General features: G+C 37.2%; 2 protein-coding genes across 3 annotated transcripts; both read left to right on the top strand.

Annotated features, from left to right (window-relative positions):
- Window positions 1–18,423: 18,423 nt before the first annotated feature.
- Window positions 18,424–28,700, top strand: LOC131022219 (carotenoid 9,10(9',10')-cleavage dioxygenase-like). Its single transcript, XM_057951667.1, has 14 exons — window positions 18,424–18,776; window positions 21,534–21,604; window positions 21,828–21,842; window positions 22,337–22,448; window positions 23,878–23,977; window positions 24,265–24,327; window positions 24,481–24,591; window positions 25,455–25,639; window positions 26,352–26,490; window positions 26,791–26,908; window positions 26,981–27,082; window positions 27,615–27,866; window positions 28,222–28,333; window positions 28,504–28,700. The coding sequence occupies exons 1-14, from the start codon at window positions 18,549–18,551 to the stop codon at window positions 28,531–28,533; spliced, it is 1,638 nt and encodes a 545-aa protein (XP_057807650.1). The 5' UTR covers window positions 18,424–18,548; the 3' UTR covers window positions 28,534–28,700.
- Window positions 28,701–30,007: 1,307 nt separating this feature from the next.
- LOC131022218 (carotenoid 9,10(9',10')-cleavage dioxygenase-like) lies at window positions 30,008–36,410 on the top strand. 2 transcript variants are annotated; one of them, XM_057951666.1, is made up of 14 exons: window positions 30,008–30,298; window positions 30,372–30,442; window positions 30,588–30,602; window positions 31,159–31,270; window positions 31,852–31,951; window positions 32,254–32,316; window positions 32,683–32,793; window positions 33,547–33,731; window positions 34,244–34,382; window positions 34,998–35,115; window positions 35,185–35,286; window positions 35,415–35,666; window positions 35,946–36,057; window positions 36,183–36,410. In XM_057951666.1, exons 1-14 carry the CDS (start codon window positions 30,059–30,061, stop codon window positions 36,204–36,206), a joined length of 1,644 nt encoding a protein of 547 aa, XP_057807649.1. In that variant the 5' UTR covers window positions 30,008–30,058; the 3' UTR covers window positions 36,207–36,410. The 2 variants fall into 2 exon arrangements, with proteins under 2 accessions (XP_057807649.1, XP_057807648.1); XM_057951665.1 differs by having other exon boundaries at window positions 34,220–34,382.
- The last annotated feature ends 35,679 nt before the right edge of the window (window positions 36,411–72,089 follow it).

The raw sequence follows: 72,089 nt of genomic DNA, 5'->3' as shown, positions 1-72,089 counted from the left end.
GATGTTTTAAGAGTTTAAAAACTTTAATGTCTCGAGAACTTATGAGTTGTTAAAGAATTAGATAATTAAAGTTTATAAGTTAGAGAGTAATTAAATTGTGAGGTAGAAAGAGAAAATTGTAGATGGATGAAATTGAAAGGGTATATGATGAAAATAACAAACCATAGTAGAGTTAACTTCTGTAAAATAATTGTTGCTTAAGATAATACATGAAAAAATAAATTAAGCTTAAGGAACTTATTTTTTGGGAGCTTATAAATTCTTAAAGCTTATTTTTACAACTTATATTAATTAAAAACTTATTTTAACAAATATTTTTCAAAAATTTATAAATTTTAAAATAACTTATATATAAACTTCTTCAAGTATTTTAAAAGCTCAATCAAACACACATAGTCAATAATGGAAATAGTATATATAATTGAAGTTCCTTTTTTTTTTTGGATGTTTATAGATTTGACACTAGCTAGATAAAAACAACAATAAATTACGTGTGGCTTTTAGTTTGATCTATAACAAGTGGAAACATTTTTTGAGAAAATATGTTAAGTGGAAACATAATCAGCTATTTAGAGGTCGGTCAGGTCAGTATCGTGAGTCATCTTATTGGAAATAAAATAAAATTATGCCTTAAAAGGGTTGATTTTGGCTTCACATCCGACGTCCATATTTGGGTCGTCATCTAATTGATAATTTGATACGAAATGAATGATTTTCTATTTCTTACTATCTTTATCTTTTTTTTTTTCTTGTAAGGGGTCTTAGGCTAATGGCTTGAGCGATTTGACATTTTATTCGTATTATGTTGAGACATGTCGTGTGACTGTTCCATGGAGCACCGTGCTCTATGATACTAACACTTGTATTAAATGACATTAATACTAACATTATTTTGAAATGACATTAATATTATTTTATTTTACAAATGATACTATCTTGTTATATAAATAACACTGCTTGAAATGACACTAACATTATTTTGTTTTACAAATGACACAATAATGTTATATAAATAACATTGTCGCGAATAACACTATCATATTAGTGTCATTTAATGCAAGTGTTAGTGTCAAGGAGCACAGAAGAATTTGCGTATTATGTTTTGTTCGTGTAAATAATTTCAATACTTCCTTTATTCAGGTAAAATAATAAAGTGATTGAATGTATTGTAAATGGAGTAAGGATCTCAATTTATGGTGAGTGAAAAATTGATCAAAAATAAATTGAATATATTTTATATGGACGGATGAAAATTACAAACTAAATACATATATTATGTGGACGTATAGAGTATAGAACATTGAAAATTTTAGTTCTAGTGAAAATAAATTTTATTATGTTAATTAGATTTCAATCAAATCAATATAAATCAATTGATAGATAGATCGGCACGATTGATTTTCAAACAGAGCAACTGATTTTTTTACGCATAACAATAATTATTGTTTCTATGTTAGTGTTTGTGTATTTATGCAATAACATTTATTTTTTATTACTCCCTCCGTCCCACGAGTCTTGACACGTTTTCCTTTTTGGACCGTCCCACGAATCTTGACACGTTTCCTTTTTTGGCAATAATTATTACTTTCTCTCTCCTACTTTATCACTTTTATTACCTTCTCTCTCTTACTTTATCACTTTTATTACCTTCTCTCTCCTACTTTATCAATTTTATACTTTATTAATTACACACTTAAAACACTAATCTACAACTCCTTAATTCCCGTGCCGAACCCAAACGTGTCAAGACTCGCGGGACGGAGGGAGTATATATAATAGATATTTTTTGTAATTCTACAAAAAAAAAACACTTATTTTTTTAACTGTACTTTTTATATATTATAATAATATTTTGTTCACATTTAATAGAATAATAATTTTCATATATAAACATAGGGAGTAGTTATTATACAAATTAGATTTATTGTATAAAATATGTCCACTATAAATTCGCTATCAAACATTTTGATTTCGTTGTGAAAACGACAAATTAAAAAAATTGTTGCTTCTGGTTATGAGATTCGAACCTTGAACAATAAATTCATTCAGTCAAATGATGAATTCACTGTAAATCTTCACCATCTAAGAATAAGAAATAGTTCATATTTTATACTACCATATATATCTAGACTCATTTAATTATAACATGCACTTCCTAAAAATCAATCTTAACTTATAAAAAAAGTAGTATAATTTTCAATTGTTAGATCGTGAAAATCTATGGTGAATTCATTAGTTTTCATAATGAGTTAGTGGTCTTGGGTTCATCATGAATTCATCATTTTTCGCAATAAATATATTCATCAATTTATATTGTAAAGGTTAAACATTGTGTGTGATTGCATAGTACCTTATTCGTTCTACTTTGATAGTCCCATATTCCTTTTTAAGATGTCTCAGTATATAATTTATTTTTTAAATTTAAATTGCATTAAAATCTTTACTAAAATAAATTTATTTAATGTTTGTGATAATATATAACAATAAATCTATAAGGGAAAAATGAAACAATTACATATAAATTATATTTTTCAAAAAATACTAACTGTATTTTCTTAATATATGTTAAAAATAATATGTTAAAAAAATAATATGGACTATGAAAGAGGGACAAAGAGGGTATATCTATTGTTAATATCACGTAGAGTTTACTAGTATTATATAATGATAAATAAATAGCGAGAGATTTGATTTGCAAAACATGCATAAGCATAATGGTTGTTAATATTGGTGCAAACTGCAAAGTTTCCTCTTGTTTCAGCTCAACGGTCCTGGAAAATTATAATGTACAATTATGCCGAGTCTTTACCAAATTTTAATATATACATTAACATTGAAAAATTGAAGGCAATGAGACCTTGCTCTGTAATGGCAAAGTTAAGGTACTCAAATTAAAAAAAAAAAAATTGTGAGAGGTCTTGGTGTTTTATTCTCGCCTGCGTGCGGTATTGTATTGTTTGGTGTTGATCAGGTCTCACACGCAGGGCGTTACTCGCCTGCGCGTGGTGATATTTATCCACCATTTGGGTGGTGGTGGTGAGGCCTCGCTTGCTGCGATTTGTATAATTGATTATATTCACATACCTCTTGTAATTTCAAAAAAAAAAAAAAAAACATTGAAAAATTGAAGCTATGAACATGTTAGGTTTATTTGGGTAAATTAAATATTCTTAATCCGTGTGATTAAAAAGATGACGTAGACACCGGCATGGATTAAAATTTAATAGAGAGTAACTGAGGGGCATTGTTTAGTGTGTAATTTAGCACAAAATTGGAATGTGCAATACTCAAATCTTATTAATTTTATGCTTAATTGTACACTAAACGGTGCCATTTAATCATTTTTTTAAATTATTGGATTTGAGTTAATGCAGACATTCACCTCATATTTCCCGCCGCTAAAAAAATCGGGGAAGTTTCAATTGCAAAAGAATAAAAGTATTTATTTGTAAAGGTCTAAAAATGAGGTTGAAATTGCAAAATGAGTATAAATTCATAATTTATTTTGCAATTATTCCTATATAATTAACTTACATTAGATTAAGTTATCTTAATCAAATTACCCATTGCACTGATGATTAATCTGATGATAATTCCCTCTACACCATAGAAAGGCCGCCTATAAAATTATATATCAATGAACTAATTATATACATGCAAAATTCTTCCTTCCAAAAAAATTATATACAAATTTCATATGAAATGCATTAATATCCAAATTAAAGAGGAGTCAATTCAAAAAGTATTTCGTATTTTAAATACTTTCATTGGATTTCAAATACGTACTAGAAAATATACCGACATAATGCCTTTGAATATATACCATGTGATGCACGAGTTAGATGCATACTTATATCTAATACTCCCTCTATCCCACTAAAAGTGATTGTATTCTATTTTTGATCGTTTTACTATAAATGATCTATTTTCATAAATAAAAAAATTTAATTCTTAAAAATATGTGGATCCTACTATTTTTAATAAATTTACTTATTTTTTTTTTAATTCTAGTGCTAAATAGTTGAGTCACTTATAAAAGCATCTCTAGTCCGGATCCTTGGTGTCAGATCGAGCTAGCATGAAGAGGAGGGTGGCGGGCTGGTGCAGTTGTATGGCTCGAGGACGAAACGAAGGAGAAATGGGTTTGTGCATGAAAAGCATGCGCCCATAAAAAAAAAATAAGTAAATAAAAAATAGGATTATAAATTTATAATGGGACGGAGGTAGTATTATATTCCGTATGGGACTGAGGGAGTATTAGTATTAAATAAGATGAAAATAAAGCATACACACAACATAAATGTCAGCACGACTCGAAAATCAAGAATATCCCACATATAGACATATACTGCTTTACATAAATTAACTAATAAGGTGGTATACCAAAGACACCAACATAAAGTTGGTTGTCTGGGCGTGGATAATTGATTCAAATATTTAAGATTATGTGTGACCTCTTGCCACAAGATTTATGCTAGCTTCGTCCATCTCTGAAAATAATTTATTTTTTCACTTTTCTACGTCTATAAAAAATATTTTTTTTCTTCTTTTTTTAAAAACACGAACTCACAACGCATTGTTTTCAATATATTAATTTATCTACCTATTTTATCATCTGATAGATTTTATTTTTCACTCATATATAATTGATTAATTACTTCCTTTGTTCCATCTTAATTATAGTCCACTTTACTTTTCCATACATATTAAGAAAATATAATTAATATTTCTTGAAAAATATAAATTAGATGAAATTATTCAATTTTACCCTTGTTTATTATGTGTTTGACTATATTTAATTAAGGTTATTTTAATAAAAAATAAATTTAATGTTAATTTCATTTTAGAAAGTGGACCATATATTGGGACATCTCAAAAAAGAATAAGGGACTATGAAGGTAGGACGAATGGAGTATTATTAACACTATTTCTACGGACGGAGGGACATTACAATACATTTAACCACTTTTATTAAAATTCATATTGTCTCATTTTAAGACTTTTTTTGGGGGTCGAAGAGAGTAATTCATCATTAGATTTATGTCCCTCTCCATTTTTTTATTAAGTGTCATCAACTTTCAAATTACATATACCAAAAAAATAAGAAAATTCACATTTGTAATCTTATTAATTGTAAGTGCGTGTATTTTTATACATTATTTGTCATTATGTACTAATGTAGACATATTTCGGGAAGATCATTGACATCCCGAGTGATACAGTATGAGTACTTCATTGTTTTCAGTTGGCCGGTGCTTATGGAAACTTTCATTGTGTGGAGTTATTGGTTTCGATATAGATCTTTGGTGTGGATCCCTGCAAGATCTCTGGCTTGTGCATGCTTATCCTTCCAGATTATCTTGCCTTTCATGGAGCTCGTTCGTACAGAATATCTCCAGCCTTGGAGATATGCAACTTATTGTTTTTTGAAGGGTTAAGGTGCAGATAGGCCCCTCAAGTGGAGGCCCTTAGAGCGTTTCAGTCCACTTACTAACTGTGTGTGCAAATTGGCCCCCGAACTCAAAAAAACGGTGCAGATCGGCCCCTCTGACTTAACACCGTTATGGGCCGTTAGTCAAGGGGGCGATCTGCACCGTTTTTTCGGAGTTCAGGGGCTAATCTGCACCTTTTAACTTTTTAATTAATTCATTTCTCTCGCCCAAAATTTGATCGTCGTTGTCGCTGATTCAAGCTCCGGCGAGGCCGGCGGAGGGCGCCGCCCCTTTCTTTCTCTCTTGGGCCCTAAACCTCGGAGCTCGCTCGACTGCACACGCTTAGCGTCAAGGACGAGCCCTAATTCTCCCATTCCGTCGGAAATCGCCGCCGCAATATCCGGTGAACCCGCCGCCTGGCTTTTCTCGGCGAGGCGAAGTTCGATTCGTTGGGGGTGATTCTGCAATCGGGGGGCGGTGACGTTCGAGGGAGAATTCGAGTTTCCATTTCGATTATGTGATTTTTGGGAGCAATGACGCCGATTTGGAATTCCCGATTTGGGGCTTGGGAACTTGATTTCGTGATTTTCCTCATCTGACGGCGATTGACGCCGGAAAAGTTGGTCGGAGAAGATGAGATGTGATTTTTTTTAATGAACGGTGTGCAGATTAGCCCCCGAACTCCAAAAAGGGAAAAGGTGCAGATTAGCCCCTGAACTCCAAAAAAACGGTGCAGATCGCCCCCTCTGACTAACGGCCCATAACGGTGTTAAGTGAGAGGGGGCGATCTGCACCATTTTTTTGAGTTCGAGGGCCAATCTGCACACACAGTTAGTAAGGGGACTAAAACGCTCTAAGGGCCTCCACTTGAGGGGCCTATCTGCACCTTAACCCTTTTTTGAAATATATTTAGGGTTTCTCCAAACAGTCTTATATTGCTGGAAGACTCGAAGTAGCGGCAACGATTTTTGAGTCTTTGTTTGTGTTTTTCTCACTTGCATACATTGTGCTTGTAAAGATAGATTTTTTGTCTTCTTTGTTTCATAGTTGAGTTGTAATCTATTGGTTTGGTACTTTGAGAGTTTATCTCTGTTCATTTTGTGAGAGGTTAGGTGTTAGCATAGGTACTGTCACCTAAGCCAATGCCTGCGCTTCAGGCATTGCTAGCTATTCATGATTGGTGGAGATTTAGGGAGTTGCTTTGACATATGAGTTGGTTATTTTGTAAGTCCTCTGTAACTCATCTTCAAGTAATGAAATTCTCCTTGGGCGTAGGTGTATTAACACTGAACTGGATAACCAAGTTGAACTTATTTGTCTCTTTTGTTATTGCTTTCTGCATCACTACAAGTTTCTAATCATCTATTACTCACGTTTTTATCTCATTGTGTGTTTGATCTTTTTTATTAATTATCATGATAAGTGCAAATATACTTACTATATTTTAAAAAATATTAAATAGAGATAAAATGGAAGGAATGTTATATTTATACTCTCAAATTTGAAAATGTGACACTCATGCGGAACGAGAAAAATATTAAAATACGTCACTCAATTAGGTCCTTAACGTTCATAAATTGGGGCAAAGAGGTCCCTAATGTTCACATCCATTAGATGGAGGGACTTATTTGCCCCAATATGTGAAGATTAGATACTTATTTGTCATAATTTATAAACATTAAGGACCGAGTTGCACAAAACATAACGTTAGGAACTTATTTGCTTTTTTGCTATAAATGTTAGGAGTGTAATTTGCTACTTAATTCAATATTAAATAAAGATAAAATGGAAAGAATGCTTTATAGTTATACTCTTAAATATAGAAATGTAACAATTATTAGGAAATAAGAAAAATATCAAAATATGACACTTTAATAAAAAGCGGAGAGAGTATAATTTATAGGAATTGTTAATTATTTTTCTATGACACAAGTACTACTTAAATGTGCGATGAATGAGATGTAATAGGCGAATAATAAAATGAGATCCTCTATCCCATAATTTACTGCGTCTCATCGTGTCTCACTTTTAATCTCTCTATTTATAATTATTTATTATAAAAATGAAATATAGTACCTAATAAATTTTAATTAATGTTTCACTAAAAATTAAAATTAAAAAAATTATACCATATCCTAACTTTGAATTAATTAATCCAAATAACTTATTATTGATTCAAATAAATATAAAAAATAATTTTAAATTCCAATAAAATGAATGAATCCTTGTTAGTTATTTTAAATTATATTAAAATATTAAAATTAAAAATATGATATACTCCCTCCGTCCCACGAAACATGTCACAGTTTCCTTTTTGGTCTGTCCCACGAAGCATGACACGTTTCTAAAAATGAAAAAAAATACTATTTATTCACATTTTCACTTTTTCACCTACCACACATATACACTAAATACAAATTTCTTAATTCTCGTGCTAGAAAAAAGTGTGTCATGTTTCATGGGATGGAGGGTAATAAATTGTGGAATAAATGATCCTATCCGACAAATAAGAATTAAATGTAGAGGGGCAATAATTGGTGAGAAAATGAAAGTTAGGCAAGTTAGAAATTGACAAAGCGTGTGAGATTGACACGTGCGAAGAAACAAAAGACAATTTCAGTTCCACTAATGAATGCCGCATAGTGGACCTTTCTTGCTGGAAATAATTAATGTCATGTCCTCGTTAACCCATTTCATTTTCATTCAAATATTATCTTCTTTTTTTCCTTTCTCCAAATTTTATATTTCCACTGTTTTCTCAATTATAATGACCCAGCGAAAATTATTTCCTCTTCTGGTTTCTGACATTTCTCCTATTTTGGAATATATTATTTCTCTTATCTTTTTTCGTTGAATATTAATATTGTTGCTAAAACTAATAGCTCTTAAATTATTGAACTTTGATAAAAATTTAATATTACAAAAGGAAATATATATGTAAATTTATGAACTTTTGCTACAATAAATTGGGCGGATACCGATGGAATATTCCATCGGTATATTTCACTTTTTCGTCTTCAAAGATGATCACCGAATACCGATGTCGATCGGCGGTCGCCACAATAGTCATCGTTAAAAATATTACCGATGAAATACGGGTCCGTCGCTAAATCACCGCTGAGGGCGACAAAAATCCGTCAACGACCACATGACTAACCCAAATTAATAATGGTATTGTCGTCTGAAATCTGAAGTGATCCAAATTATGTGTATTCAATGGGATGATTGCGGATTATGAGAGTGAATTGATCTAAAATTCCAAAATGAACTTAAAATTAATAAGTTATTAAAATTTTAAATATTTTATTTGGTCCCCTAACTTGCCTAAGATTTATCAAAAGAAGAATAAATAATTAGAAAAATAGAAAATAATTGTTCACTCCAATACTCCAACAAACAAAAACTTACTAAATCATGTTGGGGGAAATGGAAAAGGGGTGAATTGGTTTATGAAGGAAAGCCCATCCCACATTGGCATTGGATTAGAATGGGTCCAATGCATAAAAGCATGGTTAGGGATTGATTTCACAAATATCTTTTCATGGTTTTCATTTTATTTGATTATTTCTTAATGTTCTTGATAATGTGAGGGGGTGTGATGTGAAATTTACTCTACCTAATCTTTAGCATTTTCTTAAAAAATTTTGGTTGCATTTGATAATGTCGGGGGAGTTCACTTTGGATCTAAAGTAAGTGATACTTATCAAATTATATAAATAAGGAAATTAGTATTAAAAAAAAAAAAAAGGAATGTTCAATTGGACCAAACCATTTGACTTTGATGGGCCAGAGCAACCCCGACCTGTTATCCTTCCACTTCAGAGAGCGGGAAGCTTAATGCTGGCAGTTCTATTCGAAACCAGCCTTATTCTTCCACTGCAGGGCGGGAAGTTAACGCCCCTCCTCCTGCACGTGAAGTTTAACCAGTGCACTGTGTGGTTAAACTTCCAGTGCAGGTGGCACCCAACGGGGCCCGAAGCCCACCTCCGCCGCTTGGAACGGGCAGGCCAGAAATAGCTGCCCATGGCCCAGCCAACGGTTTCAAGCCCAACGTCCAATCCCACATTGCCCCCACTTGGGTCACAAGCCTGCGTTACTAGGCTCGGCGAATTGTTATGCTTTCTCTTTCTTTCTTTTTTTCCATCACATTTTGGGCATGTAATCACTGCGTTACTCTTTTGCATCATCAAGTAATGTTTATTTTCTGCCATTAAACGCCATAGTGGTAGGAACGAATGCCGTTTCGTTCAGACATATAGTCAGAGATTCGTGCACTATAGTCTTGTTAAGAAATAAAATCTAATTACTTGTATATGGGCCCAGAATATATCTGGACATAAGAAATATAAAGAAGCCCATTACATCCTTAAATCTATATCTATATAATCTATATCTATCTATACTATATTAAAAAGGGAGTTTTCAATTTTAAATTGATTTCAAAATTGATTGGCAATTTTGTAGGTATAATAAAATTAAAGATTTATTTATAAGCTATACATCTTTTTTTTTTTTTCCTTTTTTTTAACTTCTTATTTTTCTATTTTATTTCTTTTTTAAAAGGGTTAAGGTGCAGATAGGCCCCTCAAGTGAAGGCCCTTAGAGCATTTCAGTCCTCTTACTAACTGTGTGTGCAGATTGGCCCTCGAACTCAAAAAAATGGTGCAGATCGCCCCCTCTGACTTAACACCGTTATGGGCCGTTAGTCAGAGGGGGTGAGCTGCACTGTTTTTTTGGAGTTCATGGGCTAATCTGCACCTTTTCCCTTTTTGGAGTTCGGGGGCTAATCTGCACACCGTTCATTAAAAAAAATCACATCTCATCTTCTCCGACCAACTTTTCCGGCGTCAATCACCGTCAGATGAGGAAAATCACGAAATCAAGTTCCCAAGCCCCAAATCGGGAATTCCAAATCGGCGTCATTGCTCCCGAAAATCACATAATCGAAATGGAAACTCGAATTCTCCCTCGAACGTCACCGCCCCCAATTGCAGAATCACCCCCAACGAATCGAATTTCGCCTCGCCATAGGCGGTGATTGTGACCCCAATCGAGATCGAGATCATGTTGGCCATGGTCTCTGATTTGAAGGCGTCCTTCTTCAACAGCACGCCGATAGTGTAGATAGCGACGGGCATCGTCGGCCTTTATCACCGGATTTCGCCGGATTTGAGAGAAAGAGGCGACTCCTTATCGAGAAAAGTTAGGCGACTCCTCATCGAGAAAAGCCAGGCGGCGGGTTCACCGGATATTGCGGCGGCGATTTCCGACGGAATGGGAGAATTAGGGCTCGTCCTTGACGCTAAGCGTGTGCAGTCGAGCGAGCTCAGAGGTTTAGGGCCCAAGAGAGAAAGAAAGGGGCGGCACCCTCCGCCGGCCTCGCCGGAGCTTGAATCAGCGACAACGACGATCAAATTTTGAGCGAGAGAGATGAATTAATTAAAAAGTTAAAAGGTGCAGATTAGCCCCTGAACTCCGAAAAAACGGTGCAGATCGCCCCCTTGACTAACGGCCCATAACGGTGTTAAGTCAGAGGGGCCGATCTGCACCGTTTTTTTGAGTTCGGGGGCCAATTTGCACACACAGTTAGTAAGGGGACTGAAACGCTCTAAGGGCCTCCACTTGAGGGGCCTATCTGCACCTTAACCCTTTTGAAAATTATGAAATTTGACTAATTATAAAATATTTGATATGCATATCAAATTAAAGATCATGACAAGAGCTTTAATTTGATGTATGTTATGTAAATATTGGATTTAAAATATAAAAATTATATTTATTTAAAGATTAAAACTTAAGAAAATTCTCTCTCCTCTCTCCTCTTTTTTTTTTCAATAAATCTATTTTTTCAATTATCTTTTAACTTATGTTGCTTTTCTATTTTCACAATATTATTTTTTATTAATATGAATTATTCTTTATTATTTTTATATTAATTCTAAAATATATTTATCTTAAATTATAGTATTTTTAATTATATTTAGAATTCTATATAATAATCAAATGATAATTAATTTTATATATAATTATTATATATAATAAAATATAAAAATATTTTCGTGTGTTGCACGAGTGCAAATGCTATTAATATATAAAAGAGGAGTTTTTTTCCTCTAATTTTTCCTTCTTTTGTTTCTCTCTCTTTTCTCTCATAATTTTTTTTCACTATTTTTATCTCTATTTTTTTATATAAGTTAATTCTTTTTTAAACAATGTCAAATTTGATTTATGAATTAGTATTTAATATGCATCTTAAATTTAAGTTCGTGACAAATTTTTTAATATAGCATAAAAATCATCAAAAATATATTTAAAACGAATAAGTTATGAAAATTTAAAATACTTTATTTTATCTCTCTCCGTTACAATTTTACAACTTTTTATTTATGTTTGTTTATGAAAATATTTATTTATTTATTACCACGTGTAATACTAACTTTTATTATCAAATGATTTAAAATTATTTAATAACTATAATTATCATTACACTTTGAACATAGTTGAAAATCTACGTTTCTAAATTTGAAATTTTATTGAGTAATTGATGCAGATTATTTATTTTATTTTTAAAATATATTTTGTATTTATTTATATTTTAATTCTATTTCATATTTATACGTATTTATTTAAACATGTCATTTAATTTTTTATATTCGTCATGCATCGTACAGATGGGCGTACTATTTATTTTAATATAATAGTGTACTTCTATTCATAGCCCCATTTTCCCTCCTTATAGCCTTTTAAAAAAATATATAATGAATATACTATTTTATCCTTAATCTACCATTAAACTCCTAAAAAATCCAGAAGATAAAAAGTAGTCGTACAAGAAGAAGAAGTGAAATAAGAAGATAATCGAACCCCTTGAAATTGTGTTGATATGGATTGGTTTCATAACGAACAATTGCAATTGTGAATTAGCATAATTTGTCGAAGTTCATTTCTTCATCCATCAATGGCGGGAATCGTGCGGCATTTCTCTATGAATTTTAGGAGTATTCAACTTTCCGATGTTTTTCAGATGTGTACCCACTACAATTTTAATAATAAATCGAGAAAATGAAAAATTGATTCAATTTTTATTTGATTGGTAAACATTTTATTTTTTGTGAAAGCAATATCCATCTGTATGTACATTTGCCTTCGATGATGGAAAGTGGCTCAATAAAATCAGAATCAGAAGCTCAAACCCAGCTATGAGTCTTCATCTCTCTTTCTCTGTGCATTTTAGGGGTTCTATAATGTGTTTTATATTTATCAAATTTCCAAGCTTCATGTATCATGGAATTTGGGGGCTACAAATTTTATAAGATGAAGAATTGAATTTGGAAGCTACGAGGGTAAAATAGTAATAGTATTCCCTCTGTCCCATTACAAATATCTCATTTTTCATACGGGGATGTCTCGTTACAAATGTAAAATTCCTTTTTTGGCAAATAACTAAAAGATTAATTGACTAATGACCCCACCACATACTCTCTCTCTATATACCTATTTTTATAAATCTCAATTTATTTCTCGCTCTCCACCAACTCACTTAGGGCTCATTTGATTTTCAATAAAGGATTATGTAGGATAATTTGTAACCAGGATATTTAGCGTGGATAATGACAGATTATTAATACTGAGTTGGTGTTTGCTATCATGGCTAAATACAGAATATCCTGGTTTAAGTTAATCATAGGGGGGAGGTGGTATTATTAATCCTAAGAAATATGGATTAATAACACTGGGTCGTGGGATTAAACCGGGTCATCCGCATTATTACTAAATAATACCAAACACTAGACTAATATGTACTAAATTAGCTAATACAATGTATTAGTCAATATCAAACACGCCCTTAATCTTTTTTTTTTTATCAGAAAAAGGTGTATATAAAATCGAAAAGGTACCAGGAGTACCGTGATACAAGCAAGAGAACAAGAGTATCAAGAGTATCAACTCAAGTTCAAAAGGCACCCAAAACCAGCACAAAAAAACCTACGAGAAAGCTGCCAAGAACCAGTTCCTAAAATCCGAGGTAGAACTCAACATCTTGTACGTCATCTTCCATCCCCAAAGTCTCGATTTTATCTCTGCAAACAGCTTCTCTCCATTCCACTTGCCTTGATTGAATTTGCATTCATTTCTCTCTTTCCATAAAACCCAAGTCGTGCAAATCCAAACACCACGCAGGAAACGCTGATCCTCCTTTTTCCTCAGATTTGTGAAGGCATTGTAGTGATCTTTCACCTTACGGTGCAGCACCGTCTGCTGACCAAGCCAAAGGATGATCTTTTTCCAGAGGTCATCCGAATTTTGACAAGCAAAGAAAGTGTGTTCGATCGATTCTTCCTTTAACTTACACCACACACACCACAAAGCCTCGGAGTTTTGAATTGGAACCTGTCGTTTCAGAAGATTATCACATGTAGGAAGTCTTCCTTTGAATAATTTCCATGCTGTGGTAACAGCCTTAATCTACTAATTATATATTTCTTAATCTTTGTCCAAAAATAATGGAATATTTGTAATAGAATGAAGGGAGTATATAAATTATTATTTTTAACATATCTTAATTAAAGGGCTATAAAGAATAAAAAGGTGACAATGAATAGAATCACCTATAAAATAAAAAGGTTAAGTATCAAATAAGTCCCTAAATAAATGTAGTATAAAAACATAACACATTCCAATGAAATTGGTGGATGAATGTAGTACATCAATGGAATAGGTCCTGAATTGGTGGATGAATGTAGTATAAAACATAACACAAAACACCACTAAATAAAAATTGAAATTTGTATTCCAATGAAGTAATAAAAATAATATTAAATACTCAAGAATCCTGAGAACAAGAAAAAGATAGTGGTAATATATGAAATTTGCCACTTTCATATAATAAATTTAAAAATTAAGCTATCAAATAAAAAATTTAAAAAATTGACCATTTTTTTATGTAAAAATATAAAATTACCCTTTACATTACAATTAAAAAAATTGGCCATTATCTTTCATCCCTCCCAACATCATCTACTTCTCTCTCCCTCTCTATTATTCATTCACCGTAAAAATCAGATCATAATCAAAAACTACCGAAACCTGTATGTATGTTGATGCTCTCGATGAAAAATGACTCCACTGAAGCAGATCATAATCATCTGCTTTAATTCGATGCTCTGTCGCCATGCTTATGTTTTTGTCTCATACATTGGGTAGGAATTTAGCATATAGTATTACTTCATGAACTCGTACCTTGGGTTTTGGTAATTGTTGAAAAATGAATCACGAAACATTATCACCATTATTATTGGCCGAAGGCTTTCTTCATTTACAGTGGTGTTGTGGTTACATCCTTGCTACTAATCACTGGAATTTACACTGCAAGTTCGTATGTTATGTTGGGATCTGGTCGAAAAATGCAGTGGATTTTTTTTTTAAATTTATAAATGAAATAACTATTATTTCATTCCAACGGCATTAACGACTTCACTTGAAATTCATTATTTAATTTCAAGAACCTATAAATCATGGGACATCTAGCAAGTAGCATGGCCACCTAGTACTATGTGAAATAGCGAGTAAACCTATTTTGACTATGAATCGTCATACATGTACGGTCCTTCTATATCTAATTTCCCAATTGGATATTGAGTATGGAATTAAATCGAAAACTCAAAATAATCTAATAATCATATTTCACTTGAATTCAATAACTCTTCAATGAATCATAATTTATTATGCCCTGGCCAAGGTCTTCAAGTTATGAACAATGAAAGCTACAGGAAATTCTCTTGTCTTACAAGTAATAGATTCTTTATTGACTACTCATTAATCTACATATAAGTTCATATTTCATCCAACATAAAATCTTTAGTGATTGTAGCAATAAGAAAATATATCAAAATGAAATAGAACTAATACAAGATTACTATGGTGTCTCAAGTCAAAAGACTAATCGTATACTATCATAATATAATAATTCTTATTTCGATAAAACAAATTCCATATAAGAATTTCTATCGGGTCAGTTCGGTGTACTTGTTCTCTAACAATCACCCACATATATACACTTACGTCAACTACGTTAGTGTAGATGAAACGCAACATTCTCATCTTATGAGTGTGTATCATATGTGCGAGCTATTTCCAACAATTCAATATCCTTTTCTTGAATTGTTATTTCACTCGGAACTATTTTAAGACCAAAGCTTTAAAGACATATTTCATAATCACCATCATATGCGTGATCATATCTTATAACTCTTTATGGTCTAAGGATTTCATCTAAATCGTATAAGTTATAAAAACAAATACATTAGATAAATAAAAGCCTTTATTAATATAAATTCCAATGAGATTGAATTTACAATCAAATAAAAATAACCAATCTAATTGGTGCGCCAGACGTAACTCTTTCATGTTAAGTGTATGATAATACTCCATCCGTCTACGAAATGAGTACCCATTTGTGGACGGTACGAGTTTTAAAAAATGTATGGAGTGTAGTGTGAATAGTTTAAGGGTCCCACTTTTTGAGTGTATTAATTAAAGAGATGTGTAGGGTACACTTGCCAAAAAGAGAAATGGGTACTCATTTCATGGACAGACGAAAAATGAAATATGGATACTCATTTCATGGACGGAGGGAGTATGTATTTCTGGGTGTGTATATGTTGCTGTGTTTGCTAGTGAAATTTTAATATTAGAAACTCAACAATTGGAGTTAGGTAGAATTTGTGATTTCCTATTTTCTTAATGTTCTTGAATTCATAATTAGATTTATGAATTCACAATTTAATGTTCTTGAATTCACAATTTAATGTTCTTGAATTCACAATCAGATCTATGAATTCACAACTTAATGTTATTGAAGTCACAACCAGATCTATGAATTCACAACAAGCTCGATGAATTCACAACTGAATCATTAGTGTTAGTTGTGAATTAGAATTTAAAGGCTCGAATTCACAACTAGTTATTTTAGCTGTGAATTCGAGTTTTAAAACTAAAATTTATTATCAGTTTGATGAATTCACGACTGAATTGCTAGTGTTAGTTGTGAATTCAAACTCGAATTCACAATTAGAAATAATGCTAGTCGTGAATTTGAGTTTTTAAACCTTGAATTGAAGACTAATAATATTTTTATTTGTGAATTCAAACTTTAAAACTTGAATTCACGACTAACACTATTTCTAGTTGTGAATTCAAAATTTAAAATTCGAATTCACAATCAACATTAGCTATTTAGTTGTGAATTCGAGTTTTAAAACCTAAATTCACAACTAAAATTGATGCTAGTGGTGAATTCGACTTGGTTTTAAATTCGTGGATAATTTTTAAATTTTTTATATGAAAGGTAAAATGGTAAGTGTGGCAAATTTTTAAATTTTTTATCTTAGTGGCCAATTTTTAAATTTACTATCTCAAAATGGTTATTTTCAAAATCCACTCGAAAAAATAGCTCTAAGAAAAATTAGGAAATAAGAATAAGGGAAAATTGCACTATTTTTCTTATTTTCAAGATTTTTATTATTTTCTTTATATAAAATTAACTAAATACAAAAATTTAAGATTTTAGAATCAAGTTACTTTACCAAAATAAAATTCGAATCCAAACAAGTGGTCCTAATAAATTAAACTTGTCACCGAATTAATATATAAATTTTGAAAATAGCTGAATTCGGATTAAAACTTTTGACATGGGCTACAATTAATGAGTATATTTTCTGTAATTTGTACACAAAGGGTGGGATGGGATGTAATAAAATATTCGGATAGATTTTATAAATTTTTGGGCAGCATTTTTTCTTTAGAAAATAGATAATTTTATACATAAAAGAGAATGGTGTAATTTTATACCACCTTTATAAGGAGTAAATAAATATATTATCACCCAAATCAAATAAAATATAAAAAATTAATTCCCACTTTAATTAATAAATTTATATTCCATTAGAAAAAAATAAAACATTGGATATATAAAATTTCCAAAAGAAAAATATAAAAATTTGGGTACAACCGAATGTACTATATAATCGGGTTAATCTGCACCCATGATAATGTTATTTATACAATTTGAATTAAAATGTAGATCAGAGTCTAAGTGTGGATGTAATCCAGTAGTACGGTACACCTGATTGTACCCAAGACTAGGGATGTTAATCGGGCCAACCCGTTGGGTTTCAGACTAGCCCTATCGGGTTACGGATTATTCGAGTGCGAGTTAATCGGGTTTAAAAAAATTCGGGTTAGAAACTTTCAACCCTAACCCTAAATGTTCAGGTTTCGGGTTAGCCCATTGGATTAGTCGAGCTCAAAATTTTATTTTTAAAAAAATTAACTAATAGTATATTTCTCTTAACAAATAAATACACGCATAAGTAACATTTCAACATCGACTTACATAATAAAGATATAATGATGCAATATTTTAGGCAGCGTCATGTATGAGATATTAGTTTATTTGATTTATTTACTGGTTGGAGGTCTATCTAACTCCTCACCCTTGGGTGTTTTTTAAAAATATATATATATATATATATATATTAAATAAGTATCGTTTTTTAATTTTTATATCTAAATATTTTATGTTAAGTATTGTATTAAAAATACATAGAAGTAAAATGATGAGGCTTTATAATATTTTATTATTTTTTAATTTTTATATCTAAATATTTTATGTTAAGTATTCGAGTTTCGTATTAGCCCATTGGGCTAGTCGAGCCGACCCTATCGAACGCCAGACTATTCAATTACGGACTAATCTAATTGTAATTTTTATCGAATTGATTTCAATCATAATCCTTTTGAATTGACCGGTTAATCGAATCAGCCCATGAATTTCGGGGTGACTTCCTTGTCCAAGACCGGCTCAAAGAAAAAAAGGTCGAGTTTTTATTTAACACTCAACTCAAGCCGAGCGATGTGACAAAAAATTAGGTTGGCAGAAAATAGAAAAAAGAAAGACAATGGAGACGCAGACAGGTGGCAGTCCCAGAAGCAGCTCACCAAATGCGACACATCACTTCACACTCACCACATTTGCTCCCACACACTCTTCCTCTTTCATATCTAATCCCATTCCCACCTTCCAACCAAAAATCCCGCAAACTTTGATAGCTCGAAATGGGCGGACAGGAACCCGACGGCTTCGAGAGGAGCGACGCCGGCCTTGTAGAGGTGAAGCCCAAGCCTAAAAAGGGGCTCACCTCCAAGGCCATCGACTGGTTGGAATGGGCCTTTGTTAAGATGATGCATGACCCCAAGCAGCCTCTTCACTATCTCGCCGGAAACTTTGGCCCCGTCGACGAGACCCCGCCGCTCGCCGACCTCCCGGTCCAGGGGCATCTACCGGTCAGTGCCTTACACGATTTTTTCCGCTATCGTCTTCATACTTTGGGAATTGTGTGTTTCTGTGAATTCGTGCTAAGTTTTGCTAGAATGGCGAGTTTGCGGATTTCTTTTAATTTTTTATTTTATTTTTTTGTGTTGTGTGTGTGGGGGGGGGGGGGGGTGATCTACGGCTATTTCGAGTGAATTCTACCGGGTCTATTGGCTGTTTGTTAGTGAGAAAATCCTAATCCAATCTATATCTTTATAAACGAGCGACGGATTCTGCTCCCAGTTTAATCGATCGGTAGCTTCTAGGAGACTGTCTTTCAATTTTTTACAGTAGTATTTATTTTCGAGCTCCTGCTTATGGTGAATTGCTGATGAAAAACGAATCTTAGGCTTCTGTGCTCTGCTATTGAATTATGCTAATCTGGTGGGGGGACAAAACCATTATTGGATGGTCCGTCACTGTATTGTTTATTGTTTTTTTTTTTTTTTTAATTACTGTATTGTTTATTGTGGAGCATTTGTTTTTCAGATGGTAGGTAGTGCTTTTTTTGTTTTTCCCCCTCGAAATTGAGAACATAATTCAAGCATCTTTTTAACCAGAAAGTCTATATTCTCCTTCTGTATTTTTCTTCATTTTTTTTTAAGATTTCCGCCTTGAAACATTTTTTGTCACTCTTTTTCATCCTTTCTCTCTTCCTCTTTCTTGAACAAAAACCACAACGTTCAAAAAAAAAAAAAAAACAATGGAAGAGATTCTCGGAATTTAAAAAACAACTGGCAGATTATTTCGACGTGTGTTATGGTATTTTTCTTGTACATAGGAAAATTGCGAAGAGTGAACGGGCCAATAATTTGGAAAATAGATTTCAGCCATATGATTTGCCATAAACTAGTTAAGAGCATCTCCAAGGGTTCCTCTATTGTAGAGGGCCCTTCACTCTATTTTTTTTTTTTTTTGAAAAGGGGGCCCTTCACTCTAGTGTAGTGTTGAAATGTAGAGTTTTTGGATTTCCATCTTCAACAATCAACTCTACATCTCACTCTACAATGGAATATTTCATTTTTGTGCTCTTTATTATTCAATTTTTTGTCAATTAATTATTATATATATATATTATAAATAATTATATTTATATTCAATTAAATGCAATTAAAATTCAAATTCAAAAATAAATTAATTTAAATATTTTTGAGAAAAATTAATTAATAAAGTGCTATATTTAAATATTGTAAAACGATTAATTTATTTCAACAACATAAAAACTGAAATGACATAATACTCTTAAAATTAAACATTACATAATACTTAAATATTGTATTTTAAATACTTAAATTATATGCTTTCATATTATATTTCATGTTATTATAATTTGAAATTTTATATAATATATTTTAAATATTGTACATATTTATGTTAATTTAAAAATATAAATAATATGGAGACTAATAAATTACATTTTACAAATTAAATCAAGCAAAGGTGAAACATTTTATAAAGATAAAATAAAAAAACAAATATAATAAAACAACAAAAAAAGAAAAAGAAAAGAAAAAGTAACGGAGTAAACAGTGCCCGCTACATGAAGCGGGACACTGTTCACAAACTTCAATTTACAGAAGAGAAGCGGTCAGGAGACGATTGGAGAGCATCTCCACTGCAAAATGCATTCAACGCTAAAATAGCGAATCCTTTGGAGATGCTCTAAATAGGGAAAAACTTGATTCATTTAATTTATTTTCTTAAATTAAAAAAGGTATTTAGTTATTTTATTGTATTATCTATATTAGTAACTATTTTTTCAAAAAAAAAAATGTAATGTTTTGTCTTTTTTTAAAAAAAATAAAAAATTACTACAAAAAGTAAAAACATGAACAATCCAGTAAAATCATTTCTTCTTTAAAAAAAAATAAATACTTAAGTTTTTTTATTTCTTTCTATTTAACTAGTTTAAGACTGCATAGCATCACTGTTTGGAAAAGGACGTCCATTCCTACGAATTAGGCAAAAAGGAAGATCTCCCAATTTCTTCACCCTATTTTTCCAAAATATGGAGTAGCATTTAGTCACTGTCACTGATACCAAAATACTTGGGCGAGCAAAGAACGAAAAAGCAAACCAGGTTGACTCAAAAAATAAGAAAAGCAAACCATCTGAAAAACAAATGCTCCGCAATAAACAATATTATTTCGGTTACTGTGAATTTTGGTTCGGTTTTCTAAAAACTTCACAAAATCTGGTTTTTGATTCATCGCGGGAACCCATATAAACCAAATTATAAAATGAAAAACTGTTAAAATTGAATTAAGCAACTGGATTACTATTAAATGATCACTATGTTGTCTCTTCAGGGTCCAAACAGTTAAAAGAAGAAGAGAAAGATTCCTATGTTATTGAAAATATAATTTGGTCTAACCGAATCAACTGGAAACGAAACCAAAAATGCTCGGTCATTCGGTTTGGTTTGATTACAAAGAAATTAAAATTTGTTCATTTGTTTGGTTCGGTTTTTGGCTTTAACCATGAACACTATTTTTTTGTTTTGTTTGGGGTTCCCCTTTAGAGACCACAGACACAAGATTCTCCCATGTGATGTCATAAAGTTTTGTGTCAATTCATTTACTGATTTACAATTTTACATAATGTAATACATTTTCACTTATGTTCCTGCACTCGCTCTTTTTAATTTAGCTCAAGAGCATCATTTTTATAGGAATCAAAATTTTGCCCGTTTCAAAATAGTTCAATAATCAAAATTTTACCTATTTCAGGAATGCCTCAATGGTGAGTTTGTGAGGGTTGGCCCGAATCCAAGGTTTGCTCCAGTTGCTGGATATCATTGGTAATAACTTTTCTTTCTCAAAGTCTTTCTCTTCCATACTTCTGAGAATAGATACATGAAATAAAAAGTAACAGCTCATTCTGTCTGCATGACTTCTGCGCTTCAGATATACTATAACTGGAATATATTTCAAATTTGAACTAGTGAATTGTAATGTATGTCCCATTCCAGTTTGTTTGGTATCAATCACTATCTTTATCCTTCTCTCATTCTTCTTTTACAGGTTTGATGGAGATGGGTGCGTCTTTCACATCCTCATTCAAATTTAGGACATCCAGCTCTTTCTCTATACTTTTATCCTTGTCTACTACCCCCTGCTTCTTTATGCAATATGATATGATCAGCATAATTACTGTCTGCGAAAATATACTGCATTGGTTTGGAAGAAATCTCTTATGAGTGAGTTTCAAAAGTTCTGCTTAATGGAACAGTTTTTAATGGGTAAAAATTATACCACGAGAGTGGTATCATATGATGGTATTACCATCTTTTTCTCTTGAAGGATATGATGTCTATTCACTGATGAATATTTAATATCTATCATATTATGCATTGCTTTCATGCATTTGCATCTTATTCTTGAGATATCGTTATATGTCTTTTGAAATGAAACCCCCCTCCCAATAAAAAAAGAAGAAGAAAAAAGAGAAAGTTATATCCATTTTCAGCACTCTAGCTCTCATGATTGAATCTCAATTCCACTATGGCTTATATGAATCATACTCTTTGCAGAATGATTCATGGTATGCGTATCAAAAATGGAAAAGCAACCTACGTTTCCCGCTTTGTGAAGACCTCACGACTTAAACAAGAAGAATTTTATGGTGGATCAAAATTCATGAAGGTATGTACTGTAATAGTATAATGTCTAATTCTTTACTTTAAAAATTATTTCTATCTCTATCCTATTTTTCTCCTCCAATGTAATTTGTGAAGACCATAAGATTAATTAACTATTTAGAGTTTAACTATGTGTGAAACAACGCTCTCTGCCTCTCTAAAGAGTATCAATTCTGCTGACCAAGTACTTTTTGTCCACTTCTTCTAGTTAGACTAACTCTTGTTATAAGGCCATAATACTTCTGGTGTGTTCTAAGTTTTATAGATCCTTTTTTCTGAAGACCAAAGTCTAAATAATCGTAAATAGGTCTTATATAGCTTTTGATTTTGGCTAGATGAGAGTCATTTGCAAACTATGTATCTAGAAATTTTGGGTAAGGACTATGGGGGGACCTTTGACTTTTATCTCTATGCGTGAATCTTGTACACTGTGATTTTTAGATACTTTTGATGTCATGAGAAATAGAAGCATTATCCCTCGAGGAATTGTTCTCAAATTTGGATTTCCCACTAAATATACTGAGACATTGGAGCAGAGTCATTTGCAGTTAGTAGACAACTCAAGAAAACTAGAGATACTAGAACCATCCCCTAGGACATATTCCTAAATCTGGTATCCCCTCCATAAATGGCTTCATAAAAGGAAATCGATTGCTTCATGTAAATGCTCAAATAAGTCGAAATTAGGTATTATATTTCATACAATGTTAAAGTCCCAGCCTCTCCTAATCATTCATTGCCAGAAGAGATGTACTTACACATTTATATTTTCGTACACTGCCTGAAGATGATCAGGTGGTTGCTATATGGGAGGTGGTTGCTATATGGGAAAATCATAGGTGAATGTGGATTCCATATTTAAATATTAACTGGACCCTTTTTTTTTGAAAAAATAATGGATTCCGTTAAGGTTTGAGATACATGCTTTTAAACAGGAGCTCATGTTTGAGCTACTGGTAGGAAACTACGTCCTGCATGATAATCAGGACAGTGTCTCCTAGATTAGTCAAAGGACTAGAAACCATACTGCCTCATGCCATTGAAACAAATTCAAATGAACTTGAATCCTTCATAAAGTTTTATATCATAGAAATTCATGTTTGAAAACTTGAGCCATGGTTACACATCTGAGGACTTAGAAAACGCATTTTGATAAATGTAGGCGTGGATGGGGCAGCACTGGGTTGTTAACTTGAGAAAATCTTAAAATGCCATCCATTAAACTGTGTAAAAGTGTAAGCGATCAATCATGAACGGGAAATTCTCGAGAGAAATGGCATGCAGCTAAAAGTAAATTGGGGTGTTTAACTTATAGCTTCTGATATTCTTTCTTTTCTTCTGATTTTAAATGAGGAAACATGGGTGTTTTCTTCCATAATATGCTACACATGTTTTGTTGTTTGCTGCCTCACAATTTCAAACTTGATTTGCAGATTGGTGACTTGAAAGGATTTTTTGGACTTATCACGGTTCAGTTGCAACTGCTCAGAACAAAACTAAAAGTACTGGATGGTAACTATGGACAGGGTACAGGTGGGTTGCGCTGCTTTCCTATCATCTAACTGTCTCTGGCTCTCTCTTCTTTTTTTCACTCCCCCCCCCCCCCCCCCCCGACAGAGAGAAGCTGGAGGTATCAAAGTTTGAGGATAATTTTATCACTTGCTTATGTTGGTGAAATACACAACTGATTTATACATATCTTGCATTGTGATTGTTTCTATATTTCTTGGTTATGTAATATCTTCATTAGTATCCGAAATGCTGATCTGTCTTTCGTGTATGCATGCTTGTGATTGACCACTGTGGGTGCTCTCTTTCAGCTAATACAGCTTTGGTATATCACCATGGGAAGCTTTTGGCGCTAAGTGAGGCAGATAAACCTTGTAAGCTTTCTTTGTTTCTGCTGTCTTAATTCTAGAACTACGACGCCTTCTGAAGGCTTCAATTTTATTATGTTCCAAGCCTTCGTCACTGTCATTTCTACTGAAAGCATGCAAAACTTCCTTAATGTAGTTTTTGTACTATTTACAATATAGATGCCATCAAAGTTTTGGAAGATGGAGATCTGCAAACGATTGGCATGCTGGATTATGACAAAAGACTGTCGCATTCTTTTACTGCTCATCCTAAGGTTGACCCGTTTACAGGTAATGTTAATTGATATCCAGTTGCGTACTTCAGTAGAAGTAATCAATCATATGGTTTATTTAAGTTTCTACAGACCTTCTCTCAAAAAAAAAAAAAAAAAAAAAATTTCTACGGACCCACAAAGCCTCCCTCCATAATTTGATAACAGAATCGTCCTTGTTCGGCTGCCATAATTCCCTATTATTTTTTCATCTTGTTGCACAAAATGCTCCATAGTAACTCTAATTTAGAAAAAATGAATACCAAAGTTAATTACATGCCATAGAAAAGCAAATGACTGAAACAAAGGGGCATTAACTTTTATAGCTAATTAGGGTCGAAAAGATTTTGTGTTTTTCCCAAGAACGTATTTCACAGCCATTTTGATTTTGCCCTTATTACTTTCATATTTACTCTTTTAGCTTCAGACTATGTTGGGACTGAGGCATCAATATTCAGCTTGAGCTTGAGTCACAATTGAGCGAAATATAAACTTGGTTGGTTAGGAAATCAAATTGTAAGGATATAAAGTCCTAATGGTTGTAGAACATGTTCTCTGAAATTCTGAATACATGACTGTGAAACTATTTCGTACTATTTAATGGGTGAAACACGTATATCCACTAAAAGGAAGCAGCATATGCTAGTAAAAATCAGTGATGGGTATTTCAAAACCTTGGTGGGATAATGGTTTGGTTGTGAAAGCATTAACTTCAAAAATTAGTGCTAGCATTGTGAACGAATGAACCGAAATACCCACGAGGGTGAGAGCCATGGTTGAGGTTTATGCTTCAGATAAACCAGTCTCATCTCAAAAAGTACTTGTAAGAACTTTCTTTCTGTTTTCTATGAACGGTTCCTCTAATTCAATTTTTCCATACAGGGGAAATGTTTACCTTTGGCTATTCTCAAAAACCACCATATGTCACATACAGAGTTGTATCGAAGGAAGGTGTGATGCAGGATCCAGTGCCAATAACAGTGCCAGAGTCAATTATGATGCATGATTTTGCCATTACTGAAAACTATGCGATTTTTATGGATCTACCATTGTACTTCAGGCCAAAGGTATAGTGATTACTCAACAGTCAACAATGTTAATTCATTGTCTGTTGCTTATTGCTTACATTTATTTTCACGTACCATTTTCTAGTTGGGCATAATGTGCTTGTAGATGTTACATATGGGTCCTGAGCTTCTCTTTGTTATTTCACTTTTCATGCAACAAAGTGAAACTGAATTGAAGTGTTTATGTGATTATAGGTGTATAACCGTACATCTGACACATGCTTATCCAATTTTCCTAGATTAGAACTAAAATCTGCAGTTTGTTGTTAGTCATCGTATTGCAAAATGGAAGCTGTAAGCATTTTATCATTATATAAATTTCGAAGACTAACATGATGTTTGATCTCAAATAATCTATTTAAATTGGAACTTGTATATTTTATTTATCACAATATCAATGTTTACATGTTGATAAAACTTTTTTTTTTTTTTAGAAGAGAAATGTTGATGAAACTTTTTGGTATATGAACTAGTAATGTATTATAATGTCCCTTTGGGGACATCCAAGCAGCGAACCTCCTCTGTGTAAAGAGAGGTCTAGGGTTCAATCCTCACCATCCCCCTTCCCCCATCTAAAAAATGAATGTATTATTTGTTTTAAAATAATAAACGAATGTCTTATAATTCTATTTTTTACCTTAACTTTTGTATACTAAATACTGAGGCAACATGTTGAGCAAACCTCTTAAACTCTAAATTGTCATACTTCCAGGAGATGGTGAAGGACAAGAAGTTCATTTATGCTTTTGATCCTACTAAGAAAGCCCGTTTTGGAGTTCTTCCAAGATATGCAACAAGTGAGATGCTGATCAGGTGGTTTGAGCTTCCAAATTGCTTCATATTTCATAATGGTAAGAAACTCAACCCTTACATGCCTTAGATTCTCAAGCTGTCCCTCAGTTATTTCTAGCAGACAGTTGTCAATTTCTTGATAACTGATTGTGAATCTCAAACAGAGCCTCAGATTTACTTGAAGCTGCTTTAATTTTCTTGTTGGAGCAAGATTCATTTTCTAATATTTCTCATCAAATAGTGGGAGACTTTTGTTCTTGGATTTTCTCTTAGAACAACCAGTTCAAGGTCATACAAGCATAATGATATATTTTCAGTCTTCAAATTTAGACAAACAATATATGTAATTTTTCTGTCAGCAAATGCTTGGGAGGAAGGAGATGAAGTTGTTCTGATCACTTGCCGACTTCAAAATCCTGATCTGGACATGGTCAATGGCGCTGTAAAAGAAAAGCTTGATAATTTCACAAATGAACTGTAAGATGCATACTAATAAAATGTATACACTCATCTTACTTTATATCATAGATGATACTATATTTCTTTCAGGTACGAGATGAGATTCAACCTTAAAAATGGTCTGGCTTCTCAGAAAAAGTTATCTGAGTCGGCCGTTGATTTTCCCAGGGTTAATGAAAGCTACACTGGCAGGTAAAAATGTTTATTTACTTCAACAAAACTACTCTGGAAGATAAAAATGTATGAAGTGGGTCAGTTAGGCTGAATTTTAGGTAGAATATTCAAAAAAGAGAATTAAATCAGTTATCTATTATTAGAGTGTATTCTTACAAATTTTGATGTACCTATATTATCCATAACTATTTTAATATTTTAAGGATAGCTTAGTGATATATCTAGTTTTTTATTAGAGTATAAGATAAGAATCCTTTGGGATCTAAAATTTTCAAATTATGATAAGATTTCTCCTTTTCATATATATGTATAAACTTATAGCTTAAAAATAAGTTTTATGTCTGTCGCACTTACCATTTTGCTAGTTGCATAAAAAAGTCTGTAATGCCCAACATTTCCACAATATTGGTTATGAATGATCCAATGTTTTTCCTGGCGAATATTCTTCAGATATTAAATGAATCAATCCTAAAATTTATGTTCCCATTTGCTTGTCAAAAAGTTTACATTGTATTCTATCAGGAGAATCATAAATTTTCTATGGATGCAGGAAACAACGATATGTCTATGGGACAGTACTGGATAGTATTGCTAAGGTAACTGGAATTGTCAAATTTGATTTACATGCTAAACCGGAGACTGGAAAGGAAAAGATTGAAGTTGGAGGAAATGTTACTGGTCTCTTTGATCTGGGACCTGGAAGATTTGGATCAGAGGCTATCTTTGTCCCTCGGGAGCCTGGCACTGCATCCGAAGAAGATGATGGCTACTTGATTTTCTTTGTCCATGATGAAAACACCGGGTATGCTCTTTTACACTTCATAATCAGAAGAAGTCAACTTTTTTCTGTATAGTACTCAATGAGATACCTCTGACGTTTTGCTCATAGAACTTCACCCGACACCTGGTAAAACAGAACTATGAAATAGAGTAGTATTATGTATCACGAAGTAGGTCATCATACTGTTCCGTCGACCTCTTTTTGCAGAAATTGATTGAAATCTCTGTTAATACAGTTCTTCTAAATGTACAACAAAGGTCTATGACCAAATATAACATACAAGCGGGGAAGATTAGTATAGTTAATATCGTTCTCATCTTAATGTCGATTTACACAGGAAAACCCGACTAAATCCTTGGTTGATTATGATCTACAGGAAATCAGCAGTGAATGTAATTGATGCAAAGACAATGTCATCCGATCCTGTTGCCGTGGTTGAACTTCCTAGAAGAGTTCCATACGGTTTCCATGCCTTCTTTGTGAACGAGGTTGGTGCATCCTTTCTTTAAGCTTGAATGTCAATATGAGCCGAGTTCAAACTCATGCTATGAACAAGTAGATCACTACTTTTACAGCTCGAAATTGGACATAGCGGCTTTTCTTTCTGTTATTATGATTATCCATTGTTACAACTGAAGTTGAGAAACCTTTGAAACAGGAACAACTTCAAGAACAGGCAAAGCTGTGATGAGATTGGGACGATTGTTGTTCTTCTTCTCAGCAGATAGAAGTGAAAGTATTATAATATGTACTAGCAACCATTTGCTATAATTCTCTATTATGTGGTGTATTTGTCTTCTCACAAATTAAACACCAACACTTCTTATTTATAGTATAAACTGAATTATACATCAATAGCTCAACACTATAAGATCGAGCGATAGCATATCCCCCCAACTTAAATGCAGCATCAAGTCAAATAAATAATTTTCACCGGCTTTTTTTATAATTCATCTGCTACTAGGATCTGTGACATTCAATGCATAAGTTGTTTGTCAATCTAGAAGAAAAATTTCCAATTGTCTCAGAAGAAATCATACCATATGCTTACATACACAGTAGATGATTCAAATTCTAGACCTATTGACTAGAGGGGAAACATCTAATCTTATAGACCTTTGTGAAATGTAAGAGTGATAGGATGATACATGTGCATCAATCCTGATATACCGTAATTAGGCATTAATTGATAAATCTAATTGGAACGGATGATCCAGATGCATACAAGAGTTTTGACCAATCTAAATTTATTGAAAGAAAAAAGTCATCATGTTTGATTGACAAAATATTTTATGCATCTGGATCATCCAATCTAATTTAGGTTGTATAGCGTTTTCTAAGAATGTTATTTTTTTTGTAAGAAATAAGAATATTGCATAAGTTAGTATATAGTATTTGCATAAGTTGCAGTATAATACTGTACAAATTTTTACTTGGATTCAAATCATGGAGGGAGATATCATTCTCATTTCTCACTATATTTATCTATTCTCATTTGATCTTCTCCCTATTTATCCAAAAAAATTATCAATTTACTCTTATGAACATAACTTGTATCTTATTCTTATGCATCCTAAACCACGCAAACTATAAAAAAGAAAAAAAGAAAACAACCACGCTAACTATCAAATGTATTACTATCATTCAGAGAAAAAAAAAAAAACTATAGTTGACTATTTTTTTTACCATGCCTATGCAACGCGATGCATATTTAAAAAGTGCGAAAGCGACAGTGTAAACAATTTCGTCATTTTATTTAATGGCTATATTAATATAGCCGTAATAGGATTATAGGAATATTATTGGGGTAGGCTGAAGCATTTTCCCCCAAACTTGTGTAATAGTGAAAAAATTCGAACAAAAATTCTCAATGAAAGTATGCGTTGGGATCACTTTCATTCTAAAATATTGGAACAACATTTTTTGTTTACTTTGAGGGAGGGAGAGTGGTGGAGTTTGAATTTTAAAATCTAGACCTCACTGTTCGTAGATAGAAGTTCACAGTACTTGGTGAACAATATTTTAAAACCAGACAAAATGTAAGGTGTGTTCTTTTAGCCATTTTGAATGATATAGATCATAGTAGTATATTATTCAAAATATAAAATTAATTAGCATAGGCCTAGATTTTAGGCAGGCAAATATTTTAATTTTCCCGCCGCCAAACAACGGTTTCCATGAAAGCGCCTACTCTCTCTCATTACCCGCCATAAATGCCCAGCTGTAGAGAAGAGCTCTACTTCCAGAATATGGAGAGAACCCACGGCGGCGCATTGCTGGTGCGACCGGAGCCGAAATCCGGCCTTATTTCATCGGCGATAGACTGCTTGGAATGGGCATTTGTGAAGCTGATGCACCATCCCAAGCAGCCCTCTCCCTGTCTTTCCGGTAACTTCGCCCCCGTCGATGAGACTCATCCTCTCTCCGATCTCGTCGTTAGAGGAAATCTCCCGGTCAGCGGCTTCGATTTTTCCGTTATACGGTCAGAATTTGAAATTATTGAGGAAAGAAAATTGGTTGCTGCAGGAATGCCTCAACGGTGAGATCGTCAGGGTCGGCCCGAACCCGAAGTTTGCTCCGGTTGCTGGATATCATTGGTAATCATATTGCTTTCCTAATTTATTGTGACTTTGTTGCTCCTTATTTACAATTATGATATATCGTGAATTTGGAAGGGATTTAGCAACCTAATCTGATCGTCTCCGTGATTGAGTTTGTAATTATTCGTTTATTTTTCTGCAGGTTTGATGGAGATGGGTGCGTTTTCTACGCCTTCATTTGAAGTTTCAAGATGTGTAGTTTTTTGAATAAAGCCTTTATTACTGGGATATTCTTCTACTAGTATAGATCCTTTGAGCTTCACAGTAAACAAGTTTTTCTTGTGATCCTGAAAGTGTGATTTGGATAGTCGTGTCAATTATGTCATGTCAATTGAACGAACTCATTTTGTAATTAAGCATATTTGTATCCTCACATGTTTGTGTTAGGTTCATAATGGAAGCTGCCCTTTGTTTTAATTAAAAACTTATAACTACGTGTTTAGAAAAAAACTGTCTATGGAACAGTGGTGGTTTCATGTTGTGTTATTTGTTTATAAGTTATGGTTTCTGTCGTGCATTTTGGCTGACATGAGGAGACATCACACTATGATTTCTAAAATGTTTTTCTTTCCGCTATTGAGAAGGGTATTATTATGGTATCTTCTTCTACTTTATTGCTAATTTTAATTAAGGAGGCACATTTTGAACATTCTTAATGTCATGATTAATTCTTATGTTTTGATACTTGTTTAACTGACACTTATATTTTGCAGAATGGTTCATGGTGTGCGCATAAAAAATGGGAAAGCAACCTATGTCTCCCGCTTTGTGAAGACATCACGGCTCAAACAAGAGGAGATTTATGGGGGATCAAAATTTGTGAAGGCATGTGTCATATATGCCATTATGTGCTTCTCTATCTCAAACTTTTTTTTAAATCTTTTCTTATCTAAATGACACTCATAAAGGGTTAAAGTGCATTCTTTATTAGACATTGTACTTGTCTGTTTAAACTTGTCAATTTAAAGAGTATCAGTTCTTTAATAGTACTCTATTAGTTTTTTTGAAGCAAAGCCTTTTATCCAATTCCTGTCATTAGACTAAATAACAGTTGCAATTACTTTACAAAAATGCAAAAATATATGGAGTTGGAAAGCCCTAAATTGCTTCAATCGTTTTCTACATATGAGGTTGTACTGTTGTACCATTAGACCAGTAGGTTCAGGTACTAAACTTGATGTCGATGGTTTAAGGCAAAATTCATTTGGCTTTGGAAGACTACTCAACAAAAAGGGATATACTTGAATTTTTCATCAAGGAAATGTATTCATGTGTAGTCACATAACATATCATGAACGAACAAGTGTTTTCTAGCTCAACTTGAGCAAACAAGTGTTTGCTTCAACATATGCTATGTATTCCATGTCTTATTCTTTGTTCCCTTACGATTACAACTTGATAAGCAGATTGGTGACTTGAGAGGGTTTTTTGGACTTATCATGGTTACTATGCAACTGCTAAGGACAAAACTCAAAGTACTGGATGCTTCCTATGGAAATGGCACAGGTGGGAATTATGGTGCTTTCCTACCATATAATTATCTCTCTCTCTCTCTGTCTAACAACAGCCAGCTGAACACATACAATTTTAATTTTAGCTAATATACTTGCATTAAATTTTTAGATTATGTAAGGTCAGTCAGACAATTATATGAATATGGTGGCATAGTGCAGTCCTAATTTTATATCGTTTGCATTTCTTGGTAATAGTTGGGTTTATTAGATCCATAAAATGACAGAAAACTTCATCTGCTTGTTGTATGTACATGGGCCCTGCTTGACTTGACTATAATTGGATTGTGTATTCAGCTAATACAGCTCTAGTATATCATCATGGGAAGCTTTTGGTGCTTGGTGAGGCAGATAAACCATGTAAGTGTGCTCTTTCTCTCTCCTGTTAATAGAATTATGTTTCTTTTTTATGGCTAAAATATTGTTCAATGAAACCCCTGTTAGCCCCTTGTCTCCTTTCCCATCTCCATTGACTTCACCTGGTGGATATTTAGCTTACAAAACTTGTCCAATTTTTACCAAAGCAATTATGACACTCATATTATATCTTTATTTGACAAGTAAGGTGTGCATGCTTGCATGAGGATGTTTTGTGGCTTCATTATTTACAATAAACGAGGTGCTGTTCATACAGTTCTAGTAGTCTGTGTGTATGCGCACGTGTGTGTGTGTGTGTAGAGATACAGATGGATCTAATGCAGCACAGGTTTTCTATCTGTTGAATAGATGTTATCAGAGTTTTGGAAGATGGAGATCTGCAGACCATTGGCATGATGGATTACGACAAAAGACTGTCACATTCCTTTACTGCTCATCCAAAGGTGGATCCCCTCACCGGTATGATTAATTAATGTCAATATGAATACTGCAGTAAAATTAATGCCTCTAGATTTAGCTGAGTTTTTTGTTTAACCTTTGCGATTTGATAAGGTGGTTGATTTATCTTCTTTTCACTTATCCTTGTTCGGTTGTCACTACTACCTTGTTATTTTCTATCTAGCTGCAAAACATACTTCTGCTGTAACTATGAAATATCTAAAGTCGTCACCAGAATGAAATACATGCATAAAACAGAAGAGCTGGAACTATGAAATAGCATATGCTGGTGGGATGAGGTCAATTTACATACTCTAATATACCTGCACCTAGACTTCCTCACCCAATAGCAAGTAAACTTTATGGTTACAATAAGGTAGTTGTTAGTCCTACAGCTGTAAGGCTTCAATTCTTTCATATAGGATAAGCTTTTACAACTTGCACTAGATTTTATTCTGTGACCTGCACATTTCAGAATTCTCATTCTGATTGCCTTAAGTTTGTTATGACTAACATAAGCTAAAAAGAACTGAGAGGTAACTTGGATATTTTCACAACTATATTTGTTCTAGCAACGATATTATTGTTAAACTACTCCAACTATAACAATTAGCAAAGATATTATGAACTAGTGAACTGACACACACAACTCTTGGCAGCAGCCTTGTTTGAGCTGACACTAATGTATCTGTTCTATTTCTTACAATCTTGAGAATAAAGTTAATTTCTTTCTTGTTGTCACAAGCAAGTTCTCTTAGACAAGCTTTCGTACAGGGGAAATGTTTACCTTTGGATATTCTCGTACACCACCATATATCACATACAGAGTCATATCAAAGGAAGGGGTAATGCAGGAACCAGTGCCGATAACAATACCAGAACCAATCATGATGCATGATTTTGCCATCACTGAAAATTATGCGATTTTTATGGATCTACCGTTGTACTTCAAGCCAAAGGTACGGCTCTTAGACAATGTTATCCATGTTCTTACTTTGACATGAAACATTGTGTAGTAATTGCTTCCCGGGTCTGCTTTCAGAAAGAATGCATATTTGTGTCCCAGTACCTTTTTTTAATTGGTCCCTACACAACTTTATTTTATTTGAAAATAATCCTTCTAAGTTGGATTTAGTTCAAGTTTTTGTAACATGTAAGTATTGAGTCATTGACATGTGAATGAAGCGTGTTGAGACTTGTAATGTATTAATGAATACTCCCTCCGTTCCATTTGACTTGGCCTGCATTCCTTTTTGGGCTGTCCCACTTGACTTGGCTTGTTTTCTTTTTGGGTAATCATTTTACACTACATTAAATATGAGTGCGCACACACATTTACACTACAATCTTATTCTCCTAAATAACCGTGCTGAAAAGAAATAGGCCAAATTGGCTGGACGGAGGGAGTATTTCTTAACTGATTTTTGCTTACTAATTACTGAAGCAGTCATGGTCATCAATTTTCTTCCAGGAGATGATAAAGGAAAATAAGTTTGTTTACACTTATGATCGTACTAAGGAAGCTCGTTTTGGGATTCTTCCACGATATGCTGAAAATGAGATGCTAATAAAGTGGTTTGAGCTTCCAAATTGCTTCATATTCCACAATGGTGAGCTACTTAATTCTTTTGTATTTTAGAAAAAGGATTTCCTGCAAGTTGTTTCAAGATTCTAGGCTTGTAGGTAGCCAAACATACTTTTTACTTCATAAGATGATGCATGATCCACAAATGTTGATTTAATTGATATTCCTGTTCTTTTGTAACGTGAAGGGTTTTGTACAGATCAAAGTAAATCTTTTGATAATAGATTGTAATGGTTTTCTAAAAAGCCAAAGATTACTCGATACTCTTTCTTTTTTTGTTAGGACAAGATATAGTTTCTACAGTTCCTCTTTAAGTAATGGGATGAGTAAGTGCTGCAATTGCTTGCTTGGTGCACAACCATTTTCCTGCATAATATTTAATTGAACTTGATATAAGAATAGGGCCTGTATGTATCTATATGTTATTTCCATATGCTTTACCTAGGATCTTTTTGTCCTATGCACAACCTGAAATCAACTAGGTCCAACTGGCGCTTGAATTTCAATCATAATAATCTTGAGATGAAAAGTAACAACCAGTTCAATCTCTTAACAAATATTGTTTTTACTCATAATCACCATAAGTTATTTCTAGAGATTTCCTATACTGAACAATTAATATACCCCAACTGTTTGTCAGCAAATGCTTGGGAGGAAGGAGACGAAGTAGTTCTTATCAGCTGTCGGCTTGAAAATGCTGATCTTGACATTTTCAACGGCTCTGTAAAAGAAAAGTTTGAGAATTTTAAAAATGAACTGTAAGAGACCATGCTAATCCATTTATACTTATCTCTCTTATTTCTAAGGTGATACTCTGTTTGTGTTAGGTATGAGATGAGATTCAACCTTAAAAATGGTCTGGCTTCACAGAAAAGATTATCTACATCCGCTGTAGATTTTCCCACAGTGAATGAACGCTACACAGGCAGGTAAGCTCGGTCAAGTTCATCAATCATTCGGCTCAATTTGAAGTGGATAAATTCAAGAGAACTAGTTTCAGAAAAACTCATAGACGATCAGCAATCTCAGGACCATGATGTGTGTTTTGTGCATTCAGGAAACAAAGATACGTATATGGCTCCATATTGGACGATTATCCTAAGGTATCTGGTATTATCAAATTTGATTTACAAGCAGAACCAGACACTAAAAAGGAAAAGCTTGAAGTGGGGGGTAATGTCATCAACATCTTTGATCTCGGACCTGGGAGGTTCGGATCAGAGGTGATCTTTGTTCCCCGGCATCCTGATAATACATGTGAAGAAGATGATGGCTACTTGATTTTCTTTGTCCATGACGAGAGCACCGGGTACGTTCTCCATCTACTGTACTTGTAATCTATTTCTTGTCTTTCTCCTTGTGAATTAGGCCACTCGATTTTCCAGATGAAGCATGCATTGCAACTCATTATGCGTATCTGGCTATCACTTTTGTATTTGACAAATCTGGTTGCAACTGCATATATATTCTTCCTACTCCAGCAATATTTGAAATTAAAACTATATAAGACAGAATACTTGAGTGTATAAAGACAACTTGAGTATCTTAGTTTTTATTGAGTAAATATTGTATTGTTTGAGATGTACAGGAAGTCAGCAGTAAACGTAATTGATGCAAAAACAATGTCAGCCGATCCTGTTGCTGTAGTGGAACTTCCCAGAAGAGTCCCATATGGTTTCCATGCCTTCTTTGTAACTGAGGTTGGTACATAAAAAATGTTCTTGTTAATCTAAATTAAATGTATAATAAGGAAATAAACTAAGACTATTCAATAGTAGATAGATTATTAAATATTATCATGAAACTTTATTATCCTGTGACACAGGAACAACTTCAAGAACAGGCTTAGCTCTGACAAGGCCACGATGATCAGATCACTTGTAGATTTCCAAGACATCATGTATTCTAAATTATAGTTGCTATGTAGTAATTACTGTGACGATGATCGGATCTATGTGGAGTGCACTGTCCAAGTCACTAATCCAGCGTGGTTGTATGCCGTGTGACCGTCTCTAATAATAATAATAATAATATAGTTGTGGAATTATTCGTATATTATATTTACCTTAAGCTTCTAAACTTATGCTTATTTGTGTTCCACAAGGATTTCCAGCTACCTCACTTCATATCTCATATGAATGAAATAATTAAATCGGTAAACTCTTTTCACTCTTATTTATAATTTGTTGTTAGAGCTTCAACTCATCTCTTACATCAAATAATATCTCCAAGTTTATCTATTTGGGTTAAGTACCAAATTCCCCCTATCGATGGACGTCCCTATCGCGTTTAGCCCCCTACCGTCCACTACTTCAACGTGGCTTTATCACACCAATTTGCCCCCTGCCTTTTAACTGGATGTTAACGCCGTTAGCCTCCAAGCTCTCTCTCTGCTGCCGCCGCCGTCTTCTCTCTGCTACCGTCTCGACGGCGGCGCCATCGGTGTGGCTGCCTCCGTCCCCAACCCCTTCTCTTCCCTCTTGCTTGGAAAAGGGAGATGGTGGCAGCCTTGTGGCTGCTACTCACCGGAAAATTTAGGGCAGGAATGGTGGTCCTGTCTGCCGAAATTGAGCAGAGGAGATAGAGATGCATCGGCGGTGGGCCGGTGGCCAAGTTGCCGCCGTCTAACTCAGGGAAGAGGGTGGACGGAGGCGGCATCGTGTGTGGCGCAGAGGTCGTCGGAAAATAAGGGAAAGAGAAGGGATTGGAGACGGCGAGAGGAAGACGCAGGGATTGTTCCAAGCAAGAGGGAAGAGAAGGGATTGGGGACGGAGGCAGCCACACCGAGAAGAAGGTAGCAGAGAGAAGACGGCGGCGGCATCAGAGAAAGAGCTGGAGGCTAACTGCGTTAACGTCCGTTAAAAGGCGGGGCGGGGCGGGGGGGGGGGGGAATTGGTGCGATAAAGCCACGTTGAGGTAGTGGACAGCTCTTCCCCTGACGGCAGGGGGCTAAACGCGATAAGGGACACCATCGATAGGAGAGAATCTGGTACTTAACCCTATCTATTTTACGTGGCTTGTGGACTCACTACAAGAAAAGCTATCGGACACCGACGGAATTACCGACGGGCATTCCGTTGCTATTCCGTCGGTAATTTAGCAACGGATTTAATTTTCGTCGGTAAAAATTTTACCGACCATATTTTAAGCGACGTACGCGCGCCGTCGTTAATCCGTCGGTATTAGTTTTTAGCAACGGAATTTTTGACTTTACCGACGAAATTTTTCGTCGGTAATCGGTCAGATTCTTGTAGTGACTGTTACAAATGAACGTAAAATTTATTGAATGTGATTTGTATAATAACATGAGTTTATCTAGTGTGTCACAAAATACAAGTTTATCCAATGTACCAACTACGACTTCCCATAATAATAATAATAATCGGTCAATGTCCCGCTAGACAAAGTTGGTCTGTTTTATTATCTGTTAGGTGAATTTGGTCTATTAAGATAATTAAGGTAGTTTAATACAATCATAAAATGCAATTAAATAATAAGATTAAGTCAAAAACCCTCGGACACATTATCCTATATTGGCATATTTAAATTATTAACGTTTAAAATACACGAATTTTGGATATAATTTGATTTTGTACATAAATTTTAAAAATTTATAAATAAATATGCGACTTTATACATTGTTGTGCTTTTTCCAAAATTTGAATTTCCATCCAAATTAATTCTACAACCAAATTTGGCCTAATATGTTGTTTGGCATGGCACAAATTCAATCAAAACTACATCACTTATATTCTTTTTCTAACCAGGGGGCTTAGCCCACTGGCCACCGGGTCCTCACTTAAGTGCAGTGACCCGGGTTCGATCCCTCTTGGGAGCGAATTGGAGATATAAGGTGGATTTGGTGAATGGAGAGATAAAGGTGGTTCTTGGATATAAGGTGGATTTGGTGAATGGAGAGATAAAGGTGGTTCTTGGAGTGGATGGAGGAACTAATTACTAACATCTAACATGACTACGTGACTCTTTCTCCATTATCAATACTTTAAACAAATTTTCTTTAAAACCCTTGCTGAAAGCATTCATTTAATTTAACATAACTCCACTTTTTAATAAAATATTTTATTTTTCTTTCATCAATGTACACAATCCTTAGCCTAATAAAATATTTTATTTTTCTTTCATCAATGTACACAATCCTTAGCCTAATACTTCCTCTGTCCAACGAATGAGTAATCATATTTTCTTTCTGGTTCGGCCATCAAATGAGTATTCATTTCCATTTTTTATAAGCATACCTCACATAACACATTCCACGACAAAAATGGCATCCTTATTCCACTTGCACACACAATCAATTTATTAAAACTTGTGCTACCTCCGAATGAGTACTCATTGGATGGACGAATGAAGTAAATTTTTACTCCCATTAACGTCACCAACTCAGCCTGCCCAACATATTTTTTTCACTTTAATTTTTAATTATCTATAGTAATTTGTTTATTATATTTAAAAATACAAAAAAATATTAAAATATTTTATTTTTGTAATTTATAATCATAATTAAAAATAAATATTATCATTCATAACAATTGATACTTTACTTAACCATAAATGAAAATTATAAATGCTTGAAACATAAAATTGAAATTCATAAGAAAGAGAGAATTCAATTTGTCGTAAGAATATAGAAAAATTTTGGTTCTATTTATAGAGAAAAAACCAATCCAAATTTTAATATAATTTTAACTTTTTATATAAAAAAATTATCTATAGTCAAATTTAATTAAATTTAGTGTTAAATAAATGTAAAATCACAAACTTTGGTCAAGAAACGCTTTGCCCACAAACTTTGAAATTTTCAATTTTTATATAAAAAAAGCATTTGTTAAATTTTACCATGGATTTCATCTCCGGTGACCGTAAAATTGACGTGACACTGATGTAGATTTAATTTTACGCTTAACGACATTGTTTTACAAATAAAATGATGTTGTTTCAATATAATCAAATTAATATTCTTAATTCCTAAAAATCACAAATATTCTATTCCTCCTAAAATCAGATCCCAATTTTTTTTCCCTTGAAAAATTGCTTTGCCCCCTCACATTTCACAGGTAGGCCACACTCATTGCCTTCTCCTACCGACCGCTCATCAGCAGCAATTCCCCTCCGTCATTTCCCTTCTCCCCAGAATGTCGCCCCTTCGATCTTCGATGCGCCAACTTCCTCCTGCATCAGCTCCCTCAGGTTAACACTCGCTCTATTGAACCCCACCTTGTTTACTTCGTCGGTGGGGACAGTGAGTGTGAAGAATAATACTACATCTTATGTTTTTCTCGCTTGGACGAAAAAATAGAATGAAGAAGAAGAATAATAATAAGGTTCCACTATTTGCAGAGACGCGAAGAAGAAGAAGAAGAATGATAATTTAGGGTACTGATTTCATTTCTATGGATTGAGTGATAAATATGTACAAAATGACGCAATTTTTTACTCTTACCAAACATTGCATTTTGAGTTATCGGACAGAAAAAATTGTGATGCGTGTTGGCGAGCCACATCACTGTCACGTCGATTTCAAATTAGGAGAATTGAAAAACGGTAGTAAAATTGAGCAAATGTGAAAGTTTTTTTTTTATATATAAAAATGAAATTTTCAAAGTTAGTGAACAAAGCGTATTTCGACTAAAGTTTGTGATTTTACATGAATTTAACCCATAAATTTATCTATATAAAAAAACAAAATCTTAATCTATATATATATGAAACACTAGTTTTCTAACGTTAATATTTTCCCACCCCTCTCGAAATTTTAGGATGTTTGAATAAACGTGGGTCATTTTCAATGAATGCACTTTTATCTCCTGCTTTTAAGCAGCCTCTATGTAACACAATAGTTCACACAACAGCAACTTCTCTGTACCATCCACACGAAAGATAGTCACCCAAATTACACATAAAATTAGGAAAATCAATCGAATTATTCAATTTTTTCAAACGCAATTTGTGTGAATCGAGTGGAGAGACGAAGAACTAGAAAGAGGGATAAAGAGCTTTAGAAAAAAGATGGATAAAGAAGGAGGGCGAAGAAGGTGGTGTCTGGGAAATGAATAGATGGCTAAGCCGGCGGTCGAAGTGGTTGATGTTGTTCGACCGGTCGTTGACAGCAGCGTTGAAACGGCGGTCGCACGTGCTGCTGGCTTTTCGGCCAGATTTGTTTGGGGAGAAGGTGGAGGGCAAAGACGACGGCTGCGTTGCGACGGTGAGCAATCGCCGGACTTGAAGGAGCAGGTGTAGGAGGAGGGTTTGTTGATTTGGGACTTGAGAGTAGAGAAAGATGAGGGAAACGAGTGAATAGGTTGTTAGGCACTAATAAGAAGTTTCAAACATGTTGGGCTTGCTGATGAGATTTGAAATATCGATTGGGGCTTCAAAAAAATCATCTTGAGCCTTTACTTAGTAGATGTTGGGCGTTGGGCTTTAGGATAATTGAATATTATGACTCTATATTTTGTATGAATTTAATATTAAACTTAATTAAATTGTTTGATTCATTTACTAATAACTGTTTTATTGTTAGTTATAGTATAAAATAAACCAATTACAGTAATATGTATATATAACCACTGATTTATATATAAAAAAATAAGTATCAAATTGTGTTACTATTATCATAATTCTAATTTTTTGCCAGTTTAATTTTTATTATACAATACTCATTAAATTTAATGTAATAAATATTTTTGAGAGGGAAATTTGATATAATAATTATTGAGTTAATAATATCATTATTATACTCTACTTTGAATAATAAATATTCAAATTAATATATATCTTGCTTTTGTTATCTATTAATTTAATTCATAAATAATGACATTTTGATAATATATAATTTAAAATTTTAAAAATTATAGTAAAATATGTCTCGATCCGTGCATCGCACGGGAGGGCATACTAGTTAACTAATAACAAGTGTCATGTGGCATAATGAATGACCTAAAGGGTGGACGACCACCTAGGTCATGGAAAAATAATGACTTGTGAATTATGTTTATTTTCCTTTGCTTTTGTTATAGTGTGTTATCCATGGGCACAAAGATTCTAGAATTGAAGATATGCTCTAATCTTCATCCTCACTTCTAGGCTTGGCGACGTCCAAGGCCGACGGGGTGAGGAATTGTGTTGTTGAGAGAGGGGTGGTGAGGTGTAATTATAAAATTAATTTGATTTTTTAAATATAATTTATAATTAGAATGACATGATTTTGATTTGGTGCCGCCAGTGGCAACGTCGAGCGGTCTGGTGGAGGCGTTGGGGTTAGGTTTAGGGAGGAAGGAGTTGTGCCCCGTCTCGGCCGTGATTGGACTGAAAGAACCGCCGGTTGTGCCAAGAGTGGCAGGGCCGGGCAGCGGTCAGAGTGAACGTCTACAAGATGTGGTGGTGTAGCGGTGTGGTGGAGCTGGTGAAAAGGATGCGAGGGGAGTGCGGAATGGACGCGATTGTTTTCACGAGTACTGCGGGGGTGGAGGGGCTGCTGAAGAGCTTGGCGGAAGTGAGGTTGGATTGGGGAATGGTGAGGCGGATGGTGGCAGCGGCACACGGTGAAGTAGGATTGGATTGGGGAATGGTGAAGCAAAACGATGTCGGTTCACAACATGTCATTTAATAATAATAATAAAAATCCATGTAATGGACACGTCGACCAATTTAAGTCACGTCATTTAAAATATTGACACATAGATATAATTAGTTCATCGGAATACTTCGCCAGATGCAAAAATCGCTTAATAACTTAGTTGAGATATACTGTGACTGATTTTCTGAATTTAATGTAAAACGCGAAAATGAAAATAATTGAGATATTTAGCGCATTAACCTCATTTTAATATTGCCTTTTTTGTGCGTCAATTTTCAAATAATTTGTATGTATATGCAAATATTCAATACTTATGCACCTTGGTTACTGCTGCAGCCTGCGGAAGTCGTGGGTGGGATATAAAAATAGTTTAAATATCTGATAGTTGAATCTGATAATGGAATACACTCTCTTTTATTTGGTAAGCTTTGAACTTTGATGCTCTATATATTCGAGCTTTAATTGAAATAGTTTAAAAATCATTCATACATACTCTATGTTATAATGGACAACAAATCATTCTCTTTGTCTGGTCCGACATAAAAATAATTTTTTTTAAAAATAGTTTAAACAAATAATATTATTGATGGAAACGACATTATCCATGCAAGACACATTGCATTATAACATTAATTAATAAATACGCTGTTATTCAAATTAAATAATCGTAACTCAAATAATGTTATCGACGCAGACAACATTATTCATGCAAGACGAATAGCGTTATAACATTATATTGTACTCTTGTGCGAGATGGAATGAGAAATTTATAGAATTGAAACGATGTGTTAATTTTTTTTTTTTTTTTTTTTGATGAGATCATGTAAAACTGAATTAAAAATTTTAAGTTTATATTTAATAAATGTAACAGTTCGGCTCCAGACTTGACGACTATCCCACAGACTAACACGAGTCTTTTATAGCGTGTTTTGTCCTCACTCACACGCTCTCGAGAAACTTTCCAAGACTCATCCATCCTGAAATTGCTTCAAATCAAGTACACTTAACCTTAGAGTTTTTTACATGTGGTGACCAGAAAAGAATATACATCTAACCCAATCAAATATTTTAAGCTCTCATTGAATATGTCGTCTCATTCCAACATATTCTCGAAATCTCTCTCGTTCGGATGTGTTCTGATTCATTCATGTGCCTCTCCGCTTGGAAGTTTTAATCGGAGCCAATCTTTGTTTGTGTCTCTTTTGCACCGACGATCACTCCGCACTTCGTTCTTTCTTGAGGGTCACAATAAATACTAAAAAAAAAAAAAAAAAACTTCTGTTTAATAATGGTTCAGCTTGGGGATTAAGATCATTGTACTAAGTTTTGGGCCTAAATCCAATTATTAGAGTTCATGGGCCTAAGGCCTTTAGGGCTCACTCTCACATCTATAAATAGAAGGTTAGCATTAACATTAAAAAGGATGATTTATTTCTGAGCAACACTTGTAATATGTGAATACTCTCTCAAAGCATAGTGAAACCAACGAAGAACTCCCGTGGACGTAGATCATTTATGATCGAACCACGTATATCTTGTCTCGTTTATCGTTTTTTGTTTATCGTTTCTTAATTAGGGTAAAATTTCTTGTTTCATCAACTGGCGCCGTCTGTGGGAAACGGGGGCTACGTCGTGAGTTCCGACGAGCCTCTAATTTTGTTTTTGGGAAATTGGGGTTACTGTTCATCGATGATTACTGTTCATCGAAAAGAAAAAGAAATCAGGCATAGTTACTGTTCATCGGAAATCAAGAAAAAAGGGGGGGGATCAGGTTATCTCCCTAATTCTAAAAAAGCGGCCACTCCCAACTCTCAAATCATTCATCCTCAGGTCCAACTCTCTCTACATGACTTAACCGGTCAGCTGCCATCTCAGAATCCCGGCGGCGTTGCCGTCGGGCATGGATCCATCCTTCTCTCGTCGTCCTCACTCTCACAAATCCAGAACGGATCTCTCTCAATTTCTACTTTCATCTAGAAAAGTCGAGCTCGACCGCTGTGACCCAGTGAACCTAGACCAGGTTCAGCGCAGGTTTCAATTGAAGCCGCCACCCTTCTTCCATGACTTTAACCTCCGATCGAAGACCCTAATCGCAGCGGAAACCAGCCACCACCGCCGCACCGAGCTCCCATCCTTTGAGCCAACCATTGGCATAGGGAAAAACCCCCAATTCTCTCAATTAATTTGTATTTTCCAAACGATTTATGGTAAATTTTGATGATTCTTCATGTCTCTCTGTGTTTCCCAGCGATTTATGCAAGCATCGACACCTTTCCCTGAGCTCCCAGCGCGAGAATCCCCAAATTGCCTTATATTTCGGTCTTCGGCGAATAATCGTCCGACGAACTCTCTGCTGCCATCATCGGCTCCCGCTCTTGAGGGTGGGAATCTAAAGAACAGAGCAATCATCACCGCAGAACTCTGTAGAAGGCTTATCGCTGGCCCCCTCCTCCTTCACCATGAATATCGTGGTCGAACCCGAGTCCAGCCTCCGTGTCGGATATCTCAGCTATGACTGAGAGACATACAACTGGATCATTGCCGAAGGCATTTCCAGCTACCTTGGCCAGAACATCTCTGCCTCTCAATTAATCAAGAAGCTAAGTTATCTCGATTTTTCTCTTCGTATTGAATTTGGTTTGGGAATGATTAGGGAAAATGGGCTGAATTATATCTGGCTTTGGGAGGTTTAATTGAGGTCCATGTACTGTGTCCTAAACTCTCGTACATAACTAAAATCTTGCTCTGCTTCTTGTGATTTGCTTGAGATTGCTGTTGCTGGGACTAATCGTATATAGCTATCTTCTATTTACTAGTGTCTCGATATATGAACATTTGCATTTCTTGGGCTTTGCCTTCTTGATCATGTTTCGAAAGCAGTCTACTATGATTGATTGTTTCTAGGGAAAATCCAGATGCTATAAGTATATGACAATTCTTCTTGATGTCTTTTGAGTTCACATGTTGGGTAAACTGCCATTTCTAATCTTGGATTCGCATGTTGGCATTTATTTGCTTTAAACTAGACGAAGTTACATATACTTCCCAGGTAGCATATACAAAGTATTCATGCATGAATTACTTGATCCCATAATCAAGGGCGCATCAAGGGGCCGATTACTGGTTCGGATATGGGAATTCTTGAAAAATCATTAGAACATGTGGTATAATTTGCGTGATCCATTCAGTGAGAGATGTTGCTGTGTTTCTGGCATAGAAGATTGGGAAGGGGAAGATATGCTTTTGCTTTTTCAGCCCGTGGATCATTGTTGAGTTCAGCCATCGGATTGGCCAGAGAGCCCGTTGGGTCGAGCCTCACAAAATTCTAGGTGAAGGTTAAACTCTACTTCCAGGCCGTGAACCACCTGAGCTCATCGCAGCCGCCTCCGTTGGCCAGCCACGTCTTGAGCTGCATCATCATAATTTTCTTGTACAGGCACAACACCTGATAGTTGTTCATTTTTGGCCCTCTGCTCGCCGGCATCCCGAAGCTGCGCAGAACTCCCTCCGTCCAATCACCCATTACTTATAGAAAAGTTCAAGTTCGTGGCTCAATTTCTTGCTCTGATGCTGCCAATTTGGGAACTAAAATTTGAGGGAACTGCTGGTTCTTTGTTTCGTTTTCCCCTTAGGGGATCGAGGTGAATAACAGCTTCTTTTTTCTCAAAACTGGGACAGCAACAGCTACTCCTCAGTTCATTCGACAATTGAGCTACCTCTACATGACCTACGCTGGGATTATCATATATATACTGGTATATGGATATTGGGGTGCCGAATTTGCTTGATCTCCAGTGGAGTCACGCAGCCGAGGAATTTTGCAAATTTGAGAAGGGAAGATGTCCTTAATAATTGCTATGTTTACTTCTTTAATAACGGTTCATACCTTCATTTTAAATAAAATGGTGTATGTTGTCCACTTGTTATGAGCTTGATTGAGCCTTGAACTTCTATGAGACGTTCAATATTAAATTTGTGACCGATGATGTTGGATATCTTAAAATATTGCTTGAGAGGGGCTGTTTCTATATTGAATTTCTATGAGACGTTCTTGTTTCTATATTTATAGTTTCAATATTGCTTTAGAGGGGCTGTAATCTTGTTTATACATTTATGCTAAGCTAGTCATTGTTAGCGCAAGAATTATATATATATCTATGTATAGAAGCCTGAGTTTATGAGCTTGATGTTGCTATGGTTTTCTTCTGGTTCCGGGCTTGATATAGCTGTGGTGTTGGCTCAAAGTTTGGACTGATGGCTCTGATTTGGCTTTGATCTTAGCTCAGCGCTGAAGAGGGCAGCGCAGGCGAGGGCCTTTGAGGTCAGCGCAGACGGATATCTTCGAGAGGAATTGAAGCATCAAGAGGTCAGTGCAGGTGGCGTCAAGAGGTCAGCACAGACGGCGGTCTTTGAGCGGAATTGAAGCATTAAGAGGTCAGCGCAGGTGGCATCAAGAGGTCAGCGCAGACGGCGGTCTTCGAGCGGAATTGAAGCATCAAGAGGTCAGCGCAGGTGGCATCAAGAGGTCAGCGCAGACGGCGATCTTCGAGAGGAATTGAAGCATCAAGAGGTCAGCGCAGGCGGCGGTCTTCGAGAAGAATTGGAGCATCAAGAGGTCAGCGCAGGCGGTGGTCATCATGAATGCAGCACATCTGGTCTATCAGCGCAGTGCATCTTTTCTCTCAAGGCAGCGCAATGCGTCTTGTCTATTGGGGCAGCGCTGCTGCGTTTTTCTCTATAAGCACGGAGCAGGGTTGCTTTTTAAGAAATGTCTGCAAAGCACACAACTCATGTTGAATTTAGGGGCTTGTTGGATTTCTGAATTCTAGGCTTGAAGAGTCGTTTGATCTTATTATTACAATATATTGCTGATATCTTGTTGTGGTGGAACTCAACTCTTAAATCTGGACAGGACCAAGCGAATGATGATTTAAAATTTATTTCTTATTCATACGAGAACATGTTATGAAGTCGAAAAGCTAATTGGAATTATAGCCCTGTTTCAAGGGGCTCTCATATTTTACTAATACTTTTGCTTAAGAATTCTTATAGCACATGATAAACATCTCTGGGGGAAAGACTTGAACAAATATGGTGAACACCATATACATGAAAAGGTCACCCACTAACAAGTGGTGACTCAGGTACTTCGCAGAACTATAGTTCCTTACTACATGATCTAAGCTACTTTATCTAAGCATGAAGGCATGATTGGAATTCGAAAAATATTCTACTTGAACACTTGGGCATACCATTGATTTATATTATCTTTGATGGGATGTGAGAATTTGACATTAACTAGTACGAAGCTGCACACCTTCTGCATATGTAACAACCCGCTCTTTTATTATATTTAAATCCAGTAATACGATAATTATTATTTCATCTTTCAGTAAATCAAGCCCAGTAAATAATTATGATTTAAATTCAACTTATGACACTGGATTATATTCAATTAAGCAGGATTATTATTTTATTACCAAGTCAGTAGTTTCGCGTAAATAAAACCGCGATGAAAATTATTGAGTAAGCCAATAATTATTTATTTCAGATTCATAACTGACTTAGTTAAGTCATGTTATTTATTAATCACAATAGAATTATTTTTCTATTATTATTTCTTGAGTCGTGAATTTATTCCGACTTGTGAAGAATTAAATCTACGATATTAATTTAGATATTATTCCGTGTATTAAATCTAGCACGCCATGCTCCCTCAGCCACTCTATTCTCACCCATGCCTTAGCTTCTCTTTTTCCACTCCTACATAGTCAAAAATTTCAGCAAGCAAAATCTCAAATGTCAGCAGGCAAATCTAATCACTTAAATTTTTCAACCACGCCTCTACAATTCAGCTGCACTATTCACCATCTTTTCACACTGATCAGCCTCTCCTTAGTTCAGTATTTACCTCCTTTAAAAGCCATCCTCATTACCTAAAATCTTTAGCAGCTGCAAAGGATTTTAAACGGTAAAGATCTCTTTCTCCCCTTATTTCTCTTGAAACAACAAGAACAAGCTCTTAACCATTTTCTGCAAATCTTTTCTGCAGAAACAAGATCACCATACATAACATAGCAGAACATCAACCTGATTTCCTCTACAGAATACTAATCGGTAATTTCATTGTTTCAATAAACTCTTATTTCATCACACAAGCTACTTCATTCATAGTTTATGCAGAAACCCAACAAAATCTATGTTTAGTATAAGAAGTACTGAGATATTAATTAATGGCATATTTCTGCTATAGAATCATCAGACTAGAATCCTTAAACAAGGCAAATGCATCAAGAGATACTAAATAGCATGAGAACCAAAAGAACACGCCACTAGCCTTGCATAAACAATATAGAGAACTGAAACTTCAAGTAGACAAGCTTCGAACTTAGTTTTTAGGAAGAAGGGACACGGCCCTGTTCAGTCGGGCCGAGAGACGACGAGTGGGCGGCGACTCGCGGGTGAAGCAGCAGGTGTTCGCCGGCCTCCCTACAGCAGCGGCGCCAACTTCGGAGAAAGGCAGCCCCGGCGAGCTGGCCTCTGTCGGCAGCAGCTGTTCTGCCGTCTCTCGCCAACTCCAGAGCAGCAGCAACGGCAGCAATTCCAGGAGAGGCAGCGGCTGCCGAGGCTCCAGCTGACGACGGTGGCGGCAACTCCAGACGGCGGCGACTTCAGTGGGCGATTGAAGGCGGAGCGAGATTGAGGAAGAGAGAAGGAGGCGCCGGACCTCGGCGCGATAGAGGCTGATTCGCCGGATTTCGGAGCTCTGCAACTCCAGGCCGCGACTCCGGGAACAGCAGCAGTCGGCGGCGAATTCCTCGGCGACGGCTGGAACGTCCAGAGGGCGGAGCGGCGAAGATTTCAGCCTCGCCGGAACCGTTGGCGGTGGAACTCGTGAGGAGGCGGCTGGATCGAGAGAGAGAGAGAGAGATGTGAGCAGCGTTCCTTTCTTGATTTTAGAGAGAGATGCAGTATTGATAATTAGAGAGAGAGAGAACATGTTTTGCTTTAAAAAAAAAGAGATAAACCGATATTATTGAGAGAGAAAAGCATTCTGCTTTAATAAAGATAGAGAGTGAGAACCGACTGTTTTGAGAAAAAAAGAGAGAGATTCGGTCTTTGAGTTGAAAAAGGAGAGAGAACGTGTCCTGCTTGGAGAGAAAGAGATAACCGAGAATTAGTGGGAGGATGGGCTTTGATTATTTTCAGTATGGGCTTTTCTTTTAATTTATTTTGGGCCTCACCTTTTAATTGATAATGGGCTGTATTTAATTAGTGTGGGCTAGAGTTAATTTTTATTTGGACTGCTATTATTATTTTGGCTTAAAATCAGGCCCAATTTAAGGGTAGTTTAGATTAATCTATTAATTAAATTGAGCTAATTATAATTATGGATTAATTTAGAATGAGGCTATTAATTAGTAAGTGAGTTAGAATACTCTAAGATGAGCGGATTAATTATTTATCCACCCTCATGAGACGATCCTCAATTAGTCAATTTTTATTTATTTAATCCGACAAGTAGGATTTATAATAGCATCTCTCAAATTATCATCTCAGAATAATAATTAACGGAATAAGAGTCATGCATAGTTATTTTATGCATTCGCATTTATTTGAGAATTTCCCTCGAATTAAAATCTTGCTTATTTTCTCGTATTAAAGGTCAAGCACCAGAGTTTAAGGCTTAGTCGTGAGTCTCTACTACCAGGTGGGCTTTCTACGTATAAACTAAAATTATATATTAGAATTGTTAAGACTTTATGCTTATGAATTTAAATATCGTCAATGCCTAAATGCTTTATGTTTTATTATTAATTGCCTATCTGATGTTAATCGAATTCGGATTCTGGATGGGACCGCAAATCCCTTCAGAATTAGTGTACACCCTTGTGATCGTGAGTCATCTAGCGGGTTGGCCGATCATAGTGTCCGTAGAGGGAGGCCTCCCTCTCGGCACGAGTTACTGATATGGTGATTAATGATATAAAATGCCTGCGCGGGTTATTGATGAAAGAAATGATATTATGTTTGGTAAATACGAGTCTTTAAAGGAAAACCCTCGTATATTACTACTGTTGAAAGGCTTGACAATAAAATATTATGCATGTATGTAAATTTCGGCAAGTGTCCACTAAGTACTTTTGTACTTAGCCCTGCATGTATTTTTAAATGTGCAGGTTGAGCTGTGATCGAGGATGTAATGTGCAAGCGGAGCTTTTGTCAATTTAGGACGAGAACCTCAGAGTGGAGTATATGTCTTCATACATATACTCAAGTTATTGTTATTCCGCTGCGAACACTGATTTCACTAAAGACATTATGTTATCTTGTCAAACAATATGTATTATTTAATAATGTACTCAAACTCGTTGAGTACCTCTTTTGAATAATATTATGTACGGTTCCTTTTGACCTTCGATAAATTCTAGTTAATTTCAATTGTTTTCCTTATTCAAGTCAAGTCATCAAGAAGCTAAACATGCCCTTTTCTAATCCCGCTCCTAATTCCCCTCCCTTAGTCGCGGTTTTCCCGAAATTGCTATCCTTAGCAAGTGCGGTCGTGACAGAATGGTATCAGAGCATTTCTTTTGCTCTGAGTACTAATCATTCCTTCTAAGTTGAGTCTAGATTAAGTAAGTAAATACACTTTGAACTAGTTGACAAAAGCTTGGCACTACATCTCGTCACGCTCAACGGAGGTTATGGTAAGTACTTTCAAGTTTTAATTAAGTTAATTTCTTGAAATGTATGAAGCATGAATAAGTATGACTATTGTATGAATCACAAGAACTTAGAACTATTAAGTTATACATATGCTCACTCACACGACAGAACATAGAAGAGAACTTAGGGAGATGCCTTAACTTTTTTCTTCATGTTATGATGACATCAACAATGACGGTTGAAATAGAGAAAGAGGAATCACACGAAGAGTCGCATGATGAAACCACGAGCATGAAGATTGAGCAGCGTAACAAACGCCAATAGTATGTTGATAGCATGAGCATAGCTTAAATATTCGAGTGTTTTTCTACGATGAGATCTCGAATTGGCTTGGCCTTTTGAATTTATTTTGTTGAAACTTTTATTGCTCGTTGCTAGATCTAAGAGTATATCATCATCGCATAACAAGCCCTAAGATCGGTAGATCATAACACTAGAGCTTTATGATGATTGTCGAATCCTTAATCTATGATTAAGTATTAGGGAGGTCCTTAATGCAAGTTATGATTTTGTGCTTGAGAACTAGATTTAGATCACCTCTATGACATGTGCTTGAATACTAGATTTAGACGATGTTGTGATATCTAGATTTCACGAGTTATGATTTTCGAACCGATTCTTGATTGCCAAGTATAGATGTTTGGAACCATATCGTTTTAGTTACTTGTCACGTTTTACTTTGAGTTGACGATAGAACTTCTTTCGTTAGATGGCGAGGACTGCCTATACTCGACGACGACCCTTGCCCCCATGGGCTAGTCCAGAGGAGGTCGAGCAGTCCTACCGCACCTATGCTCCATGTCACGGGGATAACCTCGGACAGTTCCTCGCAGGTTTTCACAGACACTGGGTCGAGGCGAGTGCACATGGAGTATCAGGGTATGACGGTATCCTGAGGTTGATTTTACTGTTACCTTTCGAGTGGCAAGGATGGGCTAGACTGATCTCTGCCCATTACATCTTTCGCCGGGAGGATTATCACGACCTCGTGGGAGACTTCCCTAGCTTTATTGCGGAGCTTTAGATCTGTTTCACTTTGTGGGGCCGCGCCCCTCTAGGGCCCTACATCCTTCCGGGAGACTACGTACAGGTGGGGACGCCTTTGCCAGCGGAGACACCCGCTACTGCCCCTGAGTCTCCGATGGCCTTACCACGAGATTCTCCACCACGTGCCTCAGTTCTAGGGCGCCGTGGTAGGCACGATGACGAGGCAGGCCCTTCTCATCCACGGGCTCGTAGGGATTTCCCATCGCCTCCTGACTCAGCGATCCGAGCTACTGCTACTCCACCACCACTGATACCTACGGTAGACGCAAGGTGTGAGGCTTCCATGGCAGATGTCGACAGGGTCATGGCCAACATGAGAGAGTTCCTAGATAGGGACAATTACCCTATGCAGGAGGATGATAATACAACACAGTATGGTACGATGAGGATTATTCATCCCGAGCCCGTGCCAACTCCAGCTCCGATCAAGCCTCGTACCACGGCCAGGATCCGCACCAGAGACGATCCGATCCGTGAGATTATGGACGACATCTTCCGCTCAGCCCAGATCATGCAAGAGACAGGCGAGGGCCAGGGAGAGACTCTGTTGCCCAGCTGGGAGCCGGGCGAGGATGAGGAGGAGGACCCCGAGGAGGATCCGGAGGAGGACCCCCTGGCGTCACCGAGGAGCAGTCGTACCGCAACTCAGGATTCACAAATTTGATAGTTTTTAGCTTGTGAATGTACTCCGGAAACGATGATTCGTTCCAATGACTATGATTTTATTTATGTTGTCTCTAGCTAGCATTAGTACGGAAACGTTGGTCTCTAGGACGTTCCGTGAATAAGTACCCTTTTGTGATTGCTTAGCTAATAAGCCGGTACATCATAGGAAGTACTGGATAGACTTTACTTACGTTTTGGTTGACGATGTAAAAGCCTCGATGAGACAATTTTCCATGATATATATATGACCCTAGCATGGGCTTTCTGCGACGATCTCGTATATGTTTTATGTTTCTCTACGGGTTCTTATTCTTCACGAGTCAGTTAAGAATGTAGTAACTTTGAATAATGTGACTCGTGTATGCAACGGATCCTGTTAATATCTTAGTTTTGAAGTCATGATAAGTTAAATTTGATAAACAGTTCTTTATTAATTGCCTTAGAGACTCCTGTATAGAATGTGTTAAAATGGGTGTTTGTAATTCAGAATGCCGCCTAAACGAGGTCGCCCCGCTAGGAGGAACGTTAACAACGATGGAAATCGTGATGAAATACCTAAAGGACGGCAAAACGACAGGGAACCTACCCCACCCCCTCCACCCCCTGCTAGAAGGACTGAAGAACTTTTTCTTCGACAGAATCCACCCACGTTCACTGGGACAGGCGACCCAGCCGAGGCCGAAGCTTGGGTACGCGCCTTGGAGCGTATTTTCACCTTTCTACACTGCACTGAAGAGGAGCGACTCTCGTGCATGTCTTTCCAACTAGCCGGATCGGCTGACTTTTGGTGGGAAGCCCGCCGAAAGACTCTGACTCCCGAACAATGGGCAGCTTATACTTGGGAAGACTTTAAGACTGGATTATACGATAAGTATATTCCCAAGAGCTACAGAAAGAAGAAGGAGGCTGAGTTCTATAGCCTGAAACAAGGGAAAAAGACGGTGACAGAGTATGACAGAGAGTTCTGCGATCTATCGCGTTATGCTCCACAACAGGTGGATACTGATGAGAAAATGGCGGAGAAATTTTGTGCTGGTCTGAGGCACGAGATTCGGATGACTCTAGCTAGTCATGGTGGACTCTCATACACTGAGTCTTTGAACAGGGCACTGGACATCGAAGCTGCGATGCCAGTAGAAAGGTTGGCTCCATCACAGACCTCAGCGCCAGCCAACCCACCTGCACGCCCTCAGAACTTTAAAGGGAAGCGCAACTGGAATGACCATAGAGGAAATGAAAACCAGACTAACAAGAGGCCATGGCAAGGAAATGCGCCGTTGGGACAATATCAGCAACAAGGACAAGGGAAGCAACAGGGTCCTGCCCCGGCTGGAGGCAGCCAAAGACAAAATGAAGTTCCTCTTTGTCCAAAATGCCACAAACCACATCGTGGTGTCTGTAAGGCTGGAACTGACAGTTGCTACACGTGTGGCCAGAAGGGCCACTACTCCTCACAATGCCCCAACAAACAGCAGGGCGCGGCAATCAGGGCCACTTATGCCCAGCCCCTGCAAGCAGTTCAAGGGCAACACCAGCCCCGCCAACAACAGCCATACCAGCAGCAATACCAATACCAGCCCCGCCAACAACAGCCATACCAGCAGCAATACCAACACAAGCACCAACAGCGCCAACAGCAACAGAGGCGGCAGCAACCATTGCCGCAGCAGGCGAGAGCCTTTGCTCTCACCCAAAACCAGCCCGAGAAAAACCAGGGAAACCTGGCAGGTATGGGCAAGCTTAAAGGTTTTTCCATAATGATTCTGTTCGATACTGGTGCCTCGCATTCTTTTATATCTGCCCCTTGCGTAGATACCTTAGAAATCGAATCAGAACGAGCTAAGTGTGCCTTAAGAATCACTACACCCTCAGGAGGAAGATCTACCACCACACATGTTTGCTCGAACGTAGAATTTGAAATAGGAAAACTTAAGATGGTAGCGAACAATCTTAATATTATGCTCATGTGGGACGTAGATATGATCTTAGGAATGGACTGGCTAGCTGAGAATCACGCCACCATCCTTTGTAGTGAACGAAAAATTTCTCTTCGACCACCTGGAAAGGAACCAACGGAATTTCACGGCATAGGTATGAAGAAAAGAGTACCAGTGATATCCGCATTACAAGCCAGAAAAGAGATGATGAAGGAAGGAAGCACAGCTTATCTCGTCTACTTAAACGGGGAAGCTAGTGAAGACAAGAAGGTGGAAGATGTGGCAATAGTACGAGACTTTCCAGAAGTTTTTCCTGAAATATTGCCAGGACTACCTCCAGACAGGCAACTAGATTTCACCATTGATCTAGAACCTGGATCTGCCCCAGTATCAAAGGCACCGTACAGGATGGCCCCAAAGGAACTACAAGAATTAAAGGTGCAACTACAGAAACTCTTGGACTTGGGTTTCATCAGACCCAGTGTCTCGCCTTGGGGAGCGCCTGTACTCTTTGTCAAGAAGAAAGATGGAACCATGAGAATGTGCATTGATTATCGAGAGTTGAACAAACTGACGCTTAAAAACAAATACCCTCTTCCAAGGATAGATGATTTGTTCGATCAACTCAAAGGAGCCAGTGTATTCTCAAAAATAGATTTAAGGTCTGGTTATCATCAACTGAAGATCAGACCAGATGATATATCTAAGACCGCTTTCCGCACAAGATATGGTCACTATGAATTCATTGTCATACCATTTGGTCTAACCAATGCACCGGCAGTATTCATGGACCTCATGAATCGAGTTTTCCATCCATACTTAGACAAATTTGTCTTAGTGTTTATAGATGATATCCTCATCTATTCTAAGAATGACCAAGAGCATGAAAATCATTTGAGAATCATCCTGGAGACATTAAAGACGGAGAAGTTGTTCGCCAAATTCAGCAAGTGCGAATTTTGGTTGAAAGAAGTAATGTTTCTAGGGCACATCGTATCAGCAGATGGAATCAAGGTGGACCCCGCCAAGGTGCAAGCAGTGCGCGAGTGGAAATCACCAACCACACCTAATGAAATCCGGAGTTTCTTAGGTTTGGCGGGATACTACCGGAGATTCATCGAAGGATTCTCTAAAATAGCGAGACCAATGACGCAATTACTTCACAAAGGAATCAAGTATAAGTGGAACGAAGAGTGTGAAGCCAGCTTCCAAGAGCTGAAGAAGAAATTGACAACTGCACCAGTCCTAGCAGTTCCAACAGCCGATAAAGAATACGTGATCTTCACGGACACGTCCAAAAATGGGCTAGGTTGTGTGTTGATGCAAGAAGGAAAGGTCATTGCCTACGCCTCGCGACAACTAAGGCCACATGAATTGAACTACCCCACTCATGATCTGGAACTGGCAGCAATTGTGCATGCTTTGAAAATTTGGAGACACCATCTATACGGAGTTAGATGTGAAATCTTCACTGATCACAAAAGCCTTAAGTACTTTTTCGAGCAAAAAGACTTGAATATGAGATAGAGGAGATGGCTCGAGCTCGTGAAGGATTACGACTGCGGTATCAACTACCACCCGGGAAAAGCTAATGTAGTAGCTGATGCTTTAAGTCGTAAAACTCAATCCGAGTTAGGACTTCTTCTCACTCAAGAGGACACGCTTGTAAGGGATTTTGACAAATTGAAGATAGAAGTGGTTCAGCCACCGGCAACGACAAGAGCAATTATTGCAACTCTAGTAGCCGTCCCAGACCTCAGAGAAAGGATCGTCAGTGCCCAGAGAGCGGATGAGAGCTTGGAAAAAGTTCGTCTCAAGATCCGAACAGGCACGCCAGGAGGCTACCAAGAGGCAACGGATAACGCAGTTCTTTTTGAAGGAAGATTGTGTGTTCCCCGTAACGAGGAACTCAGAAACGAGATCATGAGTGAAGCTCATGACACGCCCTATACCGCTCATCCCGGGAGTACCAAAATGTACCAAGATCTAAAACAGAAGTTTTGGTGGGACGGGATGAAACGAGATATAGCCTCGTTTGTAGAGCGTTGCCTTGCATGCCAGCAAGTGAAAGCTTTACATCAACGACCATATGGGAAATTGCAGCCATTGGAAATTCCAGAATGGAAGTGGGAGCACATAGCGATGGATTTCGTGACGGGTCTACCCAAGATAAATAGGGGCAACACATCTATTTGGGTAATAGTAGACCGTCTCACAAAGAGCGCTCATTTTATACCGATTCCAATTACCCATGGATCGGAGAAACTAGCCCAACTGTACATTCGTGAGATTGTACGGCTACATGGAATACCAATATCCATTACTTCAGATAGAGATTCAAAATTTACTTCTAGATTTTGGATCAGTTTACAGAAAGAGTTGGGAACAAGATTAAACTTTAGCACCGCTTTTCACCCTCAAACAGATGGACAATCAGAAAGGACAATTCAGACCCTTGAAGATATGTTGAGGACAGTGGTGCTAGACCGAGGAGGAAGTTGGGAATCAGTGCTGCCGTTAATCGAATTCGCCTACAACAATAGTTACCAGGCAACCATTGATATGGCACCTTATGAGGCGTTGTATGGAAGGAAGTGTAGATCACCACTTTACTGGGATGAGGTGGGTGAAAGAAAAATCCTTGGGCCAGATGCAGTAAGCGAGATGATTGAGACCATCCGCCAGATTAGAGCAAGAATTAAAGAGGCTCAGGACAGACAGAAGTCTTATGCTGATACCCGCTCTTTTATTATATTTAAATCCAGTAATACGATAATTATTATTTCATCTTTCAGTAAATCAAGCCCAGTAAATAATTATGATTTAAATTCAACTTATGACACTGGATTATATTCAATTAAGCAGGATTATTATTTTATTACCAAGTCAGTAGTTTCGCGTAAATAAAACCGCGATGAAAATTATTGAGTAAGCCAATAATTATTTATTTCAGATTCATAACTGACTTAGTTAAGTCATGTTATTTATTAATCACAATAGAATTATTTTTCTATTATTATTTCTTGAGTCGTGAATTTATTCCGACTTGTGAAGAATTAAATCTACGATATTAATTTAGATATTATTCCGTGTATTAAATCTAGCACGCCATGCTTCCTCAGCCACTCTATTCTCACCCATGCCTTAGCTTCTCTTTTTCCACTCCTATATAGTCAAAAATTTCAGCAAGCAAAATCTCAAATGTCAGCAGGCAAATCTAATCACTTAAATTTTTCAACCACGCCTCTACAATTCAGCTGCACTATTCACCATCTTTTCACACTGATCAGCCTCTCCTTAGTTCAGTATTTACCTCCTTTAAAAGCCATCCTCATTACCTAAAATCTTTAGCAGCTGCAAAGGATTTTAAACGGTAAAGATCTCTTTCTCCCCTTATTTCTCTTGAAACAACAAGAACAAGCTCTTAACCATTTTCTGCAAATCTTTTCTGCAGAAACAAGATCACCATACATAACATAGCATAACATCAACCTGATTTCCTCTACAGAATACTAATCGGTAATTTCATTGTTTCAATAAACTCTTATTTCATCACACAAGCTACTTCATTCATAGTTTATGCAGAAACCCAACAAAATCTATGTTTAGTATAAGAAGTACTGAGATATTAATTAATGGCATATTTCTGCTATAGAATCATCAGACTAGAATCCTTAAACAAGGCAAATGCATCAAGAGATACTAAATAGCATGAGAACCAAAAGAACACGCCACTAGCCTTGCATAAACAATATAGAGAACTGAAACTTCAAGTAGACAAGCTTCGAACTTAGTTTTTAGGAAGAAGGGACACGGCCCTGTTCAGTCGGGCCGAGAGACGACGAGTGGGCGGCGACTCGCGGGTGAAGCAGCAGGTGTTCGCCGGCCTCCCTACAGCAGCGGCGCCAACTTCAGAGGAAGGCAGCCCCGGCGAGCTGGCCTCTGTCGGCAGCAGCTGTTCTGCCGTCTCTTGCCAACTCCAGAGCAGCAGCAACGGCAGCAATTCCAGGAGAGGCAGCGGCTGCCGAGGCTCCAGCTGACGACGGTGGCGGCAACTCCAGACGGCGGCGACTTCAGTGGGCGATTGAAGGCGGAGCGAGATTGAGGAAGAGAGAAGGAGGCGCCGGACCTCGGCGCGATAGAGGCTGATTCGCCGGATTTCGGAGCTCTGCAACTCCAGGCCGCGACTCCGGGAACAGCAGCAGTCGGCGGCGAATTCCTCGGCGACGGCTGGAACGTCCAGAGGGCGGAGCGGCGAAGATTTCAGCCTCGCCGGAACCGTTGGTGATGGAACTCGTGAGGAGGCGGCTGGATCGAGAGAGAGAGAGAGAGATGTGAGCAGCGTTCCTTTCTTGATTTTAGAGAGAGATGTAGTATTGATAATTAGAGAGAGAGAGAGAACATGTTTTGCTTTAAAAAAAAAAAGAGAGAAACCGATATTATTGAGAGAGAAAAGCATTCTGCTTTAATAAAGATAGAGAGTGAGAACCGACTGTTTTGAGAAAAAAAGAGAGAGATTCGGTCTTTGAGTTGAAAAAGGAGAGAGAACGTGTCCTGCTTGGAGAGAAAGAGATAACCGAGAATTAGTGGGAGGATGGGCTTTGATTATTTTCAGTATGGGCTTTTCTTTTAATTTATTTTGGGCCTCACCTTTTAATTGATAATGGGCTGTATTTAATTAGTGTGGGCTAGAGTTAATTTTTATTTGGACTGCTATTATTATTTTGGCTTAAAATCAGGCCCAATTTAAGGGTAGTTTAGATTAATCTATTAATTAAATTGAGCTAATTATAATTATGGATTAATTTAGAATGAGGCTATTAATTAGTAAGTGAGTTAGAATACTCTAAGATGAGCGGATTAATTATTTATCCACCCTCATGAGACGATCCTCAATTAGTCAATACGAGTCTTTAAAGGAAAACCCTCGTATATTGATGAAAGAAATGATATTATGTTTGGTAAATACGAGTCTTTAAAGGAAAACCCTCGTATATTACTACTGTTGAAAGGCTTGACAATAAAATATTATGCATGTATGTAAATTTCGGCAAGTGTCCACTAAGTACTTTTGTACTTAGCCCTGCATGTATTTTTAAATGTGCAGGTTGAGCTGTGATCGAGGATGTAATGTGCAAGCGGAGCTTTTGTCAATTTAGGACGAGAACCTCAGAGTGGAGTATATGTCTTCATACATATACTCAAGTTATTGTTATTCCGCTGCGAACACTGATTTCACTAAAGACATTATGTTATCTTGTCAAACAATATGTATTATTTAATAATGTACTCAAACTCGTTGAGTACCTCTTTTGAATAATATTATGTACGGTTCCTTTTGACCTTCGATAAATTCTAGTTAATTTCAATTGTTTTCCTTATTCAAGTCAAGTCATCAAGAAGCTAAACATGCCCTTTTCTAATCCCGCTCCTAATTCCCCTCCCTTAGTCGCGGTTTTCCCGAAATTGCTATCCTTAGCAAGTGCGGTCGTGACAGCATATGTGCCTAGACTCGAAATATAAATTGACTAAGTACACAAAACTGCACACCTTCTGCATATGTGCTAGGACCTAGAACATAATTTGAATAACTTACTTCGGGACCATAGTCATGTCAGCGCTGCCACTAGCATCACAAGTAAGGACACCAAGCACAAGTATACACATAACATGTTTTGTTGAACCATGCACATGTTACTAAGGGGGGGAGTGGAGTATATACCACCATATGTGCTTTCTCGAAAAACTTAGCAGGATATTCGAGCCTTAATGGCAACTCAGCCGCGTAGCGGATATTAAAACCTTAAATGGTAACTTAACTACGATCCAGAGCTGTAAACCTCAGAATTTATCTGAGCTTTCTCAGCGCAGTCAGGACAGGCTATCTCAGCCTGCGCAGCTATCAACCTCAGAATTTATCTGAGCTTTCTCAGTGCAGCCAGTGTGGCTATCTCAGTACAGTCAGGGTGATTATATCAGTGCAGCCAGTGTGGCTATCTCAGTGCAGTCAGAGTGATCATATCAGTGTAGCCAATATGGCTATCTCAGTGCAGTCAGAGTGATCATATCAGTGCGGCCAGTGTGGCTATCTCAGTGCAGTCAGAGTGATCATATCAGAGCAGCCAGTGTGGCTATCTCAGTGCAGTTAGAGTGATCATATCAGAGCAGCCAGTATGGCTATCTCAGTGCAGTCAGTGCGATTGTATCAGTGCAACCAGTGTGACTATCTCAGCGCAGTCAGAGCAGCTATTTCAAGTATAGGGAAAACAGTTATCTCAGTTATCTCGGTCGGCGCAGAATGTCCGAGTCGTTGTCACTTCACAGTGTCTATGCTCCGCGCAAAAATATTGTAAGCCGCGAAAGTTAGACAGGGTTCTTTGATTGTCTATGCTCCGCGCAAAAATATCGTAAGCCGCGAAAGTTAGACAGGGGCATTAATTGCAAAATTCAAGGCATTAATTGCAAAATTCAAGGCATTAATTGCACAATTCAAGGCATTAATTGCACGACGAAGGCCTCAATGTCTATGCTCCGCGCAGAAACATCGTAAGCCGCAAAAGTTAGACTGAGGATGAGCTTTAAGGGGCAACTCAGCCGTTCTCCTGGGTCACTCCTCGGCACCGGCTTTTCAGCCCTACTTGGGGGCATTCTCAGCTCTTCCAAGTCTTCAACAATCGTGCTTGACTTCTAAAGTACGCGCACGACACTGGGGGGAGTAGGGGGTGTATACCCCCATCACCTCTTATATCCTATTTTTTAGGGATAAAAAAAATTCAAAACCTAAGGGAAAGGGGCTGTTCATTGACACGGCTGTAATAGCCAAATATTTAGAGCTGCTTAAGTACAAAGCTCCCGGAGATGCCTTAGCACGAGCACAATGATAATAATAAAAAAAGTGGCTCAATGAGCACGTTAGAAAGGGAGTTTCTTCATTCTTGTTATTATTATTGTTATTCTAAATATTTTGACAGGGTCGGGATATTTCTGGTGTGGACAAATTGGCAGGGATGTAACATTCTATCATTGATTATTTTGCAAACTTACAAGTATTCGATTTGTGATAAGTTACAGGGTTGTAGGTGATTTATGCCTAATTGTTCTAATTTTAGGGGTTTGCATGTGCTTATTTTAAGTTAAATCTTCTGGAAATTGGTGCGTTTTATGGTCTATTTTATGCTTTGCAGAAGATTTAGGTTTTCGAGATGAAGAGTGCAAATCTTGGAGAATTTGGGCTAAGAATCGTGTGTTTGTGCACACTCTAGCATGGAAGAGAGGCAAAGCCCCCGTGCCAGAACCGAGAAGGCCGCGCCAGAGCTAAAACCCCGCGCGGAAGTCAGGCCAGAGAAGTCAGGCCAGAGGAATCGAAATGCCGGAGGAGTCACCAGCCAGAGGAGTCACCAGCCAGAGGAGTCACTAGTCAGAGAAGTCGCTAGCCAGAGAAGTCACTAGTCAGAGAAGTCGCTAGCCAGAGGAGTCAAAAGTCAGAGGAATCGAGAAGCCAGAGCAGAAGAATCACCTATTCCTCTGCCGAGAAGCGCCAGCATCAGAGAAGTAAAGTCCAGCGCTCGATAGCAGAGAACTCACCGTTCCTCTGGCGAATGCCAGAGAGGAAGCGATTCCGCTGGAGACCCATTCCTCTGGCGAATGCCAGAGCGGAAGCCATTCCGCTGGCGAGAGCCCCGAATTCGGCCGGAGTAGGAGTGTTCCCAGAGCGCGCATTGCAGCTGGAAGTTGCCTTATTTTGCACGATTCTATTGCCTTTAGAATTCTTCTTTGCATGGCAACTTCCATGGTGATCCATAGGGAATTGAAGTATATAAATAGGGCCATACTTTTCATTGTAATAATCAATCTTTTGCCCTAGTTTTAGACGCCACCTTGCGATTTGTTGGCATCAAAAGCTTAGGATTTACTTGCTTTCATAGTTGTTCATAGTTTCGAGTTTTTATTGTTCTAAGTTAGATTTCAATTTCGTTTTTAGTTTAGTTTCTTGGATTGTGATTGAGTGACACAATTACACGTTCAAGACAATTACGGTATTTCGTATTTCAATTCAAGTTATTTTCGTTTAATCATGTTTATGCTTTTCGTTATTGTTTATGCTTTCTTTTCAATTATGCAATTTAAATTATGCACTTTAGTTTCATGCCTAGATTAGAAGTCTTTAAATTTACAAGTATTTAATTTCTTAAGTTAGGTTTAATTCGAGTTGTTTAAATTATTGCCTAGGTTAAGTTTAAGTTCAATTTACGTTTAAGTTTAAGTTACGTTTTTAAATCAAAACCTTTACTGCTTTCTTTTATTGTTTTTTTTCCTACGATACTACTAGAAGCCCTTAAAGACTTTCCTTGAGAGATGACACTGGGTCAGCTTACCATCACTAGAATGTCCTTGTCCTATTGCAAGTCAAACTAGAGGTGTTCTAGGTTGAGTCAAATTTTGGCGCCGTTGTCGGGGAAAGTTTTAGGCGTTTTAGTTGTGTCGTTTTATTTGCTTTATTTAATTTCCAGTTTTTACGTTTTTGTTTTTACTTTTCTTTTCTTTCCACCCGGTGCGTTTCACCCGTATGTTAAGTGTTGTGTATGCAGGGACGCCGTAGTCTGAAAAGAAAATTAACGTCCCCGCTGGATAACACTCGAACACGTACTAGAGCAGACGCATTATACTCTGACTCTGATTCCGAGAATAGCGCTGCAAGCCTCGCCAATTCCAGCTCTGACTCCGATCTTGACGTTCCAGAGCAAACCGTAGTAGAGGAGGCATCCAGCTCTGACCAGCCAGAGCAGACCACAGCCACGGCAGAACACACTAAGGAGGAAAAGGCCAGCTCCGCCAATTTTCACACTGAGCAGGATTTACACGAGGAAAAAGAAGTCATGGCTCAACACATGGAGTACATGGGAGACTTCACCAGGCCGGTGATTGGAGATACAAACACGTCGGCAATCGTGCTCCCCGCTGCTGTGAGAAACTACAATCTCAAACCTAATGATTCGAATCTGCTGCCGGTGTTCCACGGGATGCCAAGCGAGGATGCGCTGCAATTCATCCGGGATTTTTGCACACAAGTGCAAACAATCCCTCTACTTACTTTTACGGAGGATCAACTCAAGCTCAAGTGCTTCCCTTATGCACTTAAAGACCGGGCGAGGACGTGGATGCTATCTCTGCCGCCCAACTCTATCACTACGTGGGGAGATGCTTGTGAAAAGTTCATGCTGAAATACTACCCAAGTCACAAGACACAGGAGCTGAGAACAAAAATAATGGAGTTTACCCAAGGAGCGGACGAGCCTTTACACGAAGCTTGGGAGAGATATGAAGAACTCCTCCGCCAATGTCCTCAACATCAATTCACTAATGTGATGTTGATGCAGTTTTTCTACGATGGGTTAGTAGAAACTGCTCAATTTATGGTGGATAGCACAGCAGGAGAAAACATAGCTCGGAAGACAGCGGCAGACCTGAAAGAGATCTTCAAGATATTGGCCGAAAGCTCCCAACAGAAATCTGTCCATGGAAGAAGAGTTGATGCCAGCGCGGTGACAAATCAGTTTGAGCTGCAGAAGCAAGTAGCCGATCTTGTGAGACAAGTGGAGCATCTCAAGATGGGCAAAATGGAAAATTCTCCAGTTCAGAGTTCAACCTCGCCGAATCCAGCCATGCAGTACGTAGAGCCGTGTGGTATTTGTGGAGATGTTAGCCATGGAGCCCATGAGTGTCATCGAATGGGAGAATTTACTCCGGAAGGACAAGCTGAGGTCTATGCGGCACAAGGATTTCAGAGCTATAATCAAATGCAGAGCAGACCTGGATTCGTGCAACACTACAATCAAGGGCAAGGCTATAATCAAGGACAGAGCTATAACCAAGGGCAGAGCAGACCGCAGAAGTATAATCAAGGGCAGAACGTCAATAATGGATGGAGAGGTCAGCAGCCCTGCCCACCGCAACAAAATTTTCCCCAACAATATCCACCAAGGTATCAACAGCAAGGGAATTTTCAGCCTTCGCAGCAACATGCTCAGCCCCAGAAGTCATCACTTGAAGATACGTTGCAAGCTTTTATGGAGATTATCAAGCAAAATATGGAGATGACTAAACAGAATATGGAGTCTCAAGCATCCACCATAAAAAGACTTGAGACCACCGTAGGGCAACTGTCGGGCACCTTGAACCAATTGCAGCAGCAACAGCAGCCCGGAAAATTCCATGGTCAACCCTTGCAAACTCATCAGGCTCAAGCTATCACTGTTCTCCGTAGTGGTAAATTGGTAGACAATCAAGTGGAGGTACCAGAGCTGACTCGCAGGCCAGAGCTGATCCGACCGCCAGTTCTAACAAAGCCGTTCACTCTGTCACGATCACCAGCTCTGACGAGTTTAGCCATGCCAAAGTCAGAGCTTCCGAAATCACCTCTGGCGAAGCCAGTCCTGCCGATTCCAGAGATGCCGAAGTCACCTCTGGCGAAGCCAGCTCTGCCGAGTCCAGAGATGCCAAAGTTACCTCTGGAGAAGTCAGTTCTGCAGAATTCTACCGCACAAGGTTCAGTTCTGCCAAGTTCCACTCTGACGAGCCCTTATGAAGAAAAAGGACCAGAGCAGAAGAAAAAGGAAGGAGAGAAGGAAGATCAGCCAAAAGACGGAGTGATGGAGGAAGGAAAAGAGGCCAAACTACACAAATCCACTACACCTTATCGGCCACCAATTCCTTTTCCGGGCAGATTGCGGAATGACAAGATGGATAAACAGTTCGCCGACTTCTACAACATGCTTGCCAAGGTGAACGTGAATCTGCCCCTCCTGGATGTGATCAGAAAAGTCCCAGCGTATGTGAAGTTTTTCAAGGAGTTAGTCTCCAACAAGCGGAAGTTCGAGGACAATGAGAAGGTTCTGGTCTCAGAAATTGCGAACTCGATCATACAGCAGCCTCTGCCACCAAAGCAACGCGACCCAGGTAGCTTCGTGATTAAAATTGCTTTAGGAAATGGTAAGGAAGCTACGGGAATGTTAGATTTGGGTGCTGGAATTAACCTTATGCCTTACTCTATTTTCAAACAATTAGAGTTAGGTGATTTGAAACCCACCCGCATGTGTCTACAACTCGCCGATAGGTCCGTTAGATACCCCCGTGGGATCATAGAGGATGTTTTAGTGAATGTTGGGGGCTTGATTATTCCCGTAGATTTTGTGGTTCTCGACATTGGGGAGGTGCATGAAAATGGTGTAGAGCACACACTACTGTTAGGAAGACCGTTTATGGCAACCACTAACACCTTAATTGATGTTAAGGATGGAAATATTAAAATGACTGTGTTAGGGGAGTCAGTGTCTTTCTCTGTGCATGATAGTCGTGCTATGCCTTCTGCAAATTTTATCAACGAATGCTCCTTTATAGATCCTATTGATGGCTTGGTTGAGAAGGTATTTTTACAGGAGCAGGAGTGTGTGGAAGTCTGTGCTGGATCGACAGACATGGAAGAGCTAGCTCGGGAAGCTAAAGAGTTCAGCTCTCCACTGCCCAGCGCTGCCCCCTTCAGCTCTGCAACCTTCAGCTCTCCACTGCCCAGCGCTGCACCTTTCAGCTCAGCTATGCCGAGCTCTGTGCTGCCCCGCTCTGCCCAGCCAGTTATGCCGAGCTCAGCCATGTCCAGTCCAGCTCTGCCGAGCTCAGTGCTGCACTGCCATACGGAGCTGCCCATTGATGAACAGATGAGAACCACGAGGCCAGCACTGGAACTGAAGGAACTCCCAGCCAATCTCAAATACATGTTCTTAGAAGAGAAAAAGGAAAAGCCGAGGTTCAGATCGGTAGCGTTGTCCCTGAATAAAGAAGGCGTGTTGCCAAAGGACGTGTTTGACCCTGGCGCAGCCCATTCTAAGGAGAATTTCAGAGGAGACAGACATCGCATGAAATCCTACTATGGGCGGAGTACTCCGATGGTGGTGGAGTCTCACACTCTGCACGATCCTCACTAAAGATCAAACTGAAGTCGGGCTGGAGACTTTAACTCTAGCGCTTGGTGGGAGGCAACCCACCGTTGGTTTATTTTTACTTTCTGTTTTTCTTTGTTTTTAGTTGTGTGTTTCGTGTCTCTCCTAAGTTTTGGATGCTTTGCGGATACTATGATGCTTGGTGAGCATATATTATTTTCAGCGCTGCACTTCTCCGCGCTGTACTTCTCCGCGCTGCACTTCTCCGCGCTGTACTTTTTCGCGCTCGCTGCAGTTCTAACTCTGCCACAGACCGCAAAGCCCCTTCTTAACCGCCTCTCACGATGCTTCAGTTTCTCAATGCCAATAATCAGGGACGTTTTCTTAACTCTTCTTATTTCTTTTGTGCCCTGAGGACATGGCATGCTTTAAGTGTGGGGGGGTGTTTTATTGTGCATATATTTTCAATTGGGCGAGATTAGTCTTTCTATGCTTAGTTTTTGGTCTCGAATCTTGCTAATTTTTATGAATTTGTGGAAGAGTAGATGGTTTTCTATGCGAATTTCGGGTTTGTGAATGAATGGTGGTTATTCTTGTTTTACTCTTGATATATGTTTCTTGATTGTGCAAAGAATTAAGAGTTTTGTTACAACACGATTGTAAGTTAGTAAAACGTGATTTGTCCGGTAGATGCTAGAAGGAGTGTTGTCATTGTGATTGCCTACGATCGTATCTTATCTGTGAAATGTGAAAAATGTTGGACGAATTGCCAATTTTAAAATTGCCAGCTCTGAAACATCTGGCATGTTCTGAAATGTGATAGCTCTGAGTCTCTGCTCCTCTAGTCTAACTATGAGCATGGGAAACCACGTGAAAAGACTTTGGATTACATCCAAATGATTTTTATTTCATGAATTATGGCTCAACTGTCGAAAATCTTAAGCACACAAAGTGTGAAAAATGGTGATATTGATTATAAAGGCGATCACATTAGGGAATTCACTTCTAGCGGAGAATTGGGTCTGATCGAATTACTTACATTACTCTTTTGTTGTTTCTTAAACTTTGAGTTACTTGCATGATCGAGAGATATGTGTTGATTGTAAAATTTTGAATTCTCTTTGAGAATGTTTGGATGGAAATTAGCATTGTTGAAATCAATATCTTCCTAGGATTCATATGGATTTTGCTTGAGGACAAGCAAAAGGCTAAGTGTGGGGGGGTTGATTTATGCCTAATTGTTCTAATTTTAGGGGTTTGCATGTGCTTATTTTAAGTTAAATCTTCTGGAAATTGGTGCGTTTTATGGTCTATTTTATGCTTTGCAGAAGATTTAGGTTTTCGAGATGAAGAGTGCAAATCTTGGAGAATTTGGGCTAAGAATCGTGTGTTTGTGCACACTCTAGCATGGAAGAGAGGCAAAGCCCCCGTGCCAGAACCGAGAAGGCCGCGCCAGAGCTAAAACCCCGCGCGGAAGTCAGGCCAGAGGAATCGAAATGCCAGAGGAGTCACCAGCCAGAGGAGTCACCAGCCAGAGGAGTCACTAGTCAGAGAAGTCGCTAGCCAGAGAAGTCACTAGTCAGAGAAGTCGCTAGCCAGAGGAGTCAAAAGTCAGAGGAATCGAGAAGCCAGAGCAGAAGAATCACCTATTCCTCTGCCGAGAAGCGCCAGCATCAGAGAAGTAAAATTTTGAATAATATTGATTATAAAGGCGATCACATTAGGGAATTCACTTCTAGCGGAGAATTGGGTCTGATCGAATTACTTACATTACTCTTTTGTTGTTTCTTAAACTTTGAGTTACTTGCATGATCGAGAGATATGTGTTGATTGTAAAATTTTGAATTCTCTTTGAGAATGTTTGGATGGAAATTAGCATTGTTGAAATCAATATCTTCCTAGGATTCATATGGATTTTGCTTGAGGACAAGCAAAAGGCTAACTGTGGGGGGGTTGATTTATGCCTAATTGTTCTAATTTTAGGGGTTTGCATGTGCTTATTTTAAGTTAAATCTTCTGGAAATTGGTGCGTTTTATGGTCTATTTTATGCTTTGCAGAAGATTTAGGTTTTCGAGATGAAGAGTGCAAATCTTGGAGAATTTGGGCTAAGAATCGTGTGTTTGTGCACACTCTAGCATGGAAGAGAGGCAAAGCCCCCGTGCCAGAACCGAGAAGGCCGCGCCAGAGCTAAAACCCCGCGCGGAAGTCAGGCCAGAGGAATCGAAATGCCAGAGGAGTCACCAGCCAGAGGAGTCACTAGTCAGAGAAGTCGCTAGCCAGAGGAGTCAAAAGTCAGAGGAATCGAGAAGCCAGAGCAGAAGAATCACCTATTCCTCTGCCGAGAAGCGCCAGCATCAGAGAAGTAAAGTCCAGCGCTCGATAGCAGAGAACTCACCGTTCCTCTGGCGAATGCCAGAGAGGAAGCGATTCCGCTGGAGACCCATTCCTCTGGCGAATGCCAGAGCGGAAGCCATTCCGCTGGCGAGAGCCCCGAATTCGGCCGGAGTAGGAGTGTTCCCAGAGCGCGCATTGCAGCTGGAAGTTGCCTTATTTTGCACGATTCTATTGCCTTTAGAATTCTTCTTTACATGGCAACTTCCATGGTGATCCATAGGGAATTGAAGTCTATAAATAGGGTCATACTTTTCATTGTAATAATCAATCTTTTGCCCTAGTTTTAGACGCCACCTTGCGATTTGTTGGCATCAAAAGCTTAGGATTTACTTGCTTTCATAGTTGTTCATAGTTTCGAGTTTTTATTGTTCTAAGTTAGATTTCAATTTCGTTTTTAGTTTAGTTTCTTGGATTGTGATTGAGTGACACAATTACACGTTCAAGACAATTACGGTATTTCGTATTTCAATTCAAGTTATTTTCGTTTAATCATGTTTATTCTTTTCGTTATTGTTTATGCTTTCTTTTCAATTATGCAATTTAAATGCACTTTAGTTTCATGCCTAGATTAGAAGTCTTTAAATTTACAAGTATTTAATTTCTTAAGTTAGGTTTAATTCAAGTTGTTTAAATTATTGCCTAGGTTAAGTTTAAGTTCAATTTACGTTTAAGTTTAAGTTACGTTTTTAAATCAAAACCTTTACTGCTTTCTTTTATTGTTTTTTTTTCCTACGATACTACTAGAAGCCCTTAAAGACTTTCCTTGAGAGATGACACTGGGTCAGCTTACCATCACTAGAATGTCCTTGTCCTATTGCAAGTCAAACTAGAGGTGTTCTAGGTTGAGTCAGTAGGGCTAAAAAAAAACACTTAGACCCTACTCGGGAGAGCAGCACAGCGCTGACTCTATATCACACACCACTGGTTGAACACGAAGAAGACACAGTTCAACTAGACTAGGGGGAGTAGCTGATGAGGACTAGAATACTCATCAGCGCTGTGCTTAGCAATACAGGAACATCTTACTTGATTACTATTATTGTTATTATTATCACAGGAACTAATGAGCGCAGATCTAACTAAGAAGACTTGCTAACAAAGGAATATGAAGAGTCAATTAGCCTTGACCAAAGTACAAAGCTACCGCCTTGCTAGAGTGCAACACCACCAGCGCAGACCAGAGCAGCGCGGCAGAGCTGCGCAGCCAGAGCAGAGCAGCGCGGACCAGAGCAGCGCAGCTAGAGCAGAACAGCGCAGACCAGAGCAGCGCAGAGCTGCGCAGCACAGCAACGTAGAGCAGCGCAGACCAGAGCAGCGCAGCCAAAGTGCCTTTCCACGCAGCCACGTATGATGGTTCAACTTGGGGATTAAGATCATTGTACTAAGTTTTGGGCCTAAATCCAATTATTAGAGTTCATGGGCCTAAGGCCTTTAGGGTTCACTCTCACATCTATAAATAGAAGGTTATCATTAGCATTAAAAAAGATGATTTATTTCTGAGCAACACTTGTAATATGTGAATACTCTCTCAAAGCATAGTGAAACCAACGAAGAACTCCCGTGGACGTAGATCATTTATGATCGAACCACGTATATCTTGTCTCGTTTATCGTTTCTTGTTTATCGTTTCTTAATTAGGGTAAAATTTCTTGTTTCATCAATTATTATCACCCACTAAATCTATTGCTATATTTATATTATTTTAACTTATAAATAATATTTTATGTAAATAGTGGAAAACCCATTACGCACTACTTCATATGTGTAACTGACAAGTTCAAACCATCAAATCTTAAGTTTAGAGACCTATTATAAATACAAGTTCTGAAAACCACCGTAGCTACAAAAACACATTGAAACAGAAACATCCTTTTTACAGCTTTTAGCAATGGCTCCTCTCTTTGGTGTAATCAACGATCTGCAACCTGGAAGAAGTAAAATCGCATTGCAGTTACATCTCATAAGAAGCTACGACATATTGAAGAAGAACAATAGAGATGAAGTGTATTCTCATGAATGCATCTTCCACGGCAAAGAGGTTGAAAATCTTTTACTTTTTTTCTTATTTTCGATATCATATATTCAAACACTAACTGATTTCAACTGTCAATGCAGGAGAACAAAATTCATGCCACTATTAATTGTACTTCGGTGTCAAAATTGAAGCCACTGTTAAATGAAGGATGTGTTTATGCAATCAAAGATTATGTTGTCACAAAAAACATGGATAAATTCAAAACGACTGATTGCAAAAACAGAATTTTACTATTCAAGCATTCAAGAATCGTTGAGTTAGATGATGATGATGACTTTCCGAAGCATACATTCAAGTTCAAAAGCTATGATGACGTGGCAAAAATTGACAATGCTCAAGATGCAGTCATGTTTGGTAAGTATGAAACAAATAATTTTATTTCACCCATTTTTTTTTCATATTATTTATAAATTGCAATGTTAAATTACAGTTCTCCGTGGAATCATTGTCAAAAGCTATGAACCAATTTACAAAGAAGTGAAAGGACGAAGTACAAAGCTTATGGACATCATCATGGAAAATCTAGAGTTGTTAAATTATGCCTTTTATTTTTAATTTTTTTTTTCCAGAAATGACATTAGTTTTAATTCATTTGCTAAATATAACTTTTCAGGGGAAAGACTCTATCATGTACATTGTGGGAACAACATGCAGAAAAAATGTACAATTATCTTCATGGTGATCCAAATTTGTCAATTTGTATTATCCTTCAATTTTGCCGCCCAACGATTTACAAAGGTAAAGTTTGAATCATATAGTGCCAAAGTTATAAATAGTATATCTAACAAAAACAATGACATGCAGGTGAAGTTCGAATTACAACTTCTTACGATATCACCAACATTTTGTGGGATGCAAATATTGAAGAAATCAAGGAAGCAAAGGAGGCGTAAGTTCAATACAAAAATTATTTATTTTTAGGATTATATAATTATGTTATTACTTTTAGCTTATAATTTTGTTTTCAAATTGTAGTTTTGCTACAATCAACAAAGAAAGAAGCCTTTCAATCAATTTAGTAAAAGCTCCAACAGTCCTAACCATAGAAGACGAGATCACTCATAGGGTGGTCTCAATGTTAAAGACAATTTCAGAGTTAGCAAATGAAAAGGTAAACTTACGTTTAGGACAATTTCAAAATTTTAAATATCATTGCTATGTCAATTCTATTTCTAATTATTATTAAGCAAAATAGATTGGATCATTCTGGTTTCTCTCAATAAAGAAGAAAACTAACTTTCACAAATTGGAAACCGTACATAAAAAAGCAAAATTGTCTCATTCCTCCATATTTTCTACCGATTAACAAGCCGGATCCTCTATATACTGTAGTAGTCCCAAAATCCAGAATTCTCAATACTGATTGAATTTGTTGAAGCACGGTGAACGTCCGTC

Source organism: Salvia miltiorrhiza, chromosome 4 (genome assembly GCF_028751815.1).
Source record: "Salvia miltiorrhiza cultivar Shanhuang (shh) chromosome 4, IMPLAD_Smil_shh, whole genome shotgun sequence".
NCBI classification, from domain to species: domain Eukaryota; kingdom Viridiplantae; phylum Streptophyta; class Magnoliopsida; order Lamiales; family Lamiaceae; genus Salvia; species Salvia miltiorrhiza.
The sequence above is the reverse complement of the archived record's forward strand: the minus strand, read 5'-3'. Positions and strand labels throughout refer to the sequence as shown.

Coding starts and splice junctions, on each gene's coding strand:
- LOC131022218 (XM_057951665.1), top strand. CDS start 30,059: ATGCCCAGCTGTAGAGAAGAGCTCTACTTCCAGAATATGGAGAGAACC. Junction 31,952..32,253: donor TTCCTATGGAAATGGCACAG/GTGGGAATTATG, acceptor TTGTGTATTCAG/CTAATACAGCTCTAGTATAT. Junction 36,058..36,182: donor ATGCCTTCTTTGTAACTGAG/GTTGGTACATAA, acceptor CCTGTGACACAG/GAACAACTTCAAGAACAGGC.
- LOC131022219 (XM_057951667.1), top strand. CDS start 18,549: ATGGGCGGACAGGAACCCGACGGCTTCGAGAGGAGCGACGCCGGCCTT. Junction 26,491..26,790: donor TTGCTTCATATTTCATAATG/GTAAGAAACTCA, acceptor TTTTTCTGTCAG/CAAATGCTTGGGAGGAAGGA. Junction 26,909..26,980: donor GATAATTTCACAAATGAACT/GTAAGATGCATA, acceptor TATTTCTTTCAG/GTACGAGATGAGATTCAACC.